The sequence below is a fragment of the Ranitomeya variabilis genome, chromosome 6 (assembly GCF_051348905.1).
Source record: "Ranitomeya variabilis isolate aRanVar5 chromosome 6, aRanVar5.hap1, whole genome shotgun sequence".
Classification (NCBI taxonomy): domain Eukaryota; kingdom Metazoa; phylum Chordata; class Amphibia; order Anura; family Dendrobatidae; genus Ranitomeya; species Ranitomeya variabilis.
Window position 1 is genome coordinate 277589608 of NC_135237.1, and position 72089 is coordinate 277661696.

Consider the following 72089-nt stretch of genomic DNA (forward strand, 5'->3'; position numbering starts at 1 on the left):
AAAACCAACTTATCATAGTTACTAATCAATACACTGTAGTACTAAATTATTTAACAGCAGCACAGTGTGGTACGTGTCAGGTTATTGGACCCGCATGCTGTCATTATATAGATCCCAATAGCACTATGAAGTTAAAGTTAGAGGATATTCAAAGACTCAGAGATCAATATAATAAAGACAATGACCGTAATAAGGACAGTTGGTGGGCAGACACCTTCTCCTTTTTTTAATCCAGCCAATTGGTTTGAGGGACTTGGGGGCTGGATAGCTGGAATCTTGCAAAGTTTGTTACACATCGCTGCCTTTATCCTTGTCATCTATGTACTAATATACTAAAACTTGTTCTTTGGTGTATTTCTGTATGTATTAGGAAACTCTGCACTAAGACAACTAATGATGAAACCAAAAGCGTTGCCACCCCTGCTCTTCTCTACACCGATTTCACAAAGTTATCTGAAGCCAAGCGCATGGCTATCTTCAAAAGATCCCCACCACTGTTATCAATAATTGTTATTCGTAAATTCTAGTATACAGGGGGGACGGGTACGCCGCAACAGCCATGGCTGGTAACATGGCACCAGCCATGTGAAGACCAGTACCCCTCGAGCTTATAGCTTGGGATAGTACCTCTGATGCTGGACATTAATTAACAAAATTTATCTAGGGGGGAATGTGAAGGGACAAATTAAGAAAGATTCTCCATTTTGTGCTTTTCGACTCCATTTTGCTGTTCTAAGATAAATTTTGTTGGTAGGCTAAAGTTTACAGCTGTTATGAGACCTTGATTGTTGCAATCTAAACAGAACATGAGACTGAGGGTGTATTGTTCTATGAAACTTTGACGCACAGACTGTTCCTGCATTCTTATAGGTTAAGAACTGTGAGCGTGTTCTTATGCTGATTGGTTGAAGTATAATTTCTATGACTATGAAAAGTCATACACAATAAATGGGGGCCAGAGAGATCAGCTTGATCCCCCCCAAACAGAGACACACGTCTCCGTCTGGTCATTTTCAGTTGCCGGCAACACCTTGTAGATTAATTTGGAAATCACTGAGTTAACCGTGAAGGATCACTTTAGATCCTCCCTCAACATCACCACTCACTTTACTGTGAACACGCTATAATGCATATTGATTGACAGCCTGCTCTGCACACATACATTGCACACACACTGCAGAGCAGGCTGTCTATTAATGTAGGAAGAAGTGATTACAGTGCTCATACAGTATAGTGAGCAGTGACTCTAGCAGCCGCTGCACCACTCCGATGACTGGAAGTGACCAATCGCAGTGAGAATATAACTTAATTCATGTAGCAATTGCTCCAGAAAAGCAGCTGGGCATTGATTACAATTGTTCTAACCTGAAGATTACTACTATGTCTGCAGGTAAAAAGCATTTGTTGACGTGACATGTTCTCTTCAACCTCATAGTGACCAAGCCAATTTTGACTAAAATGCCCATGACAAGCATTTGAAATTTAACGAGTGTCAGTTCATAATTCTGGAATGCTTCAATGTATCCCAGTGATTTTGAGACTGTATTTTATGACACATTGCACTTTATGTCAGTGGTAAATTTGTTTCAATGTGTTTTACGTTTATTTGTGAAAATATCTGAATTTTGGCAAAAATGTAGAAAAATTCGAAAATTTCAAACCTTCAATTTTTATATCTTTAAACCAGTTAATCATAAAGCAAAAAATATAATAAGTAACATTTCCCTTATGTCTACATTACATATGCACATCTTTTCAAAAGTCATTTTATTTTGTTGGGATGTAAGAAAGGGTTAAAAGTTGAGAAGCAATTTTTCATTTTTTCAAGATAATTACAAAACCGGTTTCTTTAGGGACCTATTCAGATTTAAATGGAGTTTGAGGAGGCTATATATTGGAAACTCCCCAAAAGTGACATCATCTTAAAAAACTGCACCCCTAAAATACTTCAAAACTGTTGTGACGAAATGTTTTAACACTTCAGGTGCTACACAGTAATTATTGCAAAATGGAATGAAAAAAAAATAATTTGTAATTTTTCCTCTAAAATGTTGCTTTAGCCCCATTTTTTCACTTTTATAAAGAATAGCGCAATAAAAAGGACCCTGAAATTGTTACCCAATTTCTTCTGAGTGTGCTGATATTCCACATATGGACAGAAACCTATAATTGGACAAAGGGCAGGGCTCAGAAGGGAAGGAGCACCATTTGATTTGTGGAACACAAATTTGCCAGAAACAAATTGCAGACACCATGTCGCATTTGCAGGGCCCCTAAGGTGCCTAAACAGCAAAAAACCCCAACAATTGACCCCATTTTGGACACTATAACCCTCTAGAATTTTATCCTGGTGTATAGTAAGCATTTTGAACCCAAAGGTACTAGACAGAATTTGATAACATTAGGTAGTTATATTGAAAATTGTCATTTTTATATCACAAAAATGTTGTTTTATCCCAAAATTGTTCACTTTTGCAAGTGTAAAAATGAAAACTGGGCCAGTCAGTTTGTTACCCACTTTCTTATGAGAGCGATAATACTCAACATGTAGCCAAAAAGCACTGTTTGGACACACGGCAGGGCTTGGAAGGTAAGAAGCGACATTTGGTATTTGGAGCATAAATTTGGCTGGAATAAATTGCAGACAGCATGTCTCATTTGCAAAGCCCCTGAGGTAACAAAACAGCAGAAATCCCTACAAGTGACCCCATTTGGAAGGTAGACCCATCATGGAATTCATCTAGGGCTGTGTTAATCATGTTGGATTCATTGGTGCTTCACAGAACATTTTAAAATGTAGACTTGAAAACAAAAAGTAAATTTTTTCCCATTTAAATGTTGTTTTAGCCCCGAATTTGTAACTTTCACATTGAGTTTTATGAGACAAAAGACCCCATAATTTGTTACGCAATTTCTTCCAAATGCGGTACTACCCCATATGTGGTCAAATACTGCTTTTTGTGCACGTCAGGGCTCAGAATATCAAGAGCGCTATTTGATTTTTGGAGTATAAGTTTGTCTGGAATAGATTGTGAATGGCAAGTTGCATTTTCTGACCCCCTGACATGCCAAAACAGCAGAAGGAACCTACAAGTGACCCCATTTTGGAAGCTAGATGCCTCATCTATTGCTTATAAAGTTTATAACATTTAGATGTGAAAACAAAAAAATATTTTTTTCCCACTAAAATATTGTGTTAGCAACAAATTTATAGCTTCCATAAGGGGTAATAGGAGAAAATTGTTATGCAAATTTTACTTACCTTTTTGTTTGCACATAACTTATTTTTACTTTTTCACTTAGTCCCACTGTGGGACATGAATATTTTTTTACTTTGGTCTCTGGTCTCATACATTGCAGTACTTGTGTACTGCAGTGTCTGAAACCTGTCACCGACTCAGCCTGTTAGATTTTGAGTCAGTGAGATCTAACAGACCACCCTGCCCTGGGGTCAGCAGATGACCTCAAGGTACCAAGGAAACGATCACCACCCGTGATTACGATCCTGTCAAAGGGTTTCTTTTAATCCCTTTTAACTATTTAGATGCTACTGTTGCAATTAACAGTGGTATTTAAGTGGTTCCAAAATCGACCACGACCGATACCTCAGGGTGCCAGCTGTCATGCACAGCTCTTGGGAATTTTGGCTGCGAGGCAGCTCTATTTACTTATTCCCAATCGCTGTTTTAAAATGGAGATGAGGGAAAAAAGCCCCTTAATAACCACCGTTTGAATGCGCAACAGCTGTCATTATGGCTTTAAACTAAGACAATTACTTTTTTTTACAACTATTGGATTTGCTAATAAAACAATTAATTTAGTCCTTTTTTAAGCAATTATAAGTGTTATGTTTCACTTTCAATCTGAGTAATTACACTCCAACACAAATTGCCTCTTCAGAGAGGAAGAAGACTTGAACGCTATAGTGCCACCTGTTGGAAGTAGCAATCCTGCACTTCACTATTGACCCTTTATTGGGTCTTGAAATATGACTTAGGATAAAAGTCAATCAGAATCTCAGTTTGCAGACACGGTGTTTTGGGGTATTGCCCCTCGCAAAGTTTGAGAACTGATTTGGCTAGGTGAAAGGCTCTGGATGGAGGACTAAGAGGCAACATTTCTCATTACGGATAGTGACATACCAGCTCTGGCATTCCGTGGTAAGAAGACTTTTTCACCGTGCAATGCTCCTCTAGGAAATTTAATATTGAAATTGCCTCTTCAGTAGTGTTGAGCATTCCGATACTGCAAATATCGGGTATCGGCCGATATTCGCTGTATCGGAATTCCGATACCGCGTTCCGATATTTTTGTGATATCGTAAATCAGAATCGGAAGTTCCTATAAGTTCCCAGGCGTGTGAGGTGCGTATGGTTCCCAGGATCTGGAGGAGAGGAGACTCTCCTTCAGGCCCTGGGATCCATATTCATGTAAAAAATAAAGAATAAAAATAAAAAATATGGATATACTCACCCCTCCGACAGACCCTGGACCTCAGCGGTGCAACCGGCAGCCTCCGTTCCTAAGAATGCAGTGAGTGTAGGACCTGCGATGACGTCGTGGCTTGTGATTGGTCGCGTGAGCGGTCACATGAGCGGTCACACGACCAATCACAAGCCGCGACGTCATCGAAGGTCCTTCACTCACTACATTCTTAGGAACGGAGGCAGACGCTTGCACCGGTGAGAGCCAGGGTCCGTCGGAGGGGTGAGTATATCCATATTTTTTTTTTTATTCTTTATTTTTTACATGAATATAGATCCCAGGGCCTGAAGGAGAGTTTCCTCTCCTCCAGACCCTGGGAACCATCCAGGATACCTTCCGGTATTTGTGTCCCATTGACTTGTATTGGTATTGGGTATCGGTATCGGCAATATCCGATATTTTTGGGATATCGGCCGATCCAATCCGATACCGATACTTTCAAATATCGGAAGGTATCGCTCAACACTACTCTTCAGAGAAGAAGAGGAGTTGAACTCTACATAGCTCGGTGTTGCAATGATTTTATGTTAGAATTAGTGGTATGGCCATTTCCGCAAAGCATCTCAGGAGCTATATTCAGCACATCAGTGCCAGGCTGCAGCTTGCTCATATTACTGTGAGCAGTCTGTGCGGTCTAATCCTGCTACCGTGATCTGTTGTGTCTCCAGTTTGCCTACCATCAAGCACATCTGGGACATCATTGATCAACAATTGCAAGGGGAGTTACCAGCAGCCGATATTGGTGATTTGCCCAAATGCATTCAGCATGACAGAACATTCCTCAATCAGCCATTAAAATCCTGATTGATCGCAGTCAAGACATATAAGAGATGTTTTAAAAATGTTTGTTCCCTTTTTTTCATCATTTACATATCATTAACATATCTATTGATCCTGAGAATTCCATAAATCCACGATTTTTCCTTCTTGGTGCTGCAATTTCAGTGTTGAGGCATATATTTGCATCTTAGTACATTGGAATGCCTATGTATTTCATTGCATCACTGTATTCACGTAAAACAGCAGCTCTAAGAGTAGACCTCTTGAATGTTCTAACAGGGTTCACAAAGAACAGGCTTAGGAGACCTTTGTTAGGAATCGGATGTCTCTCAGAACTGTCAGATCTGGTGTTGGCAATAGATATAGCTGAAGATCAATATCCATATAGTGCTTCAGCTTTATGAGAGTCAAATGCCATGGATTAGAGTTTTACTGATATTGTGAACAAGAAAAACCTAAAAAAATAAACAGTAAAAACATGAAAGCAAATTTTGGCTTAAATGTCTCATCTTCTTCTATTGAATATACCATTAAGGAGTTAACAGTGCAATTCACTGAGATTTTATTTGAAATGATAGGAGGAAAACTTTCATGTCAAGGGTGTTTACATCTGAGAGCTACTCCGTTCACAGTGGCAGATGGCTTGTTTTATTACTCGTGACAAGATTACATTTCATGCTAACTTCCTTTGATGATAAACATTATACATAATTATACAAAGTGTTACATAAATGTTGAGTGCTTGTTTGCAAATGTGGCTGCCTGTTTGTAAAGCAATCCTAATTAAGATGTACGGTGAAACCAAATGATGCCTACCGAATGCCTCTGACTTTAAATTCTGCAGAGAGGTAACTTATTGTTCTTTTAATAAGTGCTGGAAACCCCAGTGAATACATTTTGAGGCTGAATAATGCATAATTTTGGCAATATACGATGTTAATGAGTTATGAAAAGGCTGCCCTTGTTTTATTTCGGGACAGAAAGAAGAGGGTTTTTTTAAACATAATTTGTAAATCCTTCAGCATTATATGGAGACTTTATTAATGAAATACAATGTATTTTGGTAATGGCTTCACCAAAATTGATCTGTCAATATTAATATATACTGTATATTTGTTCTGTTCCTTATGCTGTTAACTACTACCTAGAGCAATCATCTTAAGCTAAATTCTTATGACATTTTTAATGTCTTCAAATGGTTATTCCCCATTCCCAGTTTCAATGAGTCAAAACCTAAGATAAAAACAAAATGAAAATATACCCTCCTGTAAGCAAGTAGAAAGCAATAATGCATATAAATTACACAGCGTACATAGTAAATACAGTTTTACATAAAAAATAAAAAGCATAACAGTCATCCCACCAGTGACAAGGTGTACCCAACTGGGGTGGTCAGTTTCAATGAGAATAAAGCCCCATACACATTAAACTAATGTTGGCCATTCCAGTCAAAATCGATAGGTTAGACTGACAATTTGATGTGTATTGGAGCTACAGATAATTTATTGTTGGAGACAATTTCAATCCACCATGTCCAGTTTAGGACAGCCAAATGTATTTTCTCCTGGCGATAAGCCACAGCCTGACATGTTTAGCGACTGCTCTTTCATAAAAAACCCTGGAGCGCTCGGCCAAACGAGCACTCTTGTGTATGGGAAGGATGGCTGATATGGCTGCCTGGAGGGCCGGGATAAGGTATTTTGGTGCCCTAAGCAGATGAAGCAGACAGCGCCCCCCACCCCTGCCTCTACACCTACCCTGATGAACCCTCAGCACCCAAGTAAAGGAATGAGTCAGAGGCTAAGGTAAAAGGACCCCTAAAGTACCCCAATTTTTTCACCAAAAAATACTTGCAAAAGTAAAAAAAAAAGTGATGTGCTTTAGGGGTGAGGCTCAATAGAAAGTTGTTTTTAAAGTTAGATATGGAATCAGTCATTGTTTGTGGACCATTTGCATAATACAAGAGATAAATCGCGATATTCATCTTTGACATCCTATATTTTATATATCAGACACAAGGACGTTCATGGAAACTAATATGACTTAACTATAATGGGGGCCATTTGGATTCAATTAAAGTGTCCATCATTTGTCAGATGGCCTAATAGAAACTAAACAGACCTCATTATAGATAAAGGGATACAGATACGTATGATTGATTTTAACCCCTTTCTGACCTCGGACGGGATAGTACCTCCGAGGTCAGAACCCCCGCTTTGATGCGGGCTCCGGCGGTGAGCCCGCATCAAAGCCGGGACATGTCACCTGTTTTGAACAGCTGACATGTGCCCGTAATAGGCACGGGCAGAATCGCGATCTGCCCGCGCCTATTAACTAGTTAAATGCCGCTGTCAAACGCAGACAGCGGCATTTAACTACCGCATCCGGCCGGGCGGCCGGAAATGATGGCATCGCCGACCCCCGTCACATGATCGGAGGTCGGCGATGCTTCTCCATTGTAACCATAGAGGTCCTTGAGACCTCTATGGTTACAGATCCCCGGCAGCTGTGAGCGCCACCCTGTGGTCGGCGCTCACAGCACACCTGATTTTCTGCTACATAGCAGCAAACAGCAGATTGCTGCTATGTAGCAGAGGCGATCGTGCTGTGCCTGCTTCTAGCCTCCCATGGAGGCTATTGAAGCATGGCAAAAGTAAAAAAAAAAGTAAAAAAAAATGTGAAAAAAGAAAAAAAACATAAAAGTTTAAATCACCCCCCTTTCGCCCCAATCAAAATGACTCAATAAAAAAAAATCAAACCTACACATATTTGGTATCGCCGAGTTCAGAATCGCCCGATCTATCAATAAAAAAAAGCATTAACCTGATCGCTAAACGGCGTAGTGAGAAAAAAATTTGAAACGCCAGAGTTACGTTTTTTTGGTCGCCGCGATATTGCATTAAAATGTAATAACGGGCGATCAAAAGAACATATCTGCACCAAAATGCTATCATTAAAAATGCCAGCTCGGCACGCAAAAAATAAGCCCTCAACCGACCCCAGATCATGAAAACTGGAGACGCTACGAGTATCAGAAAATGGCGCAATTTTTTTTTTTTTTTTAAGCAAAGTTTGGAATTTTTTTTCACCACTTAGGTAAAAAATAACCTAGTCATGTTAGGTGTCTATGAACTCGAACTGACATGGAGAATCATAATGGCAGGTCAGTTTTAGCATTTAGTGAAGCTAGCAAAAAAGCCAAACAAAAAACAAGTGTGGGACTGCACTTTTTTTGAAATTTCACCGTAATTTTTTTCCCGCTTTCTAGTACACTACATGCTAAAACCAATGATGTCGTTCAAAAGTACAACTCGTCCCGCAAAAAATAAGCCCTCACATGGCCAAATTGACGGAAAAATAAAAAAGTTATGGCTCTGGGAAGGAGGGGAGTGAAAAACGAACACGGAAAAACGAAAAATCCCAAGGTCATGAAGGGGTTAAAGAAGTACTCCCATCTAAATTTTCAGGCCATGTTCATACTTTCAGTATTTTACATCTGTATTTGAAAGTCAAATCAGGAGTGGGTGAAAAATACAGAAGTGGTGAAGTGTTTCTATTATACTTTTCCTCTGATTGTTAAATATTAATTATTAATTGAATTATTCTTATTCTCAATTCTGTACTGAGCACATTGTCTCTCACTGACTTTACAAAAAGCTATAAAAATATTGGTGTAAACCACAACTCGTTTCAACGGTATCCCATCTTCATCAGGCGGAAGTTTATTGTGAGTGGACAGGAAGGGGTATTTAAGGGCAGTACAGCCAATCAAAATTGACAATCAATCAAATAAGTCACATGATAAAACACATGATAAAACAACACAACCAAATGAAATGCAAAAACATAAATGCCTCCATTAAAAGAATTAAAAACATCATAAAACAAAACACATATCATGTTAAATAAAAGATTAAAAAAAAGTAGCTATCGTACGCTGTGATATTACAGGTTCGGAAAATTACCAGATTTGGTATAGAATAGGGAATGAAGACTTCAATCGAGATTCTGGAGTTACGTTAATAAAGACTTTTCATATTACTAAATTCAATTGATTCTTAAAAGTTGCAAGAAGAAAAAGCCGCTATCCAGAAGTCCCACAAGGTAACAAAGCTATGATTTCTGAGTAATAATAGTCTGAGTCAATTACAATTCATGTTATCACTGACAACCACGACTGCAGCATCCATCACTGATAACTATGAGTACAGTATCTAACTGACATCCACAATTGGAGACAACGATGATCCTATAATGCTAAGATGAACTGTGTTATCATGTTTTTATCAAGATCCAGTGGTTTCCTATCACCTATAAGACTTCCATGAAAGCTGGTGAACAATGAGGTAATTGTCAGGAAGCTACAACCCTGACATGTGTCCTGTGCATTAAGGACTAGTTATGGTGCTATGTTTAGCAAGGAAGAGTCAATTTAACCCTTGCTGAGCTGACCTAAGATGTCACACCTGTTCCAAGACCAGTGCGGATGATATGGAGGATTCCAGGGTGATTTCCAAGGTGAGCCAATGTAAGTCCAGGTGTGTCCAGGTGACACTGCACAGATATTAAAGCTACATTTCATCTATGAACTTTCTTTTCCTATCAACATTTGAATTTATGGACTTTGATTGACACATGACACACGGTCTCTATAGTATCTACATACTATCATCTATTTCAAAAGAATTATAATAAAGATTGTTTTAAAAGAACCAAGAAGAAGACATCGAGATGAAGACCAGATGATATCAGATGATGATGATCGAACCTGAGATGCTTCAATTATGTATAGGGAAGTATCTATAAATATATGAGGCATCGTGATTACTCGCTAATCCCGCCCCCTGCACAGTAGCTCTGCCCCACCACATCACCACACATAATCCTGCCCCCACCACATTACCACAGATAATCCCGCCCCCACCATATTACCACAGATAATCCCACCCCCACCACATTACCACAGATAATCCTGCCCCCACCACATTCCCACACATAATCCCACCCCCCCACATTACCACACAATCCCACCCTCCACCACATCACCACACATAATCCCGCCCCATCACATCACCACACATAATCCCACCCCCACCACATCACCACACATAATCCCACCCCCCCACCCCATTACCACACATAATCCCGCCCCATCACATCACCACACATAATCCTGCCCCCCCACCACATCACCACACATAATCCCGCCCCATCACATCACCACACATAATCCCACCCCCCCACCACATCACCACACATAATCCCCCCCCACCCCATTACCACACATAATCCCACCCCCCACCCGATTACCACACATAATCCTGCCCCCCACCCCATTACCACACATAATCCTGCCTCCCACCCCATTACCACACATAATCCTGCCCCCCACCCCATTACCACACATAATCCTGCCCCCCACCACATCACCACACATAATCCTGCCCCCAACACATCACCACACATAATCCCACACCCCCACATCACCACACATAATCCCGCCCCCCACATCACCACACAATCCCGCCTCCCCAACATATCACCACACACAATCCGGCCTTCCCACCACATCACCACACATAATCCCACCCCCAACACATCACCACACATAATCTTTCCCCCCCACCCCATTACCACACATAATCCCGCCCTCCCACCCCATTACCACACATAAGCCCGCCCTCCCACCCCATTACCACACATAATCCCGCCCTCCCACCCCATTACCACACATAATCCCGCCCCCCACCCCATTACCACACATAATCCCACCCCCCACCACATCACCACACATAATCCCGCCCCCCACCACATCGCTACACAATCCCGCCCCCAACACATCACCACACATATTCCCGCCCCAACACATCACCACACTATTGTTATTAACTTCATTTTAAGTTAATTTACCACTTGCATAAGCGCTGTTGAATGTTGTCATTATTTACTTTAGTTTAATCACCAGCAGCGTTAATTAGATAGCAATGAGTGTGCCGAGCGTTAGCTGGCTGGAAACATCTAGTAATTATATATTTTATATGAATATTAGTCACAGCTTACCATAACATGAATTTACATATCATTACGTTATTGAGTACGTTTAACAAATTATTATTATTATTATTATGAACATTAAATTATTTTTTCAGAAAAGAAGAAAGAACATCTTATCTAGATATATAATTGTCTAAGGTCCACTTCCGTCTGCTTGTCTGTTTGTCTGGTTGTCTGTTTCTCTGTCACGGAAATTGCGCATCGCTGATTGGTCCCGGCCGGCTGAGTGCAACCAATCAGTGACAGGCACACTCCGGCCGCGAATTGGCCCCTCCCTACTCCCCTCCAGTCAGTGCCCACTCTATACTCCCCTCCACTCAGAGCCCACATAGCGTTTTAGCAGTCCTTTAAATGGACTGCGTTACACAGCGGCATAACGTGGTGTAACGCAGTCCGTTAACGCTGCCATTACCCCTGTAAGGCTGGTTTCACACTTGCGTTTTGATCTGCAGCGTTTGTACAGAAAAAAACGCATGCGTTTTATTTCCCTATGTTTAACCCCTTAGGCTAGTTTCACACTAGCGTTAACTGCAATACGTTGCAAATGCGTCGTTTTGCCGAAAATACGCATCCAGCAAAAGTTCTTGCTGGATACGTTTTTTCGTCATAGACTAACATTAGCGACGCATTTGCGACGCATTGCAAAACGTCGTGTCCGTTTTGTGACGCTTGGGCGTGTGGTAGCGGACCGTCGGGAGAAAAAAACGTTACATGTAACGTTTTTTGCTCCCGACGGTCCGCTTTTTCCGACCGCGCATGCGCGGCCGGAACTCCGCCCCCACCTCCCCGCACTTCCCCGCACATCACAATGGGGCAGCGGATGCGTGGGAAAAATGCATCCGCTGCCCCCGTTGTGCGGCGGAGACCATGCTAGCGTCGGGAACGGCGGCCCGACGCACAGCGACGGGTTGTTCCTGACGCTAGTGTGAAAGTAGCCTTAGTGACAGAGCCAATTTGGTACTTAATGACCGAGCCAATTTTTACAATTCTGACCAGTGTCACTTTATGAGGTTATAACTCTGGAACGCTTTATCAGATCCCGCTGATTCTGAGATTGTTTTTTCGTGACATGTTGTACTTCAAGTTAGTGGTAACATTTCTTCGATATTACTTGCGATTATTTATGAAAAAAATGGAAATATGGCGAAAATTTTTAAAATTTTGCAATTTTCAAACTTTGTATTTTTATGCCCTTAAATCAGAGAGATATGTCACAAAAAATAGTTAATAAATAACATTTCTCACATGTCTACTTTACATCAGCACAATTTTGGAAACAATTTTTATTTTTGTTAGGGAGTTATAAGGGTTAAAAGTTGACCAGCAATTTCTCATTTTTACAACACCATGTTTTTTTTAGGGACCACATCACCTTTGAAGTGATTTTGAGGGGTCTATATGATAGAAAATAACCAAGTGTGACACCATTCTAAAAACTGCACCCCTCAAGCTGCTCAAAACCACATTCAAGAAGTTTATTAACCATTTACGTACTTCACAGGAACTAAAACAATGTGGAAGAAAAAAATGAACATTTAACTTTTTTTTGCAAACATTTTACTTCAGAACCATTTTTTTTAATTTTCACAAGTGTAAAAACAGAAATTTAACCACAAATTTTGTTGTGCAATTTTTCCTGAGTACGCCGATACCCCATATGTGGAGGTAAACCACTGTTTGGGCGCACCGCAGAGCTTGGAAGTGAAGGAGCACCGTTTGACTGTTTCAATGCAGAATTGGCTGGAATTGAGATCGGACGCCATGTCGCGTTTGGAGAGCCCCTAATGTGCCTAAACAGTGGAAACCCCCCACAAGTGACACCATTTTGGAAACTAGACCCCCCAAGGAACTTATCTAGATGTGTGGTGAGCACTTTAAACCCCCAAGTGCTTCACAGAAGTTTATAACGTAGAGCCGTGAAAATAAAAAATCGCATTTTTTCTACAAAAATGATCTTTTTGCCTCCAAATTTTTATTTTACCAAGGGTAACAGGAGAAAATGGACCCCAGAAGCTGTTGTACAATTTGTCTTGAGTACGCCGACACCCCATTTGTGGGGGTAAACCACTGTTTGGGCGCATGGCTGAGCTCGGAAGCAAAGGAGCGCCATTTGACTTTTCAATGCAAAATTGACTGGAATTGAGATCGGACGCCATGTCGCGTTTGGAGAGCCCCTGATGTGCCTAAACAGTAGAAACCCCCCAAAAGTGACCCCATTTTGGAAACTAGACCCCCCATGGAACTTATCTAGATGTGTAGTGAGAACTTTGAATGCCCAAGTGCATCACAGAAGTTTATAATGCAGAGTCGTGAAAATAAAAAATATATATTTTTTAACAATAAAGATATTTTAGCCCCCAAGTTTTTATTTTCACAAGGGTAACAAGAGAAATTGGACCCCAAAAGTTGTTGTCCAATTTGTCCTGAGTATGCTGGTACCCCATATGTGGGGGTAAACCACTGTTTGGGCGCACGGCAGACCTCGGAAGGGAAGGAGCGCCATTTTGGAATGCAGACTTTGATAGAATTGTCTGCGGGCGTTATGTTGCGTTTGCAGACCCCTAATGTACCTAAACAGTAGAAACCCCCAACAAGTGACCCCATTTTGGAAAATAGACCCCCCAAGGAACTTATCTAGATATGTGGTGAGAACTTTGAATGCGGAAGTGCTTCACAGAAGTTTATAATGCAGAGTAGTGAAAATAAAAAATATTTTTTTCCCACAAAAAAAGATTTTTTTTAGCCCCCAAATTTTTATTTTCACAAGGGTAACAAGAGAAATTGGACCACAAAAGTTGTTGTCCAATTTATCCTGAGTATGCTGGTACCCCATATGTGGGGGTAAACCACTGTTTGGGCGCACGGCAGAGCTCGGAAGGGAAGGAGCGCCATTTTGGAATGCAGACTTTGATAGAATTGTCTGCGGGCGTTATGTTGCGTTTGCAGACCCCTAATGTACCTAAAGAGTAGAAACCCCCACAAGTGACCAAATTTTGGAAACTAGACCCCCTAAGGAACTTATCTAGATATGTGGTGAGAACTTTGAAAGCTCAAGTGCTTCACAGAAGTTTATAATGCAGAGTAGTGAAAATAAAAAAATATTTTTTTTTCCAACAAAAAAGATTTTTAGCCCCCAAGTTTTTATTTTCACAAGGGTAACAGGAGAAATTGGACCCCAAAAGTTGTTGTCCAATTTATCCCGAGTACGCTGATGCCCCATATGTGGGGGTAAACCACTGTTTGGGCGCACGGCAGAGCTCAGAAGGGAGGGAGTACCATTTGACTTTTTTAGCGCAAAATTGGCTGTCGTGTTTGGAGACCCCCTGATGTACCTAAACAGTGGAAACCCCCCAATTCTAACTCCAACCCTAACCCCAACACACCCCTAACCCTAATCTCAACCCGATCCATAATCCTAATCACAACCTTAACGATAATCACAACCCTAACCCCAAAACAGCCCTAATCTCAACCCTAACCATAACCCTAATCAAAACCCTAAATCCAACACACCCCTAACCCTAATCCCAACCCTAACCCTAATCCCAACCCTAATCCCAAACGTAACACTAATCCCAACCCTAATCCAAACCCTAACCCTAATCCCAACTCTAACCCTAACTTTAGCCCCAACACTAACTTTAGCCCCAACCCTAACCATAACTTTAGCCCCCGTCGTCACAAAAAAAGTTCAATGTAACCTTTTTTTTGTACGTCGCGTCCGCTGTTATGGTTCTCAATGGCAAGAGAACATAGCCCAGCAAACATAAGTACTAGCTCTTGGAAGGATGGAAACTAAACTGACCATGAACTAAACCTGCCGCACAACTAACAGTAGCCGGGTAGCGTTGCCTACGTTTTTTATCCCTAGACGCCCAGCGCCGGCCGGAGGACTAACTAATCCTGGCAGAGGAAAATATAGTCCTGGCTCACCTCTAGAGAAATTTCCCCGATAGGCAGACAGAGGCCCCCACATATATTGGCGGTGATTATAGATGAAATGACAAACGTAGTATGAAAATAGGTTTAGCAAAATTGAGGTCCGCTTACTAGATAGCAGGAAGACAGAAAGGGCACTTTCATGGTCAGCTGAAAACCCTATCAAAATACCATCCTGAAATTACTTTAAGACTCTAGTATTAACTCATAACATCAGAGTGGCAATTTCAGATCACAAGAGCTTTCCAGACACAGAAACGAAACTACAGCTGTGAACTGGAACAAAATGCAAAAACAAACGAGGACTAAAGTCCAACTTAGCTGGGAGTTGTCTAGCAGCAGGAACATGCACAGAAAGGCTTCTGATTACAATGTTGACCGGCATGGAAGTGACAGAGGAGCAAGGTTAAATAGCGACTCCCACATCCTGATGGAAACAGGTGAACAGAGGGGATGATGCACACCAGTTCAATTCCACCAGTGGCCACCGGGGGAGCCCAAAATCCAATTTCACAACAGTACCCCCCCCTCAAGGAGGGGGCACCGAACCCTCACCAGAACCACCAGGGCGATCAGGATGAGCCCTATGAAAGGCACGGACCAGATCGGAGGCATGAACATCAGAGGCAGTCACCCAAGAATTATCCTCCTGACCGTATCCCTTCCATTTGACCAGATACTGGAGTTTCCGTCTGGAAACACGGGAGTCCAAGATTTTTTCCACAACGTACTCCAACTCGCCCTCAACCAACACCGGAGCAGGAGGCTCAACGGAAGGCACAACCGGTACCTCATACCTGCGCAACAATGACCGATGAAAAACATTATGAATAGAAAAAGATGCAGGGAGGTCCAAACGGAAGGACAGGGGGTTAAGAATCTCCAATATCTTGTACGGGCCGATGAACCGAGGCTTAAACTTAGGAGAAGAAACCCTCATAGGGACAAAACGAGAAGACAACCACACCAAGTCCCCAACACAAAGCCGAGGACCAACCCGACGCCGGCGGTTGGCAAAAAGCTGAGTCTTCTCCTGGGACAACTTCAAATTGTCCACTACCTGCCCCCAAATCTGATGCAACCTCTCCACCACAGCATCCACTCCAGGACAATCCGAAGATTCCACCTGACCAGAAGAAAATCGAGGATGAAACCCCGAATTACAGAAAAAAGGAGACACCAAGGTGGCAGAGCTGGCCCGATTATTGAGGGCAAACTCCGCTAAAGGCAAAAAATCAGATCATCCTGATCTGCAGACACAAAACACCTCAAATATGTCTCCAAGGTCTGATTCGTCCGCTCGGTCTGGCCATTAGTCTGAGGATGGAAAGCAGACGAGAAAGACAAATCTATGCCCATCCTAGCACAGAATGCTCGCCAAAATCTAGACACGAACTGGGTTCCTCTGTCAGAAACGATATTCTCCGGAATACCATGCAAACGGACCACATTTTGAAAAAACAGAGGAACCAACTCGGAAGAAGAAGGCAACTTAGGCAGGGGAACCAAATGGACCATCTTAGAGAAACGGTCACACACCACCCAGATGACAGACATCTTCTGAGAAACAGGAAGATCAGAAATAAAATCCATCGAGATGTGCGTCCAGGGCCTCTTCGGGATAGGCAAGGGCAACAACAATCCACTAGCCCGAGAACAACAAGGCTTGGCCCGAGCACAAACGTCACAAGACTGCACAAAGCCTCGCACATCTCGAGACAGGGAAGGCCACCAGAAGGACCTTGCCACCAAATCCCTGGTACCAAAGATTCCAGGATGACCTGTCAACGCAGAAGAATGAACCTCAGAAATGACTTTACTGGTCCAATCATCAGGAACAAACAGTCTACCAGGTGGGCAACGATCAGGTCTATCCGCCTGAAACTCCTGCAAGGCCCGCCGCAGGTCTGGAGAAACGGCAGACAATATCACTCCATCCTTAAGGATACCTGTAGGTTCAGAGTTACCAGGGGAGTCAGGCTCAAAACTCCTAGAAAGGGCATCCGCCTTAACATTCTTAGAACCCGGCAGGTAGGACACCACAAAATTAAACCGAGAGAAAAACAACGACCAGCGCGCCTGTCTAGGATTCAGGCGTCTGGCGGACTCAAGATAAATTAGATTTTTGTGGTCAGTCAATACCACCACCTGATGTCTAGCCCCCTCAAGCCAATGACGCCACTCCTCAAAAGCCCACTTCATGGCCAAAAGCTCCCGATTCCCAACATCATAATTCCGCTCGGCGGGCGAAAATTTACGCGAGAAAAAGGCACAAGGTCTCATCACGGAACAATCGGAACTTCTCTGCGACAAAACTGCCCCAGCTCCGATTTCAGAAGCGTCGACCTCAACCTGAAAAGGAAGAGCAACATCAGGCTGACGCAACACAGGGGCGGAAGAAAAGCGGCGCTTAAGCTCCCGAAAGGCCTCCACAGCAGCAGGGGACCAATCAGCAACATCAGCACCCTTCTTAGTCAAATCAGTCAATGGTTTAACAACATCAGAAAAACCAGCAATAAATCGACGATAAAAGTTAGCAAAGCCCAAAAATTTCTGAAGACTCTTAAGAGAAGAGGGTTGCGTCCAATCACAAATAGCCTGAACCTTGACAGGATCCATCTCGATGGAAGAGGGGGAAAAAATATATCCCAAAAAGGAAATCTTTTGAACCCCAAAAACGCACTTAGAACCCTTCACACACAAGGAATTAGACCGCAAAACCTGAAAAACCCTCCTGACCTGCTGGACATGAGAGTCCCAGTCATCCGAAAAAATCAAAATATCATCCAGATACACAATCATAAATTTATCCAAATAATCACGGAAAATGTCATGCATAAAGGACTGAAAGACTGAAGGGGCATTTGAAAGACCAAAAGGCATCACCAAATACTCAAAGTGGCCCTCGGGCGTATTAAATGCGGTCTTCCACTCATCCCCCTGCTTAATTCGCACCAAATTATACGCCCCACGGAGATCTATCTTAGAGAACCACTTGGCCCCCTTTATGCGAGCAAACAAATCAGTCAGCAGTGGCAACGGATATTGATATTTAACCGTGATTTTATTCAAAAGCCGATAATCAATACACGGTCTCAAAGAGCCATCTTTCTTAGCCACAAAGAAAAAACCGGCTCCTAAGGGAGATGACGAAGGACGAATATGTCCCTTTTCCAAGGACTCCTTTATATATTCTCGCATAGCAGCATGTTCAGGCACAGACAGATTAAATAAACGACCCTTAGGGTATTTACTACCCGGAATCAAATCTATGGCACAATCGCACTCCCGGTGCGGAGGTAATGAACCAAGCTTAGGTTCTTCAAAAACGTCACGAAATTCAGTCAAGAATTCAGGAATCTCAGAGGGAATAGATGATGAAATGGAAACCACAGGTACGTCCCCATGCGTCCCCTTACATCCCCAGCTTAACACAGACATAGCTTTCCAGTCAAGGACTGGGTTATGAGATTGCAGCCATGGCAATCCAAGCACCAACACATCATGTAGGTTATACAGCACAAGGAAGCGAATAATCTCCTGATGATCCGGATTAATCCGCATAGTTACTTGTGTCCAGTATTGTGGTTTATTACTAGCCAATGGGGTGGAGTCAATCCCCTTCAGGGGTATAGGAGTTTCAAGAGGCTCCAAATCATACCCACAGCGTTTGGCAAAGGACCAATCCATAAGACTCAAAGCGGCGCCAGAGTCGACATAGGTATCCGCGGTAATAGATGATAAAGAACAAATCAGGGTCACAGATAGAATAAACTTAGACTGTAAAGTGCCAATTGAAACAGACTTATCAAGCTTCTTAGTACGCTTAGAGCATGCTGATATAACATGAGTTGAATCACCGCAATAGAAGCACAACCCATTTTTTCGTCTTAAATTCTGCCGTTCACTTCTGGACAGAATTCTATCACATTGCATATTCTCTGGCGTCTTCTCAGTAGACACCGCCAAATGGTGCACAGGTTTGCGCTCCCGCAGACGCCTATCGATCTGGATAGCCATTGTCATGGACTCATTCAGACCCGCAGGCACAGGGAACCCCACCATAACATCCTTAATGGCATCAGAGAGACCCTCTCTGAAATTCGCCGCCAGGGCGCACTCATTCCACTGAGTAAGCACAGCCCATTTACGAAATTTCTGGCAGTATATTTCAGCTTCGTCTTGCCCCTGAGATAGGGACATCAAGGCCTTTTCCGCCTGAAGCTCTAACTGAGGTTCCTCATAAAGCAACCCCAAGGCCAGAAAAAACGCATCCACATTGAGCAACGCAGGATCCCCTGGAGCCAATGCAAAAGCCCAATCCTGAGGGTCGCCCCGGAGCAAGGAAATCACAATCCTGACCTGCTGAGCAGGATCTCCAGCAGAGCGAGATTTCAGGGACAAAAACAACTTGCAATTTTTTTTAAAATTTTGAAAGCAAGATCTATTCCCCGAGAAAAATTCAGGCAAAGGAATTCTAGGTTCAGATATAGGAACATGAACAACAAAATCTTGTAAATTTTGAACTTTCGTGGTGAGATTATTCAAACCTGCAGCTAAACTCTGAATATCCATTTTAAACAGGTGAACACAGAGCCATTCCAGGATTAGAAGGAGAGAGAGAGAGAGAAAGGCTGCAATATAGGCAGACTTGCAAGAGATTCAATTACAAGCACACTCAGAACTGAAGGGAAGGGGAAAAAAAAAAAAATCTTCAGCAGACTTCTCTTTTCTCTCCTTTCTCTGTCAATTAATTTAACCCTTTTTGGCCGGTCAAACTGTTATGGTTCTCAATGGCAAGAGAACATAGCCCAGCAAACATAAGTACTAGCTCTTGGAAGGATGGAAACTAAACTGACCATGAACTAAACCTGCCGCACAACTAACAGTAGCCGGGAAGCGTTGCCTACGTTTTTTATCCCTAGACGCCCAGCGCCGGCCGGAGGACTAACTAATCCTGGCAGAGGAAAATATAGTCCTGGCTCACCTCTAGAGAAATTTCCCCGATAGGCAGACAGAGGCCCCCACATATATTGGCGGTGATTATAGATGAAATGACAAACGTAGTATGAAAATAGGTTTAGCAAAATTGAGGTCCGCTTACTAGATAGCAGGAAGACAGAAAGGGCACTTTCATGGTCAGCTGAAAACCCTATCAAAATACCATCCTGAAATTACTTTAAGACTCTAGTATTAACTCATAACATCAGAGTGGCAATTTCAGATCACAAGAGCTTTCCAGACACAGAAACGAAACTACAGCTGTGAACTGGAACAAAATGCAAAAACAAACGAGGACTAAAGTCCAACTTAGCTGGGAGTTGTCTAGCAGCAGGAACATGCACAGAAAGGCTTCTGATTACAATGTTGACCGGCATGGAAGTGACAGAGGAGCAAGGTTAAATAGCGACTCCCACATCCTGATGGAAACAGGTGAACAGAGGGGATGATGCACACCAGTTCAATTCCACCAGTGGCCACCGGGGGAGCCCAAAATCCAATTTCACAACAGTCCGCCATTTCCGCGCATGCGTGGCCGTAACTCTGCCCCCTCCTCCCCAGGACATAGACTGGGCAGCGGATGCGTTGAAAAACTGCATCCGCTGCCCACGTTGTGCACAATTTTCACAACGTGCGTCGGTACATCGGGCCGACGCATTGCGACCGCCCCGTACCGACGCAAGTGTGAAAGAAGCCTAAGGCTACTTTCACACTAGCGTCGTACTCGGCCCATCGCAGTGTGTCGGGCCGACGTACCGACGCTAGCGTTGTAAGCGCCGCACAACGGGTGCAGCGGATGCTGTTTTTTCAACGCATCCGCTGCCCCATTGTGAGGTGCGGGGAGGCGGGGGCGGAGTTCCGGCCACGCATGCGCGGTCGGAAATGGCGGACACGTCGCACAAAAAAGTTACATGTAGTTTTTTTTGTGTCGACGGTCCGCCAAAGCACGACGCATCCGTCGCACGACGGATGCGACATGTGGCAATCCGTCGCAATGCGTCGCTAATGCAAGCCAATGGAGAAAAAACGCATCCTGCAAGCACTTTTGCAGGATGCGTTTTTTCTCCAACGACGCATTGCGACGGAAGCCAAAAAACGCTAGTGTGAAAGTAGCCTAACCCTAACCCTAGCCCTAACCCTAAATTTAGCCCCAACCCTAACCCTAACTCTAACCCTAACCCTAACTCTAACCCTAACCCTAACCCTAACTCTAACCCTAACCCTAACCCTAACTCTAACTCTAACCCTAACTCTAACCCTAACCCTAACCCTAACCCTAACCCTAACTCTAACCCTAACCCTAACCCTAACCCTAACCCTAACTCTAACCCTAACCCTAATTTTAGCCCCAACTTGTCTTCTCCTGCCGGCCGGCAGATCGCAGCAGATGGCGGGCGCACTGCGCATGCACCCGCCATGATGAAAAAGCCGGCTGGCAGGAGAAGACAGAAGAGGACCCAGGGACCCTGGGTGAGTATGATAGGGTCCCCGAATCCCCCTATTTCTCTGTCCTCTGATGTGCGATCACATCAGAGGACAGAGAAATAACTGATCGCTTTTTTTTTTTTTTTTGCGGTCGCCGGTAAACTGTTAATTACCGGCGATTGCAAAGCAGGGGTCGGTGCAAACCGACCCCGATCATGTTCTTTGGGGTCTCGGCTACCCCCGGCAGCCGAGACCCCAAAGATCTTCCGGGTGCCGGGCGGCGGGCGCACTGCGCGTGCGCCCGCCATTTTTTCCCGGAAAAAAGATGGCGGCGCCCATTGGGAGACACGAGGAGCACCGGGGGAGGTAGGTGAGTATTGGGGGGCTATTGGGGGCCATCGGGGACCACATTTCTCTGTCCTCCGATGTGCGATCACATCGGAGGACAGAGAAATTAAACAGCAAATCGCGTTTTTTTTTTTTGTTGCGACCGCCGGTAAACGGTTAATTACCGGCGATCGCAACTCGGGGGTCGGTAAAAACCCCCCGAATCATGTTCTCTGGGGTCTCGGCTACCCTCGGCAACCGAGACCCCAGAGAAAATCCGACTCTGGGGGGCGCTATTCACTTTTTCCACAGCGCCGTTAATTAACGGCGCTGTGGATTAAGTACCCTTAGCGGCCGCCGTTAAAAGGCGTATCGGTGGTCGTTAAGGGGTTAACATTAAAAATGCATGTGTTTTTTTTGTACGTGTTTGGCCGCGTTTAACGACGCATGCGTTTTTTTGCTGCATGCGTTCTGTCGCAGAAATGCAACATGTAATAATTTCTAGAGGCGTTTTTTGCCGCAAAAAAAGCATGCGTTTTTTTGCCGCAAAAAAACGTATTGTTGTCTATGTAAACTCATGCGTTTTTAAGGACATGCGTTTGCTTGCGTTAAAAATGCATGTGTTTTTATAGAAAAAAACAAGAATACACCCTGATAAGCCACCCCCCACCATCAAGGTGATAAAAGGATCCTAACCCTAACCCTACCCCTAACCCTAGGGATCCAAACCCTAACCCTAACCCTACCCCTATCCCTAACCGTAAACCTACCCCTAACCCTAACCCTAACAATATGACAGTGAATACTCTACGAGTTAATATTTTTAGTACTCTATAGCAATACCGTATATCTTGGGGTGTCCACATTTAACAAAGCTTTTTATTAGAAGAATGCCCTGGTCACCAGGTCAACATAATAGCCAATCCCTATGGATCCCTAGGGTTAGGGTTAGGGGTAGGGTTAGGGTTAGGGTTTGGATCCCTAGGGTTAGGGTTAGGGTTAGGGTTTGGATCCCTAGGGTTAGGGTTAGGGTTTGGATCCCTAGGGTTAGGGTTAGGGGTAGGGTTAGGGTTTGGATCCCTTTATCACCTTGATGGTGGGGGGTGGCTTATCAGTGACCTGGTGACCAGGACATTCTTCTAATAAAAAGCTACCCCTAACCCTAACCCTAGGGATCCAAACCCTAACCCTACCCCTAACACTAACACTAACCCTAACCCTAACCCTAACCCTAGCTATTTCTATTTATAGTGGGTTTTCTAGTTGATTTTGATGATTGGCAGCTGTCACACACTTCTCAGCATGCGTTTCAAAAACGCAAACGCATGAAAAAACGCATGTAAACGCGTCAAAAAGCCAAGTTTTTTTACCGCATGCAAAAATGCATGCGTCTAAAAAACGCAGCGTTTGCACGCGTTTACATGCGTTTTTTCACCACCTGCGTTTTTTTTAAACGCTGCGTTTTTAAACGCAAATGTGAAACCAGCCTAAGTGTGACCAACTTTTTACTATTGATGCTGCCTATGCAGCATCAATAGTAAAAACATATAATGTTAAAAATAATAATAAAAAAAATCATCATATTCTCACCTTCCGGCATCCGCGGTAGCCTTTCCCGCTCCTCGCGACGCTCCGGTCCCAAGAATGCATTGTGGCGATGACCCAGGATGACGTAGCAGTCTTTTGAGACCGCTACATGATCACGGGTTATTGCCTCAAGGCATTACAGGGAACGGAGTGTCACGAGGAGCATCGCTAAAGGCCTAGGCTGGATCAGGGGGCCGCTGGAAGATGAGTATATAACTATTTTTTATTTTAATTCTTTTTTTAACAGGAATATGGTGCCCACATTGCTATATACTATGTGGGCTGTGTTATATAAAACGTGGGCTGTGTTATATACTGTGTGGGCTGTGTTATATACTGCGTGGGCTTTGTTATATACTATGTCGCTGTGCTATATACTATGTGGGCTGTGCTATATACTATGTGGCTGTGCAATATACTATGTGGCTGTGCTATATACTACGTGGCTGTTATATACTATGTGGGCTGTGTTATATACTGCGTGGGCTGTGCTATATATGACGTTGGCTGTGCTATATACTACGTGGGCTGTGTTATATACTGCGTGGGTTGTGCTATATACGATGTGGGCTGTGCTATATACTACATGGGCTGTGTTATATACTGCATGGGCTGTGCTATATACTATGTGGGCTGTGTCATATACTGTGTGGGCTGTGCTATATACTATGTGGTTGTGCTATATACAACATGGCTGTGCTATATACTACGTGGCTGTGCTATATACTACGTGGGATGTGTTATATGCTACGTGGGCTGTGAGACTCTTTCACCTGGGGCCCTCAAAAATCTGCTGCTGGCCCTGGCTTCACTGATTGGTCGCACCCGGCCGGCCGCGACCAATCAGCGACAGATGCAGTCCAGCCGCGAAATGGCGTGGGATCTGAACCACTCTTCACTAATTGGTCACGCCCGGCTGGCCGAATCCTGTGTATTCATTGCATTATTCTGAAATCTTCATAAATAAACTACATACATATTCTAGAATACCTTATGCGTTAGAATCGGGTCCCCATCTAGTTATTAATATATTTACTTTGAGGGTTCCAATCAATGTTCAAATTGTTAAATATTAATTATTAATTGAATTATTCTTATTCTCAATTCTATACTGAGCACATTGTCTCTCGCTGACTTTACAAAAAGCTATTTCTGTATATGTAGCTCAGAGTATAAGTTAACACCATATAGAGAGAACACGTGGTCTGTGGGACATATAACCGAGACTCACAGAAGGGTGGGGGCAATCACCTCCTGCCTGCTTCTCCATCATTCTCCATGGATTTCAGACAACTCACAGAAGGAATGAACAACTGGTGGCCATGATGAATTCTACTCCATGACAGATGCTTTTTACCATCTCAGGAAAGATGAGGAACAAATGGCAATCTGTTCGTAATTATTTCACCTATTTTATGTTTTGTTGCAATGTGGTTTTCCTGTGGACAATCCAATAAACCACTATGTTTTTTATGAAAATATCATCACATTTTTTCTTTAAGAATAATGCATTTGGTAAAGAGTCCTGATTAAATAAATGTGTGAAATAAGCATATTTAACACTGATTGTGGCTTACAAATACTGATGTAAAATACTGAACGTGTGACTGTGGCCTAAAGAGTATACCTGGTACTTTCTGAAAAGCAAAAATTGTGCCTAAGCACAAACAGGCAGGTAGTTGCTACTTACCTGCCTGGTGTGCCCAGCGCCATTCTTTCCCAGCACAGAGCAGTCACAGTTGCCTCTGGCAGTGGCGTATCCATGGGGGGGCAGCCGGGGCATGTGCCCCGGGCGCAGCCGACAGGGGGGCGCCAGCGGGCCGCCTGATGATGCGGCGGTCCAACGAGGCTCCTCGTCGGCAGCATTCTGCTGCCCCCACACTGAGATACTCACCTACTCCTGGCGGCGCGGTCCCTGCAGGTCTCCGGTTCCCCGGTGCCCCAGCTTCTTCCTGTACTGAGCGGTCACATGGTACCACTCATTACAGTAATGAATATGCAGCTCCATCTCCCATAGGGGTGGAGCCACATATTCATTACTGTAATGAGCGGTAACGGTGACCGCTCAATACAGGGAGAAGCTGCAGCGCCGCCCCGGGGAAGCAGGGACTGCACCGCGCCAGGAGCAGGTGAGTATAACGGGGAGGGGAGCGCTGCGCTGCACGATATTCACCTGCTCCTCGTTCCGGCACCGCTCCGTCCTCAGCAGTGATGCTGAGGTCATAGGGCACGGTGACATGGTTAGTGCTCACCCTCTGCCTGAGCGTCAGTGCAGATGATGCTGAAGATGGAGCAGAGCAGGAACGAGGAGCAGGTGAATACTGAAAGTGCCGGGGGCCTGAGCGCTGGAGAGGTGAGTATTAGAGTTGAGCGACTTTTACTTTTTTCGGATCGAGTCGGGTTTCGCGAAACCCGACTTTGTCAAAAGTTGGGTCGGGTGAAATCGGCCGATTATTGCATAAAGTCGGGGGGGCCGACTGAAACATGAAACCCAATGCAAGTCAATGGGGAATCAAAGTCGGCAGTGAGTGGAGGACAAGAAAACACCTACAGTGCCCATTTTAATGCCAAAAACATCAGTTCTTATTACTGAAACTTGTCAATCTTAATTTACTTTATAATAATAGTTAGGCATTGAAAACTGGGGGTTATTTGGCTAAAGTTGTGGGGGGGTAGGGCTGGCTCAAGTTTTTCTTGGGCCCAGGAAACGCGGAATACGTCACGGCGGTAGAGCAGTGACGTCGCCAACGAGTATGCCCCCCCACCTGATGAGGGAACCTGCACTTTCATCTGCACCTTCCTCTTTGTCCCCGTGTAAGGTGGTATAGTATGCGGGAAGGGGAACCTGACTTTCAGCAGGGTCAGATTCTGGCTGTGTAGAGTGCAAGGGGAATGTAGTGGTCTGGGTCAATGTACCAGCAGACTCATCTAGCAGTGGCTGGGCAATGGGCAGGATGAGGAGGAAACACAGATATAGGCCCAAATAATAAAGTGGGCTAAATGCAGTTCAAAATTGGTAACAGGACTAACCAGGCGGCATTGCTTTGTTCAGCGGAGGACAACTGTATGGAGTGGCTGACACAGTGAGTAGGCCCAAATAAGTAAGTAGGCTAAATGCAGTTCAAAATTGGTAACAGGACTAAACTGGCGGCATTGCTTTGTTCAGCGGAGGACAACTGTATGGAGTGGCTGACACAGTGAGTAGGCCCAAATAAGTAAGTAGGCTAAATGCAGTTCAAAATTGGTAACAGGACTAAACAGGCGGCATTGCTTTGTTCAGTGGAGGACAACTGTAATGAGAGGCTGACACAGTGAGTAGGCCCAAATAAGTAAGTAGGCTAAATGCAGTTCAAAATTGGTAACAGGACTAAACTGGCGGCATTGCTTTGTTCAGCGGAGGACAACTGTATGGAGTGGCTGACACAGTGAGTAGGCCCAAATAAGTAAGTAGGCTAAATGCAGTTCAAAATTGGTAACAGGACTAAACAGGCGGCATTGCTTTGTTCAGTGGAGGACAACTGTAATGAGAGGCTGACACAGTGAGTAGGCCCAAATAAGTAAGTAGGCTAAATGCAGTTCAAAATTGGTAACAGGACTAAACTGGCGGCATTGCTTTGTTCAGCGGAGGACAACTGTAATGAGAGGCTGACACAGTGAGTAGGCCCAAATAAGTAAGTAAGCTAAATGTAGTTCAAAATCAGTAACAGGACTAACCAGGCAGCATTCCTTTGTTCAGCGGAGGACAACTGTAAGGAGAGGCTGACACAGTGAGTAGGCCCAAATAAGTAAGTAGGCTAAATGCAGTTCAAAATTGGTACCAGAACTAACCAGGCAGCATTACTTTGTTCAACGGAGGACAACTATAATGAGAGGCTGACACAGTGAGTAGGCCCAAATAAGTAAGTAGGCTTAATGTCTGCCAAATTTTTTTCATAAATAAACAGGTGGCATAGCTAGGTACAGGGGTGGGCTCCTCTGATGAGTAGCAGACAGTGGTAGTAGGCGCAAAGTATTAACTGGTCTAAATGGAGGCCATGGCCCATGTATATTTTAACTATCATCTATCATTTCAACAAATTTGTATTGGCAGTGCCATTGAAGGATTTAACAGCCCAGACTACACAGTGGTGGAGCAGGGAGAGGTAAGTATTGCAAGTGGTAGAGCACTGTTCGAGCTGGGGGGGAACACTCTCTCGTGGGCGTCGGTACTGGCACAGGGCCCCTTATATTACGACGGTGTGTCTGACGTTGGTTGTGCACCACCACCGTCAGAGACACTTCATTGTACTATGAGGGACCCTGTGCCAGTGCCGTCGCCCAAGAGTGGGTACACCCACATGTCCAGGCAAACGGCATTCGCACGTGTGCTTGCGCCAGGTGGTGACCACGGCCCTGTGGGGGGAGTCAGCCCATTTAGGGAGGTATAAAAATGGCCTATGGTGGACATTCAGTGGCTGCAAATGGAAGAATTGGAGAAGTCAGTAAGAGGAGGCCAAAAGCAAGACATTTTCCAGGCAAGCTACGTGTCAGCAGGGGAAGGTGGGGCCAAATAATTTGAAATCCATGATTGGTTCATTTTAATGAAGGTTAGATCATCAACATTTCAGGTAGCCAGACGTGTAGTTTTTTCGGTCAGTATTGAACCATTCTTTCTGATAGCACACTAGCAGCAGGGCATGCGAACTCCTGTAATGCATATTCTGCCAATTCAGGTCAGGTGTCTATTTTAGATGCCCAGTAATCAAAGGGGAATGACCTGTGAGGGAGAACATCGATAAGGGCGGAAAAGTAGTTCGTAACCATACTGGGAAAATGTTGTCTCCTGTTACTTTGAATCGATGCAGCAGTACCTGTCGTGTCAGCGGTCGTTGCGAAATCACTCCACAACCTTGTCATAAAACCCCTCTGTCCAACGCCACTTCGGATTTGTGCACCTCTAACACCTCTGCCATGTTGCCCACTACGGCTCATGTGAGAACCATCACCGCCACTGTGTGCTGGGAATGCCTGAACCAAACAGTCTACAAGAGTTACTTGTTTGGTAGCCAATATTTGCTCAAGGTTCTCATGTGGCATGATATTTTGTAATTTTCCTTTATATCGTGGATCCAGGAGGCAGGCCAACCAGTAATTGTCATCGGTCATCATTTTGATAATGCGGGGGTTCCTTGTGCATGTGCAGTGTGGAGTTCCACCTTGTTGCAACGTTGATTATTAGGCGGTGCTGGGGAAGATTCAGTGATCGCTGATGGTTCAGCATACGGCTGGAGTGTACGGGCGACCGGCGGATGTGCGACCAAAGACTTCGCACCTTCAGGAGCAGGGCTGGTAACCCCGGATAATTTTTCAGGAAGCACTGCACCACCAGGTTCAAGGTGTGAGCCAGGCAAGGTATGTGTATCAGTTCTGAAAGGCTATGGCAGGCATAAAAATCCTTCCGTTATCACTGACTACCTAGCCTGCCTCAAGATGTACACTGCCCAGCCATGACTGAGTTTCTTGCTGCAAGTACTCGGCCAGTAGTTCCGCGGTGTGTCTGTTGTCGCCCAAACACTTCATTTGTAACACAGCCTGCTGAGGCTTACCACTAGCTGTTCGATAATGGGACACCTCGTGTGCAACACTGGCAGCTGCGGATGGAGTGGTCGTGCGACTGCGCTCTGTGGACGAGCTTTCGCTTCTGGAGGAGGAGGAGGGGTGGCAAATGCCTACAGCCAATTGTTTCCTAGACCGTTGGCTAGGCAGAATTGTCCCACTATGGCTGTCCCCAGTGGACCCTGCATCCACCACATTAACCCAGTGAGCCGTGATGGACACGTAATGTCCTTGGCCATGCCTACTGGTCCATGCATCTGTTGTGAGGTGCACCTTTCCACTGACTGATTGCCTCAGTGCATGGACAATGTGGTCTTTGACATGCTGGTGGAGGGCTGGGATGGCTTTTCTCACAAAGTGCCGACTGGGTAGGTCATAGCTTGGTACTGCGTAGGCCATCAGTAGGGCATCATCTCTAACGAGATTAGTTTAGCAATGTGGGCATTCAAACCCTGTGTATGCGGATGAAAGGATGAGTACTTTCTTTTCCTAACGGGAGTCTCTTATAGGGTGAGCTGGACTGGAGAGCTGCATATGGTAGAACTAGCAGTGGTGGTGGTGGTGAACATGGCGGATTGAAAAAGGGTTGGTGATGGTATTCTTGATGTTGGCCTACATACATTGTTTCCTACCAATAACCTTGTGATTCCCTGACTGCTTTGGCCTTGCGACGATACCTCCACATTTGCTGCTGGTTGTGTCCTAACCGGTGGGCTTACAGTGAGGGAAGCAATGTAGCGTTGCTGACTACTTTCATTCTGAGCAGGTGCACCAACGGTACGTGACGTTTGGTAGCTAGTCCAGGCTTGCAAGTGCATGCTGGTGAAATGTCTATGCATGCACGTTGTATTTAAATTTTGAAGATTCTTCCCTCTGCTAAAGGTCTTTGAGCATTTCTTACAGATAACTTTTGACTGATCATTCGGATCTTGCTTAAAAAATTGCCACACTGCACTCTTCCTACTATCGAATACCTTTTCAGGCATTGCACGCTGTGCTACTTTCACCGGATGGCCACGCTGTCCTAACACTGTTTTTGACACTTTTTTGGCCTTATATGGGCCTGCCAGATGACAGCTGTTGCGATGTAGATGGCTGCTGCGGATCATCCTCCTCTGCTTCTGAGCTACTGGCAGCGGCACCCTCTTCCCCCAATGGCTGCCAATCTGGGTCAACAACTGGGTCATCTATCACCCCCTCTTCATTGTCATGTGCACCTTCCTCTGTGTCACCGTGTAAGGTGCTATAGCATTCGGGATGGGGCACCATAGTCTCATCAGGGTCAGATTCTGGCTCAGTACACTGCGAGGGCAATGTAGTGATCTGAGTCAATGGAACAGCATAATAATCTAGCTGTGGCTGTGCATCAGTGCACTCCATGTCCGATTCATCTTGTAATGGGCAGTTAACAATTTCCCTTTCTAACCCAGGCATGGTATGTGTAAAGAGCTCCATGGAATAACCTGTGGTGTCGCCTGACGCATCCTTCACTTTTGGTTTGGGTGAAGGACACAAGGAATCGTCTTGTTCCTGACCGAGAGCATCCACTGACGACTTGCTGCTTTTATATTTTGAACTTTCTGAAGAGGAGGCGAAAGAGCTAGAGGTTGAGTCAGCAAGGAAAGCCAAAACTTTTTCCTGCTGCTCCGGCTTTAAAAGCGGTTTTCCTACTCCAAGATAAGGGAGCCTTCGAGGTCTTGTGTAGCCAGACGATGACGCTGGCTCAACACCTCCAGCCTTAGGTGCTATTTTGCTTTTCCTACTACCACCAATGCTTCACCACCACCACCACCATCAGTACCAGCTGGCAACGACCGCCCACGGCCTCTTCCACCAGACTTCCTCATTTTTGGGAAAATGTTACCAAAATAACAACCGTTATATGGTACTGTAAAACAAGGTAGAAGGTGTATATAAACTTATTGAGAATTTAAATCTCCCTTTTTATTTTGGGGAGACTGAACCAAAACTCAGGCCCAGTGTATAACACAACACAATGTAAGTGGCAGAACGTGGCTGGCTGATATACGACAAACTAACAGAATTGACGTATATCCACTTTGTGACAATATGAATCTCCCTTTTTTGGGGGGAGACTGCACCACAACTCAGGCCCAGTGTATAACACAACACAATGTAAGTGGCAGAACGTGGCTGGCTGATATACGACAAACTAACAGAACTGACGTATATCCACTTTGTGACAATTTGAATCTCCCTTTTTTGCGGGGGAGACTGCACCACAACTCAGGCCCAGTGTATAACACAACACAATGTAAGTGGCAGAACGTTGCTGGCTGATATACGACAAACTAACAGAACTGACGTATATCCACTTTGTGACAATTTGAAACACCCTTTTTTGGGGGGGAGACTGCACCAAAACTCAGGCCCAGTGTATAACACAACACAATGTAAGTGGCAGAACGTGGCTGGCTGATATACGACAAACTAACAGAACCGACGTATATCCACTTTGTGACAATTTGAATCTCCCTTTTTTGGGGGGGAGACTGCACCACAACTCAGGCCCAGTGTATAACACAACACAATATAAGTGTCAGAACGTGGCTGGCTGATATACGACAAACTAACAGAACTGACGTATATCCACTTTGTGACAATTTGAATCTCCCTTTTTTGGGGGGGAGACAGCACCACAACTCAGGCCCATCGTGTAACACAACACAATGTAAGTGGCAGAAAGTGGCTGGAAGATATCTGAAAAAATCCAGAACTGTAGTACAATTTCAATCTCCCTACAATGATCTCAGGACAAGTATGGCAGCAACAAAAAGGACTGCTGCACACACAAGTGTGCACAAATAAACAAGATAACTGCAGAAAGGATCAACAGGATTTTTGCTTTTAAAAAAGCAGTTGGTTTGCACAGCGGCGTACAAACAGCAATGCAGCTATCAGGGAGCCTTATAAGGCAGCCTAATAAGCTACAGAGCTGATGCACAAAAAAATAGCATCCACTGTCCCTGCAAAAAAAGGTGGTGCTGGACAGTGGAAATCGCTACAGCACAAGCAGTTGGGGGGTTAATCTTCCCTCCCTAACTATAGCCCTTCTTCTGACGAAGCTGCAGCAATCTCTCCCTATGCTAAGATCGGCAGAAGTAAGATGGCGGTCGGCGTGCACGCCCCTTTATAGCCACTGTGATGCCGCAGAAAGCAAGCCAATCACTGTCATGCCCTTCTCTAAGACTCTTGAGCACTTTTTACCCTTTGGCATTATTTGTCTATCACTGCACTTCACATTTAGGGTGCTACGGTACCTGTTTTATAACAATTTTTATTAGTGATCTAAAACTGTTTTATCTTTGTACCAATTTTTGCACATATTACAATCAGTTTTGGTTTCTTTTAACACTTTATTGTTTCTGTTGCATGGTAAATATATACCTAACTGACATGAAATTTTAGACCTTCTTATATATATTTTCATCTATATAGTAGGACTTTGTTATAGACCTTTATCTAAAGAGAGAGGGGGGCAACCATCGATCATTATACACCATGTTCCAAATTATTATGCAAATTATATTTTTCTCGGATTTTCCCAAATGGTCGGTGCAAATGACAGTCAGTTTAATAAAAGTCATCACCCGTTAGAGTATACATCGAATTTTATTTAAGAAACCTCCCAATGATAACAGTATAATCTCCAAAATGAATAAAAACTCAAAATGCACTGTTCCAAATTATTAGGCACAGTAGAATTTCTAAACATTTGATATGTTTTAAAGAACTGAAAATGCCCATTTGTGGAATTTGCAGCATTAGGAGGTCACATTCACTGAGCAAAAAAGCTATTTAACTCCAAAACATCCTAACAGGCCAAGATACATGTTCACATAGGAACCCTTCTTTGATATCACCTTCGCAATTCTTGCATCTATTGAACTTATGAGTGTTTGCAGAGTGTCTACTTGTATTTCTTTGCATGAAGTCAGCATAGCCTCCCAGAGCTGTTGTTTTGATGAGAACTGCCTCCCACCCTCATAGATCTTTTGCTTGATGATACTCCAAAGGTTCTCTATAGGGTTGAGGTCAGGGGAAGATGGTGGCCACACCATGAGTTTATTTCCTTTTATGCCCATAGCAGCCAATGACTCAGAGGTATTCTTTGCAGCATGAGATGGTGCATTGTCATGCATGAAGATGATTTTGCTCCTGAAGGCACGTTTCTGCTTGTTATACCATGGAAGAAAGTTGTCAGTCAGAAACGCTATATACTTTGCAGAGGTCATTTTCACACATTCAGGAACCTTAAAGGGTCCTACCAGCTGTTTCCCCATGATTCCGGCCCAAAATATGACTCCTCCACCTCCTTGCTGGAGTCGCAGCCTTGTTGGGACATGGTAGCCATCCACCAACCTTCCACTACTCCATCCATCTGGACCATCCAGGGTTGCTCCACACTCATCAGTAAACAAGACTGTTTGGAAATAAGTCTTCATGTATGTCTGGGCCCACTGCAACCGTTTCTGCTTGTTGACACTGTTTAGGGGTGGCCGAATAGTAGGTTTATGCACCATAGAAAGCCTTTGAAGGACCCTACACCTTGAGGTTCGAGGTACTCCAGAGGCACCTGCAGCTTCAAATATCTGTTTGCTGCTTTGTAATGGTATTTTGGCAGCTACTCTCTCTCTTAATTCAATGAATTTGTAAGCCAGAAATCTTCATCATTATGCCTTTATCTGCATGAACTCTGTCTGCTCTGTTTCAGTCACAAATCTCATCACAGTATGATGATCACTCTTAAGTTTTCGTGAAATATCTAATGTTTTCATACCTTGTCCAAGGCATTGCACTATTTAATGCTTTTCAGCAGCAGAGAGATCCTTTTTATTTCCCATATTGTTTGAAACCTGTGGCCTGCTTAATAATGTGGAACATCATTTATAAGTAGTTTTACTTTAATTAGAATCACCTAGAAAACTAATTATCACATATGTTTAAGATTGATTTCAGTGATCCATTGAGCCTGGAGACAAAATACCATCCATGAGTTTATTTGACAAACAAAACAATTAAATCTTTATGACACTTAAGTTCAATTTGCATAATAATTTGGAACATGGTGTATATTCTGGTGTGCACATTTTTAATACTTTTTAACATTTTTTGTATATTGCCTATTATCTGATAATGAAATTGAATTAATTAATACTATACTGATCTTTGTCTGGCCTTTCCATCCTTTCCTCTGTTATTTACTTCAAGTATATTTCTGCAAATACCATGACCAGCTGAGAAAATGAATATGGGATTTCAGATCTGTACATATTGCAATATATTCCCTCTTCTACCTTTATGTTACCAAGAGACTTTGAACTCTCTTATAATTACCTCCAAGTACTGTTTCTATCTAAAACTGGTTCTTTAAAGCACCAGAACCTCAATTCTGTGTCAGAATGCAATCCTGAACTGAAATCCCCACGTGAACTGTAAACTACTATCTCCATGTTATATCTCCCCGTTCTGCTGAAGTAAAACAGCTGTTATCCCTGAGACCTGTTGTTTGTGGTTATTCAATCAACTGTGGATGTAATAGTATGCAGGTACTGAGTATGTCACCACGGAACAGACAGACCAACAGTTGAGGGGTTTAATAACAGGAATCAGGTTCTCCTCGCAGGGAGGAAGCAATGGAAAATAACTAGCAATAAAACAGTGCAAAAATATGGGAGTCAAACAATGTAACAAAATTAAGCAGGGTTTTCTTGAGAAAAGAACACTTATCAGTCTGATGAGGACTTGCTTGAAGGGTCATCTTCTCCAACGTAGGTGCCGAGAAACAGCGGCACTTGTTGTCCCTCTGTTGTCCATGGGCTGAGTAGTCTCTAGGAGCCCGCTGCCTGGGGTTTCGGGAGTTAATGTGATATGCACAGGCTCTGAGTCTTTAGCTTTTACAGCACAGCCAGGAATCAGGGGCTCTGCACTGTTAAGTCTCTCACCAAGAATCACAGTCTCTGTACTGTTACCACGGGAACCAGGGGTAGAAGTCTCTGCACCGGCTAATGTCTCTACACGGGTCTCAAAGCGCCCCTCTCCAGTCACAGCAGAGTCCGCTTTATGTACTCACAAGATGCAGTCTTTCTGGGCAGTCTCCCTGTATTTGTCCTCAGACCGGGAGCTCTCTCTCTCTCCTGGAACGCAGCTGCACCCTGCTCTGACAGCTGCTCACGCTGCTCTCCCTCTTGCGCACGTCCCTTTCCCGCTCTCTGCCCAGCTTCCTTCCTGTCCCAGTCTCTAAGTCTGCCCCCTCGGGAACCTGCAGCACAGCTCAATGGTTCCAGGCACAGAGGTAACCGCCCCCAGACTCTTCTTGTGTTTCACCTCCTTACATGGACACTGCGTGGGGGTGGATAACAGGGAACGGAATAGCTCCATACTAGGGCTATTGCACTATGTCCTTACAATTGCTAATTTTACCCTTCTACCCAGATAGTTCTTTCCTTTTCCATTACTAACTGATGAGCTGGATCCTTCTAAGTCAGACCCACATACATATGGATCTCATGAACCTACAACTCCCACTATGTCCTTAACAATGGTAAGGAGATACTGGGAGTTATCAGTCTTTATCAGACTGCAGACCATGCAGGAACCACAGTACTGATGAGACGCAGTCAGCATCAACATGTAAACATTTACATCCAGGTACTTTATGGGTAACTGACCACTTCTCTGATTGAGTCTTTTCTTTCTTTTCATCTCCATCTTGTTTAGATGGCATGATGACTTTTCACATCCACAGCTCGTCTGTCCAGATTCCCTCTTCTCCTGCCTTCTGCAGCACATCCCAACACCGTGCCCTTAAAAATAACAGCTATTAAAATGCCAACTGCATAAAAAATATTTGGCCATATTATGACCTAAATAAACCTCCTATAGTATATGACCTCCATAATGTTTGCCTTAACGAGCTACAACTGCCATTATTAACATTCCCAAATTTCCATATTACACCATATTAAATGGAAGCTAGAAGAGATCTCAAAAATAGTAAAAATTAACTTTTATTAAATAATGTATTAAGAAGATAAAAAATGATTAAAAAAAAGCAATAGCTATGCCCTATTACGGGCTTACATAGACTTCCTTCCCTTAGCAAGGCGCTGATTGGTGGTGCGCTGTATTTATATCCGGCTGCCTCTCACCCTGACACACTCCTGGAAGAAGCAGGCGGCGAAACGTACGTCGGGGTGAATGGACGCCGAACGTGTACAGGTGTACTGAACCGAGTGAGCACATAGCACTTTCTGGCACAGGTAATCTATACTTATTATGGTGCAATGGGAATAGCTGATGGTTTATGGGGACATTGATGTTATTAATTAAATTGAATTTTGACCTGGACCGCTCTATTTAGAGGTTCCTATTTTATATATTATCATTGTGTCATATCGGTCGGTCATTGTACAGTTTTGCTAATCATACCCCGCATCTTAATTCCCATTGGGAACATATATCCCATGTCTGATTGATAGAAAAATATACCTATTGACTGCACAAGCTACAGTTACTCATATGCATAGGGAGTTATAGTATATATTTATATCTGAACTATTTTTGTAAGATCTTTTTTACATTTTAATTATTACTGCAAGATCTCCTTTAAATTATGTAGGATTATACCATCAATATATCTATGTGATCGGCTGTTCGGTGTCCATTGACAGTATATTTGTTTTTTTTTATCATTTTTTATCTTCTTAATACATTATTTAATAAAAGTAAATTTTTACTATTTCTGGGATCTCTTCTTGTTTCCATTTAATATGGTGTAATATGGAAATTTGGGAATGTTGTAAGTGAAAGTGCCAAGTTAAGTAAGTGGGACATTTTGTGGTTGATAACTGCTATTATCACCTATAACCGCCACACCATCCTCCCTTATGAACCATGGCCTATACCATGGGGTATCTGCTGCTGACACTCTTATTGGGGTAATGTCCCCCAAATCTGTACTAATGTACCCCATCCTGGTCCCCTTTCAGGTATATATGCCCCCCCTTCCTGGTCTACTTGCCCCCCCATTCTGGTACAGATGGCCCAGCAATCCTGGTATACATGGCCGCCCCCCATCCTGGTATATATGGCCCCACCATCCTGGTAAACATGGCCCCACCATACTGATAAACATGCCCCCCATCCTAGTATACATGCCCCCATCGTGATATACATGGCCTCCCCATCTTGGTATTCATGCTGCTCCCATCCAGATATACATGGCTCCACCATCCTGGTAGACATGGCCTCACCATCCTGGTATACATGACCCAACCATCCTGGTATACATGGTCCAACCACCCTGGTATACATGGTCCAACCACCCTGCTATACATAGCCCCACCAGCCCTGTATACATGGCCCCACCATCCTTGTATACATGGCCCTCCATCCTGGTATACATGGTCCCACCACCTTGGTATACATGGACCCACCATCCTTGTACGCATGGCCCCACCATCCTTGTATACATGCCCCCCATCCTGGTATACATAGCTCCCTATCCTGGTATATAACACCCCTCCATCCTGGTATACATGGTCCTACCATCCTGGTAAACATGGCCAAACCATCAAGGTAAACATGGCCCCATCATCCTTGTATACATGGCCCCATCATCTTGGTATACGCGCCCTCTTATCCTGGTATACATGCCCCCCATCCTGGTATATCTGGCCTCATCACACTGCACACATAAAAAAACAAAAGATTCTACTCACCTTCCTTCCTCTCCCTCACAGTGCAGCTTCCTGTTCTGATGCTGACAGCTAACTTCGGTGTGCAAGCAGTGCTGCACGTGACGTCACTGCCATGTGCCCCCACACGCTGATGTCAGCTGCCAGAATATTCACTGCTCCACCTAGGATTATGGGCATGGGGAGCAGAGAATATTCATTTACCTTAATAACGGACATATATGATAGCCCAGCCGCTGCAGGAGCTGGTGGCTGAGGCTAACACATGTGCCCACTATTAAAGAGAACTGGTACCTACCCTACCTACCCCACGTCCCAGCCCTGGCTGCCAGTCAAACAATAGGGCAAACCATTGTTCAGCTGGTATTCATCTAGTTTGTAAGGTGGGCTCAAGAAAGGGAGCAAGAGGTCAACAGCGTGAGGAGAGAGATGGGGAAGTGTGCAGTAAGCTTGCAGTCTTGTAGATGGAGAGACCATGACCAGGCTGTTATTTCCCTGCATCTGTAACATGACTGACACTTTTTTGCTAGGCTAATGCAATATGACATTAAGACTGTGATGTAACTTCAGTGTTAATAAATAATGAACCCAGCTGTCTTGCAAGGAAACGCTGTACTTTAATAATACTATTATAGCTATTAGGCTGGGTTCACATTATGTTAGGGCAGTCCGTTAGACGGACTGCGTTACACCATGGCATATCACGGTGTAACGCAGTCCGTTAACACTGCCATTAATCTCTATTTCAGGCCCATCGTTAATCGCTAGTGCACGCCCAAAATGGGCGTGCGCTAGTGATGTGCCCTCATTGAGTGACGGACCCTGGGACGCGGGCTGCAGCGTTTCCGGGTCCGTCACCACTAGCGCAGATAGAGTATCTGCTAGCTCTATCTGCGCTATCGAGATGGCATGTCGGCACTTGCGTTAACGCAGCCTGTTTAATGCATGTGTTGAACAGGCTGCTTTAACGCAATGTGAACCTAGCCTTAGTGACAGCCTAAATAGAAAGCACGTAAAATGCCAAACATGAAAGATATCTTACTTGTCAGCTATTGTGCTAGAACAACACTTTCTTAAATAGTGGGTGTTATAATTGGAGTGAAGTGTCCTTTGATTAATGTGATCAAATTATTTGTCAGGATAATCAAATTAAATCATAAATGGAGTGAGTTGCTCTTGGTTTGCATAAGACACAAAAAGTGAACAGTAGAAAGATTTGACACTTTTGAATACATTTGAAAATGGTAATATAACCATCTTCATCTTTTTTTATTTTTATTTTTTCAAATTATCATCAATATCAAATAAATATTTTTGATTTGATTGTGTTTAAGAAATGCATCTTAACCGATATAGGTAAAGGTCTGTAAGGCCATGTTCACACATTCAGTATTTGATCAGTATTTTACATCAGTAATTGTAAGCCAAAATCAGGAGACTCCCCCCACAGGCCCACCCCGAAGCACGAGCTTATCATATTGCCATACTGTCTACTTTTAGAGATAACAAAAGCAGAGATTGAATCCCTAGCAAATGATGCTAATAATAATCACAAATAATTATATAGTCCAGTGGGACAAAAAGTTTTCTAGCATCCAAATAGGACTGTAAAAATCTGTTCTATGCTACAATGGAGAGAGCATATAAGAAGAGGCCTAAGATGAACAATAAAATTACAATATTTTATTAGAAATAATTAAAAAGACAGACAATGTTAAAAAAGTGGCAATATAGTGCAAGGTGATGAGCCAAAGAAAGTAAGTGGCACCACGAGATGGCAGGCAAGAGCAAGATTTAATGCTAATAAACAACGTAGTCAAAGATTGAAAATACATAAATAAGTGCCAACATAAATAAAACTTGCATCCAGAGACTAGAAAAATATCATATATTGTATTAACTATATTCCCATAACCCTCAAAATTACAGCTAAAGTGCCTGCAATACACATTGGATAGAACACAAGAGCATAGATGTGAAAACCATAGTACCTTACATTGATGTAATGAATGTAATAAACATATCTTACCTCACCATGCGATGGTGCCACTTCCCCTATGTGCGTTTCGGCAGCGTGCCTTCGTCAGGGGGAGTGCAGTGTGAACTATCCACAATCAGTGATAGTTTGGGGAGCCATGTCATCAGCTGGTGTAGATCTACTGTGTTTTATCAAGACCAAAGTCAGCGCAGCTGTCTAACAGGAAATTTTAGAGCACTTTATGCTTCACTCTGCTGACAAGCTTATTGGAGATTGAGATCTCCAGCAGGACTTGGCACCTGCTCACACTGCCAAAAGTACTTATTCCTGGTTTAAAAACAACATTGATTGGCGAACAAACTCGTCTGAACTTAACCCCATAGAGCATCTATGGGGTACTGTCAAGAGGAAGATGAGAGACACCAGACCCAACAATGCAGACAAGCTGCTATCAAAGCAACCTGGGCTTCCATAACACCTCAGCAGTGTCACAAAGTGATCACTTCCATGCCACGCCGTATTGATGCAGTAATTTATGCCAAAGGAGCCCCGACCAAGTATTGAGTGCATTTACTGAACATACATTTCAGTAGGCCAACATTTCAGATTTTAAAATCATTTTTCAAGCTGGTGTTATAAAGTATTCTAATTTACTGAGATAATGACGTTTAGGTTTTCATTGGCTGTAAGTCATAATCATCAACATTAACAGAAATAAACACTTGAAATAGATCACTCTGTTTGTAATGACTCTATATAATATACAAGTTTCACTTTTTGTATTGAAGAACTAAAATAATTAAACTTTTTGATGTTATTCTAATTTTGTGAGATGCACCTGCACATAAAAAGGTGTAAAACTTCCCACAGATTCACATTTTTTTATTGCAGCTCTGGATTGGTGCTTTGTAGATTGTAAGCTCTCATGAGCTGGGTTGTTTTATTTTGCTTTAATCATTATATTATTGTTAAAGTTGTTACTTATGACTAGTGTTGAGCGATACCGTCCGATACTTGAAAGTATCGGTATCGGATAGTATCGGCCGATACCAGAAAAGTATCGGATATCTCCGATACCGATACCCGATACCAATACAAGTCAATGGGACACCAAGTATCGGAAGGTATCCTGATGGTTCCCAGGGTCTGAAGGAGAGGAAACTCCCCTTCAGGCCCTGGGATCCATATTAATGTGTAAAATAAAGAATAAAAATAAAAAATATTGATACACTCACCCTTTGACGCTCCCTGGTTGTAACCGCCAGCCTCCATTCATAAGAATGAGCGCTTGAAAGTCCTTAGATGACGTCGCGGCCTGTGATTGGTCGCGGAGCGGTCATGTGACCGCAACGCGACCAATCACAAGCTGTGACATCATCTAAGGTCTTTCAAGCGCTTGAAAGTCCTTAAATGACGTCGCGGCCCGTGATTGGTCGCGGAGCGGTCACGTGACTGCAACGCGACCAATCACAAGCCGTGACGTCATCTAAGGTCTTTCAAGCACTTGAAAGTCCTTAGATGACGTCGCGGCCTGTGATTGGTCGCGGAGCGGTCACGTGACCGCTCACGCGACCAATCACAGGCCGCGACGTCATCTAAGGACTTTCAAGCGCTCATTCTTAGGAACGGAAGCTGGCGGTTACATCGGTAAGGTCCAGGCTGCGTCGGAGAGGTGAGTATATCAATATTTTTTATTTTTATTCTTTATTTTACACATTAATATCGATCCCGATATCACAAAAGTATCGGATCTCGGTATCGGAATTCCGATACAGCAAATATCGGCCGATACCCGATACTTGCGGTATCGGAATGCTCAACACTACTTATGACTGTTGTATTTGAAACTGTTTAACTGTAAAGCACTGCGGAATATGTTGGCGCTATATAAATAAAGATTATTATTATTACTAATATAAGGCTACTGCCCTTTGCCTTATTCATACCTTCCACCATCTTCAGCTGATATCTGCTGTGCTCCAGTTGGTCTCCAGTAATTTGTGACCTGCTCCAGTGTTTGCTGGAGCAAGCCAGAGGTAATTTTTCAATGCAAGTCTATGAGAGGCTCATTCTTACTCTTGTGGACTTGCATTGAGAACTTGTAACTGTTAACTCTGACTTCTGGTCAGTTGGAAGTTTCGGTCAAAAGATGGCAGTGCCTGACTGGGGCGGTGTTGGGAAAAGTAAATACAGTATGTGGTGAGTATAATATTAGGTGCAGGGATCTTACTTTACTAGCACCACTCCAGTGCTGCAATGCAAAATGCTGGAGAGGTGCTTGAATATAAGATCTGCATAATATTGAGAAGCCATTTTGGACATTCCTTCCTGCAGATGTTTCAATTCATCAATATCTCTGTGATGTCTTACATTTACAGCCCTGTTTGGGTCATGCCTCAGCATCTCAATGGGTTGGTTGTTCACTCCTTGGATGCCTTTTTAAATTAAGTAATCCCCTTTGTTAATAAAAATAACATGTACTCACTTCACACAGTAGTGCCATTTCAACAATGTCAGGGCCGTTTCTTGCCAGGCTTATGTAACATTGTTATGCCATGTGAGCCCTGTAGTCAATTATATTGGGCTGCTGCACTCCCACTTCCATCAGACAAACCTTGAACCAGCAGAAGTGAGGATGCAGCAGCCGAATGGTGGCATTTAATACTTGAGATGACTGGCTCATGTGGCATAACAATATTACCCGAACCCTAGAAGACCAGGTGCCAACATAGCTGGAATGGTCCGATTGCAGGAGGTGAGTATCTGTTATTTTTATTCTACAACAGGGAGTATTTAATTTAAAAAAGGGGTTCAGGTAGTGAACAACCAATCTAAGATCAAGACTTGACTTTTCCAAACACAAGTATTCTTCACTTTCACTCCTTCTTTAATTTACTGTTCATATCTTTTATTTGTCATTGGACAAACATTCAGAGTACAGGGGAAAGGGCAAGTGAAACTTAATATTCATGACTTCTCCAAAAGCTAATTCTCAAAAGGTGTTTCAATTAACGAGATTTGATAGGATATGTAGGCATCATAAATGCATTTCCCATTAAATAAACGCACACAAAAAAGCCTGGTGAAGTACTTAGGCTAAATTAACACATCTTTTTATCACTGTCTTAGCATGGACAGAGCAGCAGCGGGTCTCTAGACTTCAGCACATCAGAACCATAGGCATACAGTTGGGTCTTGAAATTCTTGGACAGTGACACAAGTTTTGGCATTTTAGCTGTTTACCAAAACATATTCAAGATACAGTTATATAATCACTATGGTCTTAAAGTGCAGACTCTCAGCTTTAAGCTGAGGGTATTCACATCCTAATTGGAGTAAGGGGTTATGAATTTCAGTTCTTTAATATGTAGCTGCCTCTTTATAAATGGGCCAAAAATAATTGGACATTTATCTCAAAAGCTCTTTAATGGGCTGCATCGGCTATTCTCTTTCTAATCCATCATCAATTAATCAGGTATAAGGTTTGGAGTTGATTTCACGTGTGGCATTTACATTTGGAAGCTGTTGCTATAAATCCACAAAATGGGGTGAAAAGAGCTCTCTTTGGAAGAGAAACAGGCCATCTGTCATGACTCAGCTGTAGGGTGACCCGGGACCAAGGGCTCCCTCCCTGTCCCTAACACTAGGGGCATCCCACCTTGCCCTATTCCCCAGGATACCATTGAAGATGAAGATGCCAGGGCCGCCACCCTTGCCTTATCTCCTGAATCAACCCTCCGTCTGTTCCCTTTCCCCACCCAGGGAATAGGGGAGCTGCCGTGCAACGCAGTACCCGACAAACAAGGTAACTTTAACAAGGGGTAACTGAAAATACCAGGCATACAAATATTCACTCACATATAACAGAGAAATGCACTGGGTAGTGGAGGATGGGTAAAAACCAAACGAAGAGGAGGGAAGGGAATTATCACACTTACAAACCAAAGCAACCATTACAGATAACTCCTCCAAACTCTTTTTCAAATAAGCACCAAAAACACCTCTCCTCTAACCCATGCTGCATAAGCTAGCTCTGACATGTGCTTGAATCAGGACCTAGATTATATAGAGGATAGGAATGGCTAACCGAGCTCAGCTGAGAGATCAGACTCCCAGAGCTTCCAACTTGGCTGGTTAACCTCTGTTCTGCCAAAAGAAATAAACACAATTTAAAAATAAGGTGAAGTGCTTCTTTTCAGTGCAGAGTAGGAGCAATCAGATGCTGCAGTCTTCTGTCTCCTCTGTTGCGGTAACCCTGTGACACCATCATTAGGCTGAAAAAAGGAAGAAATCAATCAGAAAGATTGCAGAAATGTTAAAAGAGGCTAAATCAACAGTTTGGCACATTCCACAAAAAAAAGTGCACTGGTGAACTTGGGAGCTCAAAAAGTGCTGGACACACATGGATGACAACAGTGATGGATGATCGCAGAATCCTTTCCATGTTGAAGAAGAACCACCTCACAACATCCACCCAAGTGAATAACACTCTCCAGGAAGTAGGCATTTCAGTATCTATGTCCACCATAAAGAGAAGACTTCCTGAGAGCAAATACAGAGGGTTCAGCACAAGGTGCAAATCATTAATCAGCCTTAAAATGAAAAGGCTAGATTATACTTAAAAAAAAATCAAAAGAAGCCAGCCCAGTTCTGGTAAAGCATTCTTTAGACAGATGTAACTAAGATCAACTTGTACCAGAATAATGGGAAGAAGAAAACATTGAGAAGGCTTGGAACAGATCATGATCCAAAGCACTGCATATCCTCTGTAAAATTTTTGGTAGAGGCAGTGTGATGGCATGGGCATGCATGGCTTCCAATGGCACTGGGTCACTAGTGTTTATTTGTTTATTGAGGATGTGACTGAAGACAGAAGCAGCTGAATTAATTCTGAAGTGTACTGGGCTATATTTTCTGCTCAGATTGTACCTAGTGCAGCGAGGTTGAATGGATGGCGCTTTACAGCACAGATGGACAATGACCAAAACATACTGCAAAGGCAATCCTGGTGTTTGTTAAGGCAAAAAGTGGAATGTTCCGCAATGGCAGGGTCAGTCATCAGATATCAACCCCATCAAGTATGCATTTCACATGCTTAAGACAAAACTTATGGCAGAATGACCCACAAACAAGCAATAACTGAAGTCAATTACAGTAAAGGCCTGGTAAAGCATCACAAAGGAGGAAACCAAGCATTTGGTGAAGTCCATGGCTTCCAGACTTCAGGCAGTCGTTGCCTGCAAAGGATTCACTACAAAGTATTAAAAATGAACATTTTATTTATGGTAAAGTTAATTTGTCTAATTACTTTCAGGAGGCTTTGTAGAAAATGGTTGCAATTCTGTTATGACCCCAGTGGACAGGGTCTCAGAGGAACGTGTAAGTCTGCGAGATACAAAAATCCAGCTCATAGGGCTGTGGTAACTGGGTTGACCAAATAGCTACTCCTAACGCCAACACTAGAAGTAGCCGGGGATCATGCCTACGGTGATCGCTAGATGACTCGCGCCAGCCGGAGAATCTAACTGCCCCTAGGAGAAGAAAACAAAGACCTCTCTTGCCTCCAGAGAAAGGGACCCCAAAGCAAGATACAAGCCCCCCACAAATAATAACGGTGAGGTAAGAGGAAATGACAAACACAGAAATGAACCAGGTTCAGCAAAGAGAGGCCAGCTTACTAATAGCAGAATAAAGCAAGATAACTTATCTGGTCAACAAAAACCCTATAAAAATCCACGCTGGAGATTCAAGAACCCCCGAACCGTCTAACGGTCCGGGGGGAGAACACCAGCCCCCTAGAGCTTCCAGCAGAGGTCAGGATACAGATTGGAACAAGCTGGACAAAAATACAAAACAAACCCAAAGCACAAAGCAAGGAAACAGACTTAGCTTGAAATACAGGAACCAGGATCAAAGGACAAGAGCACAACAGATTAGCTCTGATTTCAACGATGCCAGGCATTGAACTGAAGGTCCACGGAGCTTAAATAGCAACGCCCCTGAACTAACGGCCCAGGTGAGGAAATAGGAAAAGACAGACGCTCCAGAGTCAAATCACTAATGACCACTAGAGGGAGCAAAAAGCAAAATCACAACAGTACCCCCCCCTTAGTGAGGGGTCACCGAACCCTCACCACGACCACCAGGGCGATCAGGATGAGCGGCGTGAAAGGCACAAACTAAATCGGCCGCATGAACATCAGAGGCGACCACCCAGGAATTATCTTCCTGACCATAGCCCTTCCACTTGACCAGGTACTGAAGCCTCCGCCTGGAGAGACGAGAATCCAAGATCTTCTCCACCAACTCCAACTCGCCCTCAACCAACACCGGAGCAGGAGGCTCAGCAGAAGGAACCACAGGCACAACGTACCGCCGCAACAAGGACCTATGAAACACGTTGTGGATAGCAAACGACACAGGAAGATCCAGGCGAAAGGATACAGGATTAAGAATTTCCAATATCCTGTAAGGACTAGTGTTGAGCATTCCGATACCGCAAGTATCGGGTATCGGCCGATACTTGCGGTATCGGAATTCCGATACCGGGATTCCGATACTTGCCGCGTATCGGATACCGGAATCGGAAGTTCCCAGATTCAAAATTCCGAAATTCAGCCAATGAGAATGATTCCAAGTGTGGGCACATCCTGTTTAGCATGGAGGGCATGAAAGTACTGGCAAGGCTGTGATTGGCTGCTGAAATGATGTCATGATGCAGTTTAAAAGTCGCTGGCGCCATTTTGCGATCACTCTGCTGTGAATTCAGTTAGTGACAGGACGCTGTTTGCTGACTGAGGGACAGTTTAGAGATAGCGATTTGCTTCTTTGTGCTTTCCAAAGGCTAATTTAGCAACCGCTGTGTTCACCTACTATTCACCTTGCTTTTGCCTTGTAGCGCTGTTTTCACAGCGATCTGCAAGGTCTGTGTGTGTGTGTGTGTGTGAGTGCAGCCCACTCTCTAGTCTGAGTGCAGCCACATAGGCCATCCATAGCTGGTTGTATTCAGTTCAGGGAGGGTGGTTCATTGCCTCATACTGTTCTTTTTTTTTTTTTTCAAGTAGTGTAGTCTGCTGCTAATTTATTCCAAAAAATCCTATTAGTGTCTTTCCACCCGTCTCCAGCTAATTTGTGGAAAAACACTACATAGGATAAAGTAGAGGAGGGTTTTTGGTCCTTGCAGCGCCGTTTACGGCTGTCTGCACGGTCTCCGTGTGACTGCAGCTCGCCCTGTAGTCTGTGAGCAGCCATAGCCTGGTTGTCTCCAGCTCAGGGTTGTTCACTGCGTCATACCGCCAAATCAATTTTAATTTTTTTTCAAGTAGTGTAGTCTGCTGCTATTTTATTAAAAAAAATCCTATTAGTGTCTTTCCACCCGTCTCCAGCTAATTTGTGGAAAAACACTACATAGGATAAAGTAGAGGAGGGTTTTTGGGCCTTGCAGCGCCGTTTACGGCTGTCTGCACGGTCTCCGTGTGATTGCAGCTCGCCCTGTAGTCTGTGAGCAGCCATAGCCTGGTTGTCTCCAGCTCAGGGTTGTTCACTGCGTCATACCGCCAAATCAATTTTCTTTTTTTTTCAAGTAGTGTAGGTTGCTGCTAATTTATTTAAAAAAATCCTATTAGTGTCTTTCCACCCGTCTTCAGCTAACTTGTGGAAAAACACTACATAGGATAACGTAGAGGAGGGTTTTTGGGCCTTGCAGCGCCGTTTACGTCTGTCTGCACGGTCTCCGTGTGACTGCAGCTCTATCTGTTGTCAGTTCAGCCCCCAAAAAATAAATAAATAATAAAGTTCACCAAACATACCAGTTACACCACTTTACATTTGTGTAGGCCACATTAGCTCATATTAAAGTCTAGTCCACACTTTAGAAAATTAGTGTTTCTTATACCTGTTAGGAGGAGTTGCTCAGGAATAAGCACACAAATCCGTTAGTACTTTTCTGCTTATCTTTATCAGTCAACCAAGATGAAGAAGGCAGTGAGTAAGGCACGTGGGCGTGGGAGCCGTCGCGGAGCAGGGAGGGGACGTGGGGATTCTGTGCCTGCTGCGGGCACCGGTGACTCATCAGCACCCACTTTCACCAGGCAACAGTCATTCATGCGTAGCTTTGTGTCAGAGCGCCGTACACCGCTGCTGCGTGAAGAACAAATTGAAGCTGTTGTCGGATGGATGGCAGCTAATGCATCAACTTCCATTAGTGCCACATCCTCTCAGACACAGAGCACTGGAGAGCAGCCATCTGTCTCTTCACCACCTGCCAAATTGCCCAGGCAGACAGAGAGCCCAGGACAGGAGCCGTCTCTACTTCTGTTCTCTGAATCTCTTGGCTTGGAAACAGGGGGCCAGCCAAGCAGCATTGGAGAAATGGAAGAAGAGGCAGGGTGCAGTGATGCCCAACAGCTTTTTCTGTCTTCCTCTGAAGAGGCGGGTGGGCCAGTGGCTCCGGTCACCACATCGCAGGCCGCATCAGCTGATGATGACACTCAGGTGCCACTTACTGGTGCGTGCTCTGCTGCTGAGACTACCCAGGAGGAGCAGTTGGGGGCAGAGGGTAGTGTAGATGATGAGGTCCTCGACCCATCTTGGCGTGAGGGACAGGAAGGTGGTGGGAGCAGCTCTGAGGAAGAGATTCCCCGTACGGCCCAAAGAGGGAGAGGGAGGGGGAAGACTGCGGATCCTGCAGCCTCCGCTTTGGCACCCGTTAGGAGCATGTCTCTTCCAAAAGCCAAAAAGGGCGCTCCCAAGACTTGCAGTGCCTGGTCCTTTTTTGACACAGTTGCAGATGACATTTGCTATGTCAGATGCAACGTGTGTCATCAAAAAGTCAAAAGAGGTCGAAATGTCAGCAACCTCAATACCTCCAACATGTGGAAACATGTGCGCAACAGGCACCCGGCGGAGTTAGAAAAACACACTGAAGAGGTAGGCCAACCAACAGCGGCAGCTACCACCTCTTCAGCTCGTGTTGCCTCTTCCTCTAGCTCACACGCAGCTGGTTCGGCTTCCTCCCAGGATCGCCGTGGAAGAACCTCTGGCCCTGTTGTCCAGAGACCCGCTGTAATTCCACCCGCAGCGCCACTTTCCCAGTCATCCACACACTCCCAGCCCAGTCTACAGCCATCGGTAGTACAGGCATGGGAGAAAAGGCGGCCTTTCTCGTCAAACCACCCACGAGCACAGGCTCTGACTGCAGGCATTGCCAAACTTCTGTCACTGGAAATGCTGTCATTCAGGCTGGTGGAGACTGACAGCTTCCGTGACTTGATGTCATTGGCAGTCCCACAGTACAATGTGCCCAGCCGCTTTTACTTCAGCAGGCAAGCCGTCCCTGCCCTGCACAAGCATGTGGAGGGACACATAAAACACGCGCTACTGAACGCCGTCAGTAGCAAGGTCCACCTCACCACCGATGCGTGGACCAGTCAACATGGACAGGGGCGATACCTTTCCCTCACTGCCCATTGGGTTAATGTCGTTGAGCCAGGTACAGACCGTGCGAGTGGCGCAGGACGTGTCCTGCCCACTCCAAGGATTGCAGGAATCCATTCTGTACGCATTGACTCCTCCTCTTACACCAGTTCCTCAGAATCATCGCTGCAGGAGCCGTCACAGTCCACCTCCACATGGACCCGTGATGAACGTGTACCTGTTACGACCGACATGAGCACAGCCGTGGCCAAACGTCAACAGGCCGTCTTGAAATTAATTTTTTTGGGGAATCGTAGCCACACAGCGCAGGAGCTCTGGAATGCCATCAAGCAGGAGAGCGATGTGTGGTTTGTGCCAGCGAATCTCCAGCCAGGCATGGTAGTGTGTGATAATGGCCGAAATCTGGTGGCAGCTCTGGGCCTCGGCAACCTCACTCACATCCCATGTCTGGCACATGTGCTCAATTTGGTCGTGCAGAGCTTTTTGAGGGACTATCCGGATCTTGATGCACTGCTGCACAAGGTCCGCCTAGAGTGTGCTCACTTGCGGCGTTCCAGCACGGCAAAAGCGCGCATTGCGGCTCTGCAGCGCCGACACCGCCTGCCGGAACATCGCATCATATGTGACCTACCTACCAGGTGGAATTCCACGTTACATATGTTGGAGCGGTTGTGTGAGCAGCAGCAAGCTGTAATGGAGTACCAGCTGCTTCAGGCGCAAAAAAGTCGCAGTCAGCGCCGTACAGACTTCACAACCACAGAGTGGGCCACTATGAATGACGTCTGCCAGGTTTTGCGTCCCTTTGATTATTCCACGCGGATGGCGAGTGCAGATGATGCACTAGTCAGCATGACTGTCCCCCTTATCTGCCTGCTTGAAAAATCACTGCAAGCGCTAAGGGATGATGTTGTGGAAGAGGTGGAGGATGAGGATTCACCATTTCCATCATCTTATGGACAGTCAGCGCCACGTGGTTCCTCACAAACGCGTAGGCAGGGGACAGTTTGTGAGGAGGATGAGGAGGAGTCAATGGAGGAGGAAGACGTCCGTCCAGAGGAGGGAGTTACACAATTGTCCAGTACTCAGTGTGTACAGCGAGGGTGGGGTGATGACGAGCAGGCAGAGATCACGCCTCCAGCAGGGGACAGCGTTTCTTGGGCAGTTGGCAGTCTGCAGCACATGGTGGATTACATGCTGCAGTGCCTGAGAAACGACCGCCGCATCGCCCACATTCTCAACATGTCTGATTATTGGGTGTTCACCCTCCTCGATCCTCGCTACCGGGACAACGTAGAAAGCCTCATCACACCGTTGAACCGGGAGCGAAAAATGCGGGAGTACCAAGACACACTGGTCAATTCCATCATCTTCTCCATTCCAACTGAGAGAAGTGCTGCTAGTGCATTCCAAAGCAGCTCAGTGCGTCCAGGCAGTGGTGGAGGCTCTGCACAAAGAGGGAGCAGAAGCAGTGCCTCTGCCCAAGGCAAGACCAGTATGGCCCAACTGTGGCACAGTTTTCTGTGCCCCCCACAAAAGTCTACACCATCACAGACGGCTCCAGTCAGCAGGAGGCAACGGTTCCGTCAGATGGTGACAGACTACATGTCTTGCCCTCTTGCTGTACTCCCAGACGGCTCTTCCCCTTTCAAGTTTTGGGTCTCAAAGCTGGATACATGGCCAGAGCTAAGCCAGTATGCATTGGAGGTGCTGTCTTGCCCTGCGGCCAGTGTATTATCGGAACGTGTCTTTAGTGCTGCAGGTGGTGTACTAACTGACCGTCGCATGCGACTATCCTCCGATAACATTGACCGGCTTACTTTCCTGAAAATGAACAAGGCCTGGATCTCGCAGGAATTTGCCACTCCTCCTCCTGATTAAATAATTAGGTCACTGTATACGTTATCCAGGTCTCCTGTTGTGTTCATCTTTCTACCACCTGAACTTAAATTCCTGGGCTCCAACACCGCCAGTTGAGGCTCAGAAGTGCCGTCTGCACAGTCAAAACATATGACCCAGTGTTATTGGGTTTCAGTAATGTCAGCTGATCCCCAGCTGTGTAGCCGGCAATGTGTCCTGCGACCGCCACGCTTACACAACAACTGAAATGTAAGGGAATCTGTCCCCCCCCCCCCAAGGCGTTTGTTACTGAAAGAGCCACCTTGTGCAGCAGTAATGCTGCACAAGGAAAAGGTAGCTATTTTTGTTTAGCTCCTTGCACACGCAGAACTTAACACTTATAAAATGTGTCCACTGATACCGTAAAACCGTCCCGGAGGTGGGACTTTCCTTCGTAATGTGACGCAGCACAGCCGTCATTCCTACCCCCCCCGGTGCCGCGCACCGGCTCCTCAGCGTTGTTTGATTCCGTCCCGGAGCCTGCGCTGTTATGTTATCCCATGGCCAGGCACACTTAGCGCTGCCCGTCTTCTGGCATCATTTGGTGTCAGGATGGCTGCGCCTGTGCGGCCGCGCTGGCCGAGAGCCCGCCTCGCAGTGTCTTCTGATTTAATCCCACTGGGGGCCTGGGATCCATGGACATGCGCAGTGCATATCTGAACCTCCACCTCTCACTCATCTCCCTATGGCTTCTTCAGACTGTTCGGTGTCAGCTGGTCCCTAATAGCATGCCACGGCCGTGACACCACACAGTCTTAAGAAGCCGTAGGGAGGGGAGTGAGAGGCGAGGATATGCACTGCGCATGTCCATGGATCCCAGGCCCCCAGTGGGATTAAATCAGAAGACACTGCGAGGCGGGCTCTCGGCCAGCGCGGCCGCACAGGCGCAGCCATCCTGACACCAAATGATGCCAGAAGACGGGCAGCGCTAAGTGTGCCTGGCCACGGGATAACATAACAGCGCAGGCTCCGGGACGGAATGAAACAACGCTGAGGAGGCGGTGCGCGGCGCCGGGGGGGTAGGAATGACGGTACTGTGCTGCGTCACATTACGAAGGAAAGTCCCACCTCCGGGACGGTTTTACGGTTGCAGGGGACACATTTTATAAGTGTTTAGTTCTGTGTTTGCAAGGAGCATGATGAAAAGAGCCACCTTTTCCTTTTGCATCTTTTGTGCTGCACAAGCTGGCTCTTTCAGCTACAAACGCCTTGGGGGGGGGTTAAAGGTTCCCTTTCGACTTTCTCAGGCTTCGGCCTACATTGTGTTCCTCTGCTTTTCCACCTGTCCCTGGGCTCCAACACCGCCAGTTGCCGTCCAGAAGTGCTGTACGCACAGTCAACAGTCGCTCCTCTGTTATTGGGGTTCAGTAACGTCAGCTGTTCCCCTGCTGTGTGTGTGGCAATCCCTCCAACCTCCTCCAACCTCCTCCTCCTCCACCTGTCCCTGGGCTCCAACACCGCCAGTTGCCGTCCAGAAGTGCTGTACGCACAGTCAACAGTCGCTCCTCTGTTATTGGGGTTCAGTAACGTCAGCTGTTCCCCTGCTGTGTGTGTGGCAATCCCTCCAACCTCCTCCAACCTCCTCCTCCTCCACCTGTCCCTGGGCTCCAACACCGCCAGTTGCCGTCCAGAAGTGCTGTACGCACAGTCAACAGTCCCTCCTCTGTTATTGGGGTTCAGTAACGTCAGCTGTTCCCCTGCTGTGTGTGTGGCAATCCCTCCTACCTCCTCCAACCTCCTCCTCCTCCACCTGTCCCTGGGCTCCAACACCGCCAGTTGCCGTCCAGAAGTGCTGTACGCACAGTCAACAGTCCCTCCTCTGTTATTGGGGTTCAGTAACGTCAGCTGTTCCCCTGCTGTGTGTGTGGCAATCCCTCCTACCTCCTCCAACCTCCTCCAACCTCCTCCTCCTCCACCTGTCCCTGGGCTCCAACACCGCCAGTTGCCGTCCAGAAGTGCTGTACGCACAGTCAACAGTCCCTCCTCTGTTATTGGGGTTCAGTAACGTCAGCTGTTCCCCTGCTGTGTGTGTGGCAATCCCTCCTACCTCCTCCAACCTCCTCCTCCTCCACCTGTCCCTGGGCTCCAACACCGCCAGTTGCCATCCAGAAGTGCTGTACGCACAGTCAACAGTCCCTCCTCTGTTATTGGGGTTCAGTAACGTCAGCTGTTCCCCTGCTGTGTGTGTGGCAATCCCTCCTACCTCCTCCAACCTCCTCCTCCTCCACCTGTCCCTGGGCTCCAACACCGCCAGTTGCCGTCCAGAAGTGCTGTACGCACAGTCAACAGTCCCTCCTCTGTTATTGGGGTTCAGTAACGTCAGCTGTTCCCCTGCTGTGTGTGTGGCAATCCCTCCTACCTCCTCCAACCTCCTCCTCCTCCACCTGTCCCTGGGCTCCAACACCGCCAGTTGCCGTCCAGAAGTGCTGTACGCACAGTTAACAGTCCCTCCTCTGTTATTGGGGTTCAGTAACGTCAGCTGTTCCCCTGCTGTGTGTGTGGCAATCCCTCCTACCTCCTCCAACCTCCTCCAACCTCCTCCTCCTCCACCTGTCCCTGGGCTCCAACACCGCCAGTTGCCGTCCAGAAGTGCTGTACGCACAGTCAACAGTCCCTCCTCTGTTATTGGGGTTCAGTAACGTCAGCTGTTCCCCTGCTGTGTGTGTGGCAATCCCTCCTACCTCCTCCAACCTCCTCCAACCTCCTCCTCCTCCACCTGTCCCTGGGCTCCAACACCGCCAGTTGCCGTCCAGAAGTGCTGTACGCACAGTCAACAGTCCCTCCTCTGTTATTGGGGTTCAGTAACGTCAGCTGTTCCCCTGCTGTGTGTGTGGCAATCCCTCCTACCTCCTCCAACCTCCTCCAACCTCCTCCTCCTCCACCTGTCCCTGGGCTCCAACACCGCCAGTTGCCGTCCAGAAGTGCTGTACGCACAGTCAACAGTCCCTCCTCTGTTATTGGGGTTCAGTAACGTCAGCTGTTCCCCTGCTGTGTGTGTGGCAATCCCTCCTACCTCCTCCAACCTCCTCCAACCTCCTCCTCCTCCACCTGTCCCTGGGCTCCAACACCGCCAGTTGCCGTCCAGAAGTGCTGTACGCACAGTCAACAGTCCCTCCTCTGTTATTGGGGTTCAGTAACGTCAGCTGTTCCCCTGCTGTGTGTGTGGCAATCCCTCCTACCTCCTCCAACCTCCTCCAACCTCCTCCTCCTCCACCTGTCCCTGGGCTCCAACACCGCCAGTTGCCGTCCAGAAGTGCTGTACGCACAGTCAACAGTCCCTCCTCTGTTATTGGGGTTCAGTAACGTCAGCTGTTCCCCTGCTGTGTGTGTGGCAATCCCTCCAACCTCCTCCAACCTCCTCCTCCTCCACCTGTCCCTGGGCTCCAACACCGCCAGTTGCCGTCCAGAAGTGCTGTACGCACAGTCAACAGTCCCTCCTCTGTTATTGGGGTTCAGTAACGTCAGCTGTTCCCCTGCTGTGTGTGTGGCAATCCCTCCTACCTCCTCCAACCTCCTCCAACCTCCTCCTCCTCCACCTGTCCCTGGGCTCCAACACCGCCAGTTGCCGTCCAGAAGTGCTGTACGCACAGAGCCAAACACCTCGCCAATGTGTTAGTGGGGTTCAGCACCACCAGCTGTTCCCCTGCTGTGTATACGGCAACGTGTACTGCGACCGCCACGCAGGCACAACAAGTTAAATTTAAGGGAACCTGTCCCCCCCCCCCCAGGCGTTTGTTACTGAAGGAGCCACCTTGTGCAGCAGTAATGATGCAAAGGGAAAAAGTGCCTCTTTTCGTGGTGCTCCTTGCAGATGCTGAACCTAACACTTATGAAATGTGTCCCCTCACAGCGTTCAACCGTCCGGTAGGTGGAACTTTCCTTTGTCATGTGACGCCGCACAGCCGTCATTTTTACCCCCTTGGCGCCGTACGCCGCCTCCTCAGCGTTGTTTGAATCTGTCCTGGAGCCTGCGCTGTTAGGTTACCCCTTGGCCATGCACACATTTTGCGCTGCCCGTCTTCTGACATCATTTGCTGTCAGGCTGGCTGCGCCTGTGTGGGTGCGCTGTCCGAGATTCAGCCTCGCGGTGTCGTGTAATGTAATCCCACCGCGGGCCTGTGATCCGTGGCCATGCGCAGTGCATATCCTCGCCTCTCACTCCCCTCCCTACGGCTTCTAAAGACTGTTCGTTGTCAGCTGGTCCCTAATAGCATGCCACGGCCGTGACACCGCACAGTCTTAAGAAGCCGTAGGGAGGGGAGTGAGAGGCGAGGATATGCACTGCGCATGGCCACGGATCACAGGCCCGCGGTGGGATTACATTACACGACACCGCGAGGCTGAATCTCGGACAGCGCACCCACACAGGCGCAGCCAGCCTAACAGCAAATGATGTCAGAAGACGGGCAGCGCAAAATGTGTGCATGGCCAAGGGGTAACCTAACAGCGCAGGCTCCGGGACAGATTCAAACAACGCTGAGGAGGCGGCGCACGGCGCCAAGGGGGTAAAAGTGACGGCTGTGCGGCGTCACATGACAAAGGAAAGTTCCACCTACCGGACGGTTGAACGCTGTGAGGGGACACATTTCATAAGTGTTAGGTTCAGCACCTGCAAGGACCATAATTAAAAGAGCTAAGTTTACCTTTTCCAGCATTAGTGCTGTACATGATGGCTCTTCCAGCTACAAACGCCTGGGGGGGGGGGGGTTAAAGGTTTCCTTTCAACTTGCTCCAGTGCAGGCTTCGGCCTACACTCCGCTCCCCCTGCTCCTCCTGCTGACCCTGGGCTCTAACACCGCCAGTTGGGGCCCAGATGTGCTAGCTGCACAGAGAAAAACACCAGCCAATGTGTCAGTGGGGTTCAGCACCGCCAGCTGTTCCCCTGCTGTGCAGCCGGCAACGTGTCCTGCAACTGCCACGCAGGCACAACAGACCCAAAAGCTGCCGCCAGTGCAGGCTTCGGCCTACACTCTGCTCCATCTCCTCCTCCTGCTGACCCCGGGCTCCAACACCGCCAGTTGGGGCCCGGTACTGCTAGCTGCACAGAGAAAAACACCAGCCAATGTGTCAGTGGGGTTCAGCACCGCCAGCTGTTCCCCTGCTGTGCAGCCGGCATCGTGTCCTGCAAAAGCCACGCAGACACAAGAACTGAAATTGAAGGGAACCTGTCCCCCCTCCCCCAGGCGTTTGTACGTTTTAAAGGCCACCTTGTACAGCGGTAATGCTGCATGTGTGCAAGGTGGCTCATAAACGTATTCTCCTCACACATGTGGAACTGAAAACACGTCTAAAATGTGTCCTCTGTGTGACCATTTAACCGTCCCGGTGGTGTGACTTTCCTTGGTAATGACACGCTGCAACCCCCTTGGTAGCGCTGCCCGTCTTCTGGCATCATTGTTTGGCTGCCTGCGCCTCTGCGGCCGCCCCGACCCACACAACGCCCCTCGTTGTCTTAGTTATTGGGACTGCGAGGGTGTGATTGATGGGCATGATCAGTGCATCAGTTCGCCTGTCCCTCATCTCCTTCCGCCTTCTGCGGACTGTGCGGCTTCATGGCCGTGGCATGCGATAAGGGATCAGATGACGCCGCACAGTCTGAAGCGGGTGTAAGGACCCGAGTGTGAGAGGCGAACATATGTGCTGCGCCAGGCCCTGAATCCCAGCCCCGCAGTGTTTTAACAATGTTAAGACACTGCGGGGCTGGGATTCATGGTCATCGCGAACCGCACCGGCCGACATTAAATGATGCCAGAACATGGGCAGCGCTAACAGCGCTAGGCCAGGGGATAACACGACAGCGCAGACTCCTGTACAGCAAATAACAACGCTCAGGAGGCTGCACCCAGCACCAAGGTGGGATTCTTGACATCTGTGCTGCGTCTCATTACAAAGGGAACTCGCGCCTCCAACACAGTTTGACTGTATAAAGGGCTAAATGTTATACGTGTTTCATTCAGCGTGTGCAAGGAGCGAAATTAAAAGAGCAACCTTTGACTTGTGCAGCACTACTGCTGCATAAGCTGTGGCTCTTCTACTTTGTAACCCCTGAGGGGGGGTTAAAGGTTACCTTTGAAATTGGTTCAATTAGGCTTCGGCCTACACTCTGCTCCCCCTGCAGAGCCCTGGGCTCCAACACCGCCAGTTGGGGCCCGGTACTGCTAGCTGCACAGAGAAAAACACCAGCCAATGTGTCAGTGGGGTTCAGCACCGCCAGCTGTTCCCCTGCTGTGCAGCCGGCAACGTGTCCTGCAACTGCCACGCAGGCACAACAGACCCAAAAGCTGCCGCCAGTGCAGGCTTCGGCCTACACTCTGCTCCATCTCCTCCTCCTGCTGACCCCGGGCTCCAACACCGCCAGTTGGGGCCCGGTACTGCTAGCTGCACAGAGAAAAACACCAGCCAATGTGTCAGTGGGGTTCAGCACCGCCAGCTGTTCCCCTGCTGTGCAGCCGGCATCGTGTCCTGCAAAAGCCACGCAGACACAAGAACTGAAATTGAAGGGAACCTGTCCCCCCTCCCCCAGGCGTTTGTACGTTTTAAAGGCCACCTTGTACAGCGGTAATGCTGCATGTGTGCAAGGTGGCTCATAAACGTATTCTCCTCGCACATGTGGAACTGAAAACACGTCTAAAATGTGTCCTCTGTGTGACCATTTAACCGTCCCGGTGGTGTGACTTTCCTTTGTAATGACACGCTGCAACCCCCTTGGTAGCGCTGCCCGTCTTCTGGCATCATTGTTTGGCTGCCTGCGCCTCTGCGGCCGCCCCGACCCACACAACGCCCCTCGTTGTCTTAGTTATTGGGACTGCGAGGGTGTGATTGATGGGCATGATCAGTGCATCAGTTCGCCTGTCCCTCATCTCCTTCCGCCTTCTGCGGACTGTGCGGCTTCATGGCCGTGACATGCGATAAGGGATCAGATGACGCCGCACAGTCTGAAGCGGGTGTAAGGACCCGAGTGTGAGAGGCGAACATATGTGCTGCGCCAGGCCCTGAATCCCAGCCCCGCAGTGTTTTAACAATGTTAAGACACTGCGGGGCTGGGATTCATGGTCATCACGAACCGTACCGGCCGACATTAAATGATGCCAGAACATGGGCAGCGCTAACAGCGCTAGGCCAGGGGATAACACGACAGCGCAGACTCCTGTACAGCAAATAACAACGCTCAGGAGGCTGCACCCAGCACCAAGGTGGGATTCTTGACATCTGTGCTGCGTCTCATTACAAAGGGAACTCGCGCCTCCAACACAGTTTGACTGTATAAAGGGCTAAATGTTATACGTGTTTCATTCAGCGTGTGCAAGGAGCGAAATTAAAAGAGCAACCTTTGACTTGTGCAGCACTACTGCTGCATAAGCTGTGGCTCTTCTACTTTGTAACCCCTGAGGGGGGGTTAAAGGTTACCTTTGAAATTGGTTCAATTAGGCTTCGGCCTACACTCTGCTCCCCCTGCAGAGCCCTGGGCTCCAACACCGCCAGTTGGGGCCCGGTACTGCTAGCTGCACAGAGAAAAACACCAGCCAATGTGTCAGTGGGGTTCAGCACCGCCAGCTGTTCCCCTGCTGTGCAGCCGGCAACGTGTCCTGCAACTGCCACGCAGGCACAACAGACCCAAAAGCCGCCGCCAGTGCAGGCTTCGGCCTACACTCTGCTCCATCTCCTCCTCCTGCTGACCCCGGGCTCCAACACCGCCAGTTGGGGCCCGGTACTGCTAGCTGCACAGAGAAAAACACCAGCCAATGTGTCAGTGGGGTTCAGCACCGCCAGCTGTTCCCCTGTTGTGCAGCCGGCATCGTGTCCTGCAAAAGCCACGCAGACACTTGCTCTTGTACCTTCTGCTCCCCATCCTGGTTCCAGTACCGTCAGCTGGTTCCGGGCAGAGCCTTTGGCTTAGGTGCCTCCCTCTGGGTATCCGAGTTCCACCAACGTCAGGTGGTCCTTGGTAGTGCTTTCAGGCACGGGTACCTCCTGCTTAGTAACCGGGTTCCAGTAACGTCAGCTGGTCCTCGGTAGTTCCATTGGCTCTTGGACCTTCGGCTACCCATCCGGGTTCCAGCACCGTCAGCTGGTTCTCGGCACTGTCTTTTGCTCTTGTACCTTCTGCTCCCCATCCTGGTTCCAGTACCGTCAGCTGGTTCCGGGCAGAGCCTTTGGCTTAGGTGCCTCCCTCTGGGTATCCGAGTTCCACCAACGTCAGGTGGTCCTTGGTAGTGCTTTCAGGCACGGGTACCTCCTGCTTAGTAACCGGGTTCCAGTAACGTCAGCTGGTCCTCGGTAGTTCCATTGGCTCTTGGACCTTCGGGTAGCCATCCGAGTTCCAGTTCCATCAGCTGGTTCTCGGCATTTTCTCAGCCTTCTTGTACCTTCTGCTACATTTCCAAGTTCAAGAGACTAAACACGATGACCCGGAAGAACACCCCTAAGATGACGACGACACCAGAGACGACAACCACCGTGATGACGACGACCCTGGAGACGATGACCCTGAAGACCACCGTGATGACGACGACCCCGGAGACGACGACCCTGAAGACCACCCCGATGACGACGACCCCGGAGACGACGACCCTGGAGACGACGACGACCTGGAAGACCGAGAAGCAGAAGAACAAGAGGCTGCAGAACAAAGAGCAGAAGAACATGAAGCATAACACTAAATATCAGAGCAAAAAATATTATCTAAATTATAAGCAGAAGAAGACTAAGCAGTGTATGGGGGTGAGTCCGTTCCTCCTCGTGGTGCCCCTGGATAAAGCCTGATGCTGCAGGCCAAACTGAACGCGGACAAATGTAACTGTTTTGTGACAGGCAGAACGGAAGGTGTAATCTTCAAACTTTTATAGATAACAACTACGGGAATGCCTGTCACAAATAAGAATATGATGAAGAAGTAGAATATGATGAAGATAATAGTAAAATAAAAAGAATATGAACAATGTAACCCAAAAAATAATAGGTAGAAGATGAAGAAGAAGATGAATAAGGTGAAGAAGTTGATGTCAAAGAAGCTGATGATGAGGATAATGAAGAAGAAAGCGTGGGAGAAGTAAAAAAGAAGGTGAAGGGCGTTGAAGTAGTGAAACATCAATATGTGACATAAAAAAAAAAAAATTAACATAGTCAAATTCTTTCTAACGCCGAACGTCATAAAAAAAAAAAAAAATCCTGCTATTCTATTACATTGGGCTAAACCTCTGTGCCTTTAATGTCTCCGCCACGTCCCCCAATACATCCTACATTATTCTTAGTTGTTTTCCTTCATGTAGAATGAACCTACAAGTGTATAAAGGGTTTATTTTAATTCCGATATTTTCGTCCCATTGACTTGCATTGGGATCGGGTATCGGTATCGGATTGGGTCCGATATTTTGACGGTATCGGCCGATACTTTCCGATACCGATACTTTCCGATATCGGAAAGTATCGCTCAACACTAGTAAGGACCAATAAAACGAGGTTTAAATTTGGGAGAGGAAACCTTCATAGGAACAAAGCGGGAAAAAAGCCACACCAAATCCCCAACACGTAGTCGGGGACCCACACCGCGGCGGCGGTTGGCAAAGCGCTGAGCCCTTTCCTGTGACAACTTCAAGTTGTCCACCACAAGATTCCAGATCCGCTGCAACCTATCCACCACAGAATCCACCCCAGGGCAGTCAGAAGGTTCCACATGACCCGAAGAAAAACGAGGGTGGAAACCAGAGTTGCAGAAAAACGGCGAAACCAAGGTGGCAGAACTAGCCCGATTATTAAGGGCAAACTCAGCTAACGGCAAGAAGGTCACCCAATCGTCCTGATCAGCAGAGACAAAACACCTCAAATAAGCCTCCAAAGTCTGATTAGTTCGCTCCGTCTGTCCATTAGTCTGAGGATGGAAAGCAGACGAAAACGACAAGTCAATGCCCATCCTACCACAAAAGGATCGCCAGAATCTGGAAACGAACTGGGAACCTCTGTCTGACACAATATTCTCAGGTATGCCGTGCAAACGAACCACGTTCTGGAAAAACACAGGAACCAGATCGGAAGAGGAAGGCAGCTTAGGCAAAGGAACCAAATGGACCATCTTGGAGAAGCGATCACATATAACCCAGATAACAGACATGCCTTGAGACACCGGAAGATCAGAAATGAAATCCATGGAGATATGTGTCCAAGGTCTCTTAGGGACAGGCAAGGGCAAGAGCAACCCGCTGGCACGAGAACAGCAAGGCTTAGCTCGAGCACAAGTCCCACAGGACTGTACAAATGACCGCACATCCCTAGACAAGGAAGGCCACCAAAAGGATCTGGCCACCAGATCTCTGGTGCCAAAAATTCCTGGGTGACCTGCCAACACCGAGGAATGAACCTCGGAAATGACTCTGCTGGTCCACTTATCAGGCACAAACAGTCTGTCAGGAGGACAAGAATCAGGCCTATCAGTCTGAAATCTCTGCAACACACGTCGCAGATCTGGAGAAATAGCTGACAAGATAATACCATCCTTAAGAATACCAACAGGTTCAGCGACTCCAGGAGCATCAGGCACAAAGCTCCTGGAAAGAGCATCGGCCTTCACATTCTTTGAACCTGGTAAATACGAGACAACAAAGTCAAAACGGGAGAAAAACAATGACCAGCGGGCCTGTCTAGGATTCAGGCGTTTAGCAGACTCGAGATACATCAGATTTTTGTGATCAGTTAAGACCACCACACGATGCTTAGCACCCTCGAGCCAATGACGCCACTCCTCAAATGCCCATTTCATGGCCAACAACTCCCGATTGCCCACATCATAATTTCGCTCCGCAGGCGAAAACTTCCTAGAGAAAAAGGCGCAAGGTCTCATAACAGAGCAACCAGGGCCTCTCTGCGACAAAACGGCCCCTGCTCCAATCTCTGAAGCATCCACCTCAACTTGAAAGGGAAGCGAGACATCAGGCTGGCACAAAACAGGCGCCGAAGTAAATCGACGTTTCAACTCCTGGAAAGCCTCCACGGCAGCAGGAGCCCAATTAACCACATCGGAGCCCTTCTTGGTCATATCCGTCAAAGGTTTCACAATGCTAGAAAAGTTAGCGATAAAACGACGGTAGAAGTTAGCGAAACCCAAGAACTTCTGAAGACTCTTAACTGACGAGGGCTGAGTCCAATCAAGAATAGCTCGGACCTTGACTGGGTCCATCTCCACAGCAGAAGGGGAAAAAATGAACCCCAAAAAGGGAACCTTCTGTACACCAAAAAGACACTTTGAGCCCTTGACAAACAAAGAATTTTCACGCAAAATTTTAAAGACCATCCTGACCTGCTCCACATGCGAGTCCCAATTATCAGAAAAAACCAGAATATCATGCAGATAAACGATCAAAAATTTATCCAGATAGTTCCGGAAAATGTCATGCATAAAGGACTGAAAAACTGAAGGGGCATTAGAGAGCCCAAAAGGCATCACCAAGTACTCAAAATGACCTTCGGGCGTATTGAATGCAGTTTTCCATTCATCTCCTTGCCTAATGCGCACAAGGTTGTACGCACCACGAAGGTCTATCTTGGTAAACCACTTGGCACCCTTAATCCGGGCAAACAAGTCAGACAACAGCGGCAAAGGATACTGAAATTTGACAGTGATCTTATTTAAAAGCCGATAGTCAATACAAGGCCTCAAAGATCCGTCCTTTTTAGCCACAAAAAAGAATCCCGCACCAAGAGGGGAAGAAGACGGACGGATGTGTCCTTTCTCCAGAGACTCCTTGATATATGAGCGCATAGCGGTATGTTCAGGTATCGACAGATTAAACAGTCTTCCCTTAGGAAACTTACTGCCTGGAATCAAATCTATTGCACAGTCACATTCCCTATGAGGAGGCAATGCACTGGACCTGGACTCGCTAAAGACATCCTGATAATCAGACAAATACTCCGGAACTTCCGAAGGCGTAGAAGAAGCAATAGACACAGGCAGGGAATCCTCATGAATACCAAGACAGCCCCAACTAGACACTGACATAGCCTTCCAGTCAAGGACTGGATTATGGGTCTGTAACCATGGCAGCCCCAAAACAACCAAATCATGCATTTTATGTAGAACGAGAAAACGTATCACCTCGCGGTGTTCAGGAGTCATACACATGGTAACCTGTGTCCAATACTGCGGCTTATTTTCTGCCAATGGCGTAGCATCAATACCCCTAAGAGGGATAGGATTTTCCAATGGTTCAAGAATAAAACCACAGCGCTTAGCAAATGAAAGATCCATAAGACTCAGGGCAGCACCTGAATCTACAAACGCCATGACAGGATAAGATGACAATGAGCAAATCAAAGTTACAGATAGAATAAACTTAGGATGCAAATTACCAACGGTGACAGGACTAACAACCTTAGATATACGTTTAGAGCATGCTGAGATAACATGTGTAGAATCACCACAGTAGTAGCACAAGCCATTCCGGCGTCTATGAATTTTCCTCTCATTTCTAGTCAGGATTCTATCACATTGCATCAAATCAGGTGTCCGTTCAGACAACACCATGAGGGAATTTGCGGTTTTGCGCTCCCGCAACCGCCGGTCAATTTGAATAGCCAGGGACATGGTATCATTCAGACCTGTGGGAATGGGAAAACCCACCATAACATTCTTAATGGCCTCAGAAAGGCCATTTCTAAAATTAGCGGCCAGTGCACACTCGTTCCAATGTGTCAGCACGGACCATTTCCGAAATTTTTGGCAATACACCTCAGCCTCGTCCTGGCCCTGAGACATAGCCAGCAAGGCTTTCTCTGCCTGAATCTCAAGATTGGGTTCCTCATAAAGTAAACCGAGCGCCAGAAAAAACGCATCAATATCAGCCAATGCCGGATCTCCTGGCGCCAGCGAAAAAGCCCAATCTTGAGGGTCACCCCGTAAAAATGAAATAACAATTTTTACTTGTTGAGCAGAGTCTCCAGACGAACAAGGTTTCAGGGACAAAAACAATTTACAATTATTCCTGAAATTCCTAAACTTAAATCGGTCTCCTGAAAACAGTTCAGGAATCGGAATCTTGGGTTCAGACCTAGGATTTCTGGTAACATAATCTTGTATACCCTGCACACGAGCGGCAAGCTGGTCCACACTTGTAATCAAGGTCTGGACATTCATGTCTGCAGCAAGCTTAAGCCACTCTGAGTTAAAGGGGAAAAGAAAAAAAAAAAAAAAAAAATGAGAGAGGGAAAAAAAAACCTCAAAATTTTCTTTCTTATAATCCCACTTCTGCAATGCATTAAACATTTAATACTGGCCTGGCATACTGTTATGACCCCAGTGGACAGGGTCTCAGAGGAACGTGTAAGTCTGTGAGATACAAAAATCCAGCTCATAGGGCTGTGGTAACTGGGTTGACCAAATAGCTACTCCTAACGCCAACACTAGAAGTAGCCGGGGATCATGCCTACGGTGATCGCTAGATGACTCGCGCCAGCCGGAGAATCTAACTACCCCTAGGAGAAGAAAACAAAGACCTCTCTTGCCTCCAGAGAAAGGGACCCCAAAGCAAGATACAAGCCCCCCACAAATAATAACGGTGAGGTAAGAGGAAATGACAAACACAGAAATGAACCAGGTTCAGCAAAGAGAGGCCAGCTTACTAATAGCAGAATAAAGCAAGATAACTTATCTGGTCAACAAAAACCCTATAAAAATCCACGCTGGAGATTCAAGAACCCCCGAACCGTCTAACGGTCCGGGGGGAGAACACCAGCCCCCTAGAGCTTCCAGCAGAGGTCAGGATACAGATTGGAACAAGCTGGACAAAAATACAAAACAAACCTTTTTTCGTCCGATAGCCTTAACATCTCACGCTATGAAGGCCTTGGAAAGATTAGTGCTTGCTCACTTAAGACCAAGGGTCAATGCTTTTATCGATCCCCTTCAGTTTGCTTACCGACATAGATTGGGGGTGGATGATGCTATTCTTTCTCTGTTACATAGTGTACATTCATTTCTGGAGACTGACGGAACCATGGTGCGAGCGATGTTCTTTGATTTCTCGAGTGCATTTAATTCCCTGCAGCCACCTTTACTACACAAAAAGATGACTGATATGAAAGTGGAGGTGGGGATGAGAAATTGGATAACTGACTACCTATCAGATCGGCCACAGTTTGTACAGATGGGAGCAGTTGTGTCAAGCAGATTATTGAGCAGTGTAGGTGCCCCCCAGGGAACGGTGCTTGCACCCTTTCTATTCACACTGTATACATCAGACTTTCAGTATAAATCTGATCTTTGCCACCTTCAAAAATTTTCGGATGACTCCGTGGTTGTGGGATGTATTAGGGGAGATCAGGGGGATGAGGAATACAGAAGGGTGGTGTCGAATTTCGTGGATTGGTGCAATGGTAACTATCTACAACTAAATGTTAAGAAAACCAAGGAGTTGGTGGCCAACTATAGCAGGATTAAGTTGGAATGCTTACCGATCACTATTGCTGGTCAGGAGGTAGAGCAGGTGGAGAGTTATAAATATTTGGGGGTCCATTTGGATAGCAAACTGGACTGGAGATGCCACTCAGAGACTGTCTACAAGAAGGGGATGAGCAGACTGTATTTCCTAAGGAAACTGAGGTCTTTTAATGTGTGTAGCAAAATGTTAGAAATGTTCTACCAATCTGTAGTGGCAAGTGCCATCTTTTTTGCAATCATATGCTGGGGTAATAGTGTGCGGGCCTCTGATGCTAATAAGCTGAATAAGCTTATCAAAAAGGCAAGCTCTGCTGTCGGCTGCAATCTGGACTCTCTTGAGGAGGTAGTGGAGAGAAGAACTCTGAAAAAGTGTATGGCAATCATGAACAATAATGCACATCCACTATATGAGCTATTCATGAGACAGAAGAGCACCTTCAGTAACCGGCTAATACTTCTGAGGTGTAAGAAGGAAAAATTTAGGAAATCGTTTGTGCCAACTGCTATGGGGATGTACAACAATAACATTAGGGTTAAATCATAAAGGGGATTGTCTACTTTATTTCTTCTACTTTTCAGTTCACCCGCTGTGTTTGTCCTATTCTAATGTATAATGTCCTTCTGTCAACAAAATGTCATGTCAATTATGTAATTCATTTTATGATTCTTATGATGTAAGTTGTGCTGCTGTGATACCATAATTTCCCACGGGATCAATAAAGTGTATCGTATCGTATCGTATCGTATCGTAAACCCAAAGCACAAAGCAAGGAAACAGACTTAGCTTGAAATACAGGAACCAGGATCAAAGGACAAGAGCACAACAGATTAGCTCTGATTTCAACGATGCCAGGCATTGAACTGAAGGTCCACGGAGCTTAAATAGCAACGCCCCTGAACTAACGGCCCAGGTGAGGAAATAGGAAAAGACAGACGCTCCAGAGTCAAATCACTAATGACCACTAGAGGGAGCAAAAAGCAAAATCACAACACAATTCCTAAACATTTCACAGGATATTTTTGTTCAATCCTTTCATTTAACATGAAAGTCTACACTTGATTGCATCTCAGTTGTTTCATTTTAAATGAAAATAATGGCATATAAAGCCAAAATCATGACGATCCAGTTACTATTCAAATATTTCTTGACCTAACATTATCTGTGCTTAGTTTCTGCAGAGCATGGGTTGTATGACATGTGGGTCCAGTGATTTACCTATTTCAAGTTTTTAAAAGACTGCGCTATGCATTTCCTTGGGTTAAATAGGCATCATTTAATGAAGAGTTTACCATGTCCCTCTGCATTTGCCTGACATTTCCCTCTGTGACTGCAATAGAGAATAAAAATTAATAAACCTTTTCGTCATAACGCTGCAAATTTTTATCTCATTACCTTTTAAAAGGACCAACACATTCAGGTATAAACTTTTCACATTTAATATTATTATAGTACCTTTTAGGACCACGTTATTATGGTGATGAGCTTTTTGTCTCTTTTCTTTGCTTCTTTTATCTGTTTTTCTTTTACATAATTTTTTTTCTTATAACTTTATAGTTATTCTTCACTGAATTTGTGCTTTAATAGCTTAAATACTTTTGTTTTTGCATTTATGACCCTTATGACATGTTTATCCACATAGGATTTCTCCTGTTTTTTTACGCCTTTTATTCCCATGATGAACAATACATGAAAATGAAAAAGGTTCTTGAGCTAATCATAGGTACAAAAAGATTGGGTAAACAAAACTGAATATTTTTTGGCGACCTGGTAGAATAAAGTGAAATGGAATTAAATGTCATGATCTATTAATTCCACTAGGAGGGAATGTTTGTATAAACATACTATAAATTACGAAGTTATTGAGATGCAAATATGAAGACCTGGGTAAAATGGAGCTTTGGTTGATAAGATGAAGCTATGTGGGCTAACTATGAGATAAAAAAGCACATTCTTACAGTGCCAGCAATAACACATAATTATTGTTTAATAAATCTGCTTTCTCTTATCGATACACAGTGAACAATCCAGAATGAAACAGATAAGAGTCAGCAGCGCTGAATAGGAAATGAAAAACCTACTAAGGAAGCAGAGGTTTTCCAGATTATTTATGTCATGGATGACAGCTGAATGACGAATGAGCTATAGGGAATTGAAGAAATCTTCAAAAAAGTAACAAGGTTACAAAAAAAAATAATGAAACGTGTAAAACAGAAAATAGCAATACTTTTCGATTAGTTTGTATCAGTGACAAAATATGTAAGATGATCTCAAGGCTTTTACCAGTATGAGAAGATTGAAACCAGATACAAGAAGAACAGTAAGAAGCAAATAATGAAAAGGTAAAAAAGTAAAAAGTTAAAAAATGTTAAGACGGTCCTATTCGAGAAATAGAGGGTTAAGGAATTTAATATTAGGTGAATAAACTATACATTATTCATTTAAGAACAAAGGAAAAAACATCGAATATAACAGTCCAGTATGTAGTAAGTATTTTTATTCATGTATATAACAGCAAGTGCGGTAGGGGTGAGGGAAAGAATACCAGATAGAGGACGGACACACCACAAGGGACAAAAAAAAGATTATTACAATATGTATCACTAAAAACAGTACAATTGGTGTTGCACAAAATAAATAAAATTAATAAAAAATAATTAGAGAAAAATAAAGTGTCTTTGTGCTAGATAACCATTAGTGATATAAATATATAAATATACTGCTATAAATGGTATATAAATAGAGTAATCAAAAGAAGTAAAAATATGTGCAAGTACAGTATCAGGGGAAAGGACTATAATGTGGAAAAAGTGCATGTGCCAGAAGGTTTATAAGAGGTTAAATTACCACAGATATCAATATGCAAATTGCCTCTTCAGAGAAAAAGAGTACTTGAACTCTAGCACCACCTGTTGGAAGTAGCGATCCTACAAGTCACAATCAACCCTTTAACTAGTCTTGTAATATGACTTAGGATGAAAGCCAAATCAGTATCTCAATTCGCAGTCACGGTGTTTCGGGCTGTTGGCCCTCATCAGTGCGAAGCATGAGAACTGACTTGGCTAGGTGAGAGGCTCTGGACTGAGGTCTAAAGCGTAATGTTTCTCCTTGTGGAGAGTGACATACCAGCTCTGGCTTGTCAAGGTAAGGAGGCTTATTCGCCATGCAATGCTCCTCTGGGAAATTTAATATGCAAGTTGCTTCTTCAGAGAAAAAGAGGACTTGAACTCTATAGCACCACCTGTTGGAAGTAGCGATCCTACAAGTCACAATCAACCCTTTAACGAGTCTTGTAATATGACTTAGGATAAAAGCCAAATCAGTATCTCAATTCGCAGACACGGTGTTTCAGGCTGTTGGCCTTCGTCAGTGCAAAGCATGAAAACTGATTTGGTTACTGTATTTAAGTGACAATGTATAGATTACACTATGTAACAAATTTTTATTTTTTGTTCCTGGGTACAAAGTGTTATGGTTCTCAATGGCAAGAGAACATAGCCCAGCAAACATAAGAACTAGCTCTTGGAAGGATGGAAACTAAACTGACCATGAACTAAACCTGCCGCACAACTAACAGTAGCCGGGTAGCGTTGCCTGCGTTTTATCCCTAGACGCCCAGCGCCGGCCGGAGGACTAACTAATCCTGGCAGAGGAAAATATAGTCCTGGCTCACCTCTAGAGAAATTTCCCCGAAAGGCAGACAGAGGCCCCCACATATATTGGCGGTGATTTTAGATGAAAATGACAAACGTAGTATGAAAATAGGTTTAGCAAAATTGAGGTCCGCTTACTAGATAGCAGGAAGACAGAAAGGGGACTTTCATGGTCAGCTGAAAACCCTATCAAAACACCATCCTGAAATTACTTTAAGACTCTAGTATTAACTCATAACATCAGAGTGGCAATTTCAGATCACAAGAGCTTTCCAGACACAGAAACGAAACTACAGCTGTGAACTGGAACAAAATGCAAAAACAAACGAGGACTAAAGTCCAACTTAGCTGGGAGTTGTCTAGCAGCAGGAACATGCACAGAAAGGCTTCTGATTACAATGTTGACCGGCATGGAAGTGACAGAGGAGCAAGGCTAAATAGCGACTCCCACATCCTGATGGAAACAGGTGAACAGAGGGGATGATGCACACCAGTTCAATTCCACCAGTGGCCACCGGGGGAGCCCAAAATCCAATTTCACAACAGTACCCCCCCCTCAATGAGGGGGCACCGAACCCTCACCAGAACCACCAGGGCGATCAGGATGAGCCCTATGAAAGGCACGGACCAGATCGGAGGCATGAACATCAGAGGCAGTCACCCAAGAATTATCCTCCTGACCGTATCCCTTCCATTTGACCAGATACTGGAGTTTCCGTCTGGAAACACGGGAGTCCAAGATTTTTTCCACAACGTACTCCAACTCGCCCTCAACCAACACCGGAGCAGGAGGCTCAACGGAAGGCACAACCGGTACCTCATACCTGCGCAATAATGACCGATGAACCGAGGCTTAAACTTAGGAGAAGAAACCCTCATAGGGACAAAACGAGAAGACAACCACACCAAGTCCCCAACACAAAGCCGAGGACCAACCCGACGCCGGCGGTTGGCAAAAAGCTGAGTCTTCTCCTGGGACAACTTCAAATTGTTCACCACCTGCCCCCAAATCTGATGCAACCTCTCCACCACAGCATCCACTCCAGGACAATCCGAAGATTCCACCTGACCAGAAGAAAATCGAGGATGAAACCCCGAATTACAGAAAAAGGAGACACCAAGGTGGCAGAGCTGGCCCGATTATTGAGGGCAAACTCCGCTAAAGGCAAAAAAGCAACCCAATCATCCTGATCTGCAGACACAAAACACCTCAAATATGTCTCCAAGGTCTGATTCGTCCGCTCGGTCTGGCCATTAGTCTGAGGATGGAAAGCAGACGAGAAAGACAAATCTATGCCCATCCTAGCACAGAATGCTCGCCAAAATCTAGACACGAATTGGGTTCCTCTGTCAGAAACGATATTCTCCGGAATACCATGCAAACGGACCACATTTTGAAAAAACAGAGGAACCAACTCGGAAGAAGAAGGCAACTTAGGCAGGGGAACCAAATGGACCATCTTAGAGAAACGGTCACACACCACCCAGATGACAGACATCTTCTGAGAAACAGGAAGATCCGAAATAAAATCCATCGAGATGTGCGTCCAGGGCCTCTTCGGGATAGGCAAGGGCAACAACAATCCACTAGCCCGAGAACAACAAGGCTTGGCCCGAGCACAAACGTCACAAGACTGCACGAAGCCTCGCACATCTCGAGACAGGGAAGGCCACCAGAAGGACCTTGCCACCAAATCCCTGGTACCAAAGATTCCAGGATGACCTGCCAACGCAGAAGAATGAACCTCAGAAATGACTTTACTGGTCCAATCATCAGGAACAAACAGTCTACCAGGTGGGCAACGATCAGGTCTATCCGCCTGAAACTCCTGCAAGGCCCGCCGCAGGTCTGGAGAAACGGCAGACAATATCACTCCATCCTTAAGGATACCTGTAGGTTCAGAATTACCAGGGGAGTCAGGCTCAAAACTCCTAGAAAGGGCATCCGCCTTAACATTCTTAGAACCCGGCAGGTAGGACACCACAAAATTAAACCGAGAGAAAAACAACGACCAGCGCGCCTGTCTAGGATTCAGGCGTCTGGCGGACTCAAGATAAATTAGATTTTTGTGGTCAGTCAATACCACCACCTGATGTCTAGCCCCCTCAAGCCAATGACGCCACTCCTCAAAAGCCCACTTCATGGCCAAAAGCTCCCGATTCCCAACATCATAATTCCGCTCGGCGGGCGAAAATTTACGCGAGAAAAAAGCACAAGGTCTCATCACGGAGCAATCGGAACTTCTCTGCGACAAAACCGCCCCAGCTCCGATTTCAGAAGCGTCGACCTCAACCTGAAAAGGAAGAGCAACATCAGGCTGACGCAACACAGGGGCGGAAGAAAAGCGGCGCTTAAGCTCCCGAAAGGCCTCCACAGCAGCAGGGGACCAATCAGCAACATCAGCACCCTTCTTAGTCAAATCAGTCAATGGTTTAACAACATCAGAAAAACCAGCAATAAATCGACGATAAAAGTTAGCAAAGCCCAAAAATTTCTGAAGACTCTTAAGAGAAGAGGGTTGCGTCCAATCACAAATAGCCTGAACCTTGACAGGATCCATCTCGATGGAAGAGGGGGAAAAAATATATCCCAAAAAGGAAATCTTTTGAACCCCAAAAACGCACTTAGAACCCTTCACACACAAGGAATTAGACCGCAAAACTTGAAAAACCCTCCTGACCTGCTGGACATGAGAGTCCCAGTCATCCGAAAAAATCAAAATATCATCCAGATACACAATCATAAATTTATCCAAATAATCACGGAAAATGTCATGCATAAAGGACT